This window comes from Genypterus blacodes, unplaced genomic scaffold (assembly GCF_046128005.1).
Source record: "Genypterus blacodes isolate CSIRO-AG114 ecotype Tasmania unplaced genomic scaffold, CSIRO-AGI_Gbla_v1 ptg000007l_1, whole genome shotgun sequence".
NCBI lineage: Eukaryota > Metazoa > Chordata > Actinopteri > Ophidiiformes > Ophidiidae > Genypterus > Genypterus blacodes.
The window spans coordinates 1435001-1500182 of NW_027466821.1; the positions used below are offsets into that span (position 1 = coordinate 1435001).

At 41.6% G+C, this 65182-nt stretch overlaps 3 protein-coding genes and 1 non-coding gene across 4 annotated transcripts; 2 read left to right on the top strand and 2 right to left on the bottom strand.

Annotated features, from left to right (window-relative positions):
* Positions 1–11616: 11616 nt before the first annotated feature.
* LOC143003549 (uncharacterized) lies at positions 11617–21855 on the bottom strand. Its single transcript, XM_076154307.1, has 5 exons — positions 21618–21855; positions 13625–13816; positions 12340–12493; positions 12073–12258; positions 11617–11953 (listed from the first exon to the last, which is right to left on the bottom strand). The coding sequence occupies exons 1-5, from the start codon at positions 21853–21855 to the stop codon at positions 11617–11619; spliced, it is 1107 nt and encodes a 368-aa protein (XP_076010422.1).
* A 7589-nt stretch (positions 21856–29444) lies between these two features.
* trnad-guc (transfer RNA aspartic acid (anticodon GUC)) lies at positions 29445–29516 on the top strand. Its single transcript has one exon. It is a non-coding gene; the product is annotated as a tRNA-Asp (tRNA).
* Positions 29517–30106: 590 nt separating this feature from the next.
* slc13a4 (solute carrier family 13 member 4) lies at positions 30107–42402 on the top strand. Its single transcript, XM_076150663.1, has 16 exons — positions 30107–30229; positions 34361–34489; positions 35749–35885; positions 35996–36174; positions 36456–36519; positions 37021–37057; positions 37164–37250; positions 37365–37549; positions 39464–39583; positions 39796–39897; positions 40195–40296; positions 40562–40677; positions 41161–41276; positions 41585–41746; positions 41907–42044; positions 42265–42402. The coding sequence occupies exons 1-16, from the start codon at positions 30107–30109 to the stop codon at positions 42400–42402; spliced, it is 1935 nt and encodes a 644-aa protein (XP_076006778.1).
* A 2108-nt stretch (positions 42403–44510) lies between these two features.
* On the bottom strand, positions 44511–46315 carry coa6 (cytochrome c oxidase assembly factor 6). Its single transcript, XM_076150199.1, has 3 exons — positions 46163–46315; positions 45447–45607; positions 44511–45170 (listed from the first exon to the last, which is right to left on the bottom strand). The coding sequence occupies exons 2-3, from the start codon at positions 45588–45590 to the stop codon at positions 45072–45074; spliced, it is 243 nt and encodes an 80-aa protein (XP_076006314.1). The 5' UTR covers positions 45591–45607; positions 46163–46315; the 3' UTR covers positions 44511–45071.
* Between the last annotated feature and the right edge of the window lie 18867 nt (positions 46316–65182).

Consider the following 65182-nt stretch of genomic DNA (forward strand, 5'->3'; position numbering starts at 1 on the left):
AATCCCAGATCTTCTAAAAGCAGCAATTTATATGCACACAGTTTCTGTATCATGGAGTAATAAAAAAGCTGATTAAGTGACTTTTTAACTTTTAATTGCATTTGAATGGGCCTGTATCCCTTAAGGACCCACTGTGTGTCTGGCAGTGTGATAAGAGGGGCATGACTTTGATAATAGGAACTGTACACTATAGCTGGTTTGGGATATGATTCATGTGTAGTTACCAAGCTGTGCCACTCTGGTCACATGCACACCATATGGCTGTACTGTATAACTCACCAATGAGCCTGTCAGGACTCCAGACTAGTCACAATGAGTCACAAAAGCACATGTAAGAGGCGACACAACAAAATAACATACGACTACACAGGAAATGTGATGTCCAGGAGCAGCTTGTGCAATATGTATTCAATGCAAAGAATGAAATGGATGAATCTATACATAAACCACTTAGCCTTCATTCTGCACATTTGTTATTGTGATCCAACCAGGATCCTGCTGTTCAGTAAGAACTGTTCAGAGCCAGAACATTAAATATGACTCACCAAACCTCATACACACACAAATCAAGACTTTAGTGTTAAATGTATCACCTGCCTGACATTTTGATTTCCAGAGCTGTTACATTGAACAGTTTTATTGGTGTGGACACATGGAATTGTACAGACGGTTCTAATTGCTTTGAATTGAAGGGTGTAGATATGAATGTTCCAAAATGTGAAAAGGATTTCAGTGAGCATGTCCATCTGACCATCCTCTTACCACACCCTTGGGTCATATATGATGTAGATGATTCTGATAGAAATGTTTGCTGAGTCTGCAGTACCACACAATATGAAAGATTGCACTGCGCATGAGGGAATACGGTGTTAATCCTCAATGATATTTGCCCACAGCACTAACATATATCTGTGAATAAGTGAATGTGTCTCGCTTTGGGCATTTTCACTTGAAAACTGTAACTGAAACTAATATGTGAGAGCTGAAGAAATTCCTGCCAACAGCCTTTCTGCTCTGTTGGTAAGCTTGGAAATAAAGTGCAGCAGCCGTAATTCAATCCACAGCCTCATTTCTGCCCTTGAGCCTTCAGTATTTTGAGACAAATCTGAGCGTGCATGTGTGTGTGAGTGTGTCGTGTGTCCTATGCCAGCCAGTGCAGCTCATCTAGCCATGGTTACAGTGTTGCCCTTTCTGTTCTATTTGTCACAGAGCTTTTCCTATAGTATTTAAATAGATACAAGCAATGGGTTTAGATTTTATGGCAACATTATTCATTCTAACTGCTATTTTGACTTCAGCTGATTCATTTAAAATGACAGGTCCTGATGCCAGACACAGATATTTGGCATTTTTATCTGATACTGTTATATTCATGGTTTTAGAGCTGAAACAACCTGCATGCGGTAACAAGGGCTCAGTTGCTGAGACAGATGTAAACAAATGGTCTTAAATGAGACGGTAATAAATGTACAAGCTGTTGTTTTCTGGAGTTTCTCTAAAGATCTGCAAATTTTAGATGATTAGGTGTAGGAGAGGGATTAAAACACTTCAATTCATATGTTTGGATGCAATTGCGGTACATAGATGTTCCTATAACAATTGTTTACACACGATTTTATGACCTGCAATTCAGACTGGCGAGGAAATGTCATGTGATCTGTGGTGTTTTTTTGTGATGATACAAAATCCCTCTATCCATCTTTCTTACTCCATCTCTCCATTATCTGTTGTTGCTGCCATAAACAGCAGCATTTGGGGGAAAGGATATCCTGTGAGAGTCCAGGCACGGACATGTATTTGTGATTAAGTGCATTTGATCAGCAGGCTGCCCATATCAGTTGCAGTGCAGTCACGATTTGATACTGGGTGACAGCATAAGTAAATGTCTGCTGAGATAATGAGATGACCCCCACACACCCCATGTGCCAGCCTTCTACCAATCAATGTGTGTGTGTGTGTGTTTGTGTAAACAGCCAATAAAATAGGGCTTGTCCGTGTTTCCATGCATGTGGATGACTGCTGCCAAAAAAAGAAATGAGGTCACCCACAGGTGCCCTTATGCCAGCATGCAGTGCCTCCTTAGACCGTCTGCAAACAGCCTGGCATGGCTTGCGGGGCGACTGGAGGTTAAAGTAACAGACTTGTGATTGGAGTGTTGCCAGTTCAATTCCCACATCAACCAGGACAATCTGGATGGGGAAAAGGAGTGAAAAAGCTATCATCACGGCTCATCCAAAACCCTCAAGGGTCATTTACTTTCATTGAATCTGGCTTTCATTTGGCAGCTACAACGCTGTGCTGTTAAAAATAGATCAGTTACACCATAGGACATCCAAATTTATAAAAATGACATTGACATTTCTGCCAAGGCTGCAGATTCTCTTATTTCTAATCTACATATTAGCAAATAATTCTCAGAAAAAATCTTAAAAAAAGATTATAGATATCGATTTAAGTTTTTATTTGTCTCTCTAAAACATCTGTGCAGATGAACTTCAATGTGACATGCTTTAAAGATTTACATGCCGTTTGTTACATTTAGAGATCTGCTTTAATGTTAAAAACAATTATTCAGAGTAAAAATGGACTGTTTAAGGAACTGTCGCTTTAAGGCCTCCTTAATTCCGTACAATATCATACAAAATGAATTAAAATGTCAATAGCACAAGCAGCAACTGCCAGTGAGCCAGAGGAAGGTGTTCTAATATTGAACGTGGACATTGTCCAAGTCCAAACCAACAGACACATTCAATCAGTGACTTTTTCAAGACTAGAAGCATGCAGAGAACAGGCTGAATAGCTGGCCTGAATGGCCCCTTTTTTATCGGCACTTAAAGGCTAGGCTGCTATCCTTTATCCTTGGACTACAGCATTGGATCCACTGAATGGAGAACACTGCGGTAAGGGCAGATGTAATAAACAAGTCTTCGCATTCCTCATCTGTACTTAATATACCACTGCTTCTTTATTATGTACCAGGAAGATCATTCGAAAATTTAAACTGAAAAGGGCGGCAAGGTATTACATTTGGATTATGAAAGCACTGAAAATCTTTGCCCTCTCTTTTTGCAGGGTGAATACGTTTTTGAGTGAGCATATTTCAAAGCTGTTTTGCTGGAAGGGAACCGAATAAATAGAGCTTTGAAGGCCGCAGAGGTTTCTTTTTTGTAATGTTTGCCCCCTGCACCTTAAAATAAAGTTTAAGTTAAGATGAAAAAGAAAAAGAAAAAATTCAAGTAAGAAACAGTTTATATATGATGTAATCTACTAGGAGGGACGACTTCAGACTGTTGGCAGTCAGCTCTAATGAACAGAGCCTCCATCTGAAAAATCAATCCCATGAATTGCTTCTCTAAATGATAAGAGGCTGGTGCCTTGCCAGAGAAAGGATGATTGAAGAGATTCTCACTGTTGTTTTTTTATATTTCATTCGCTCGTACTGCACTGACAACCATTAAAAGACAACAAAAGAATGCTAACGTAAGTGCTAGAAAATGCAAACACACTTGATTGTCACGTGATCCCGCTTTGCTTTGGTGCTTCACACTGCAAGTTTCTCCGGACCAGCAATTTTCCATTTGTTTGTTGTTCAGAGGCTTGGCAGGAATGTGGAGAGTTTCAGAATCCAACATGTGCCATTATGTCTAATAAGAGATACTTTTGACAGTGCAGCTTTTCAGGTAGCAAATGAAAGTGAACATAACTGCTGAAATGACTGTAGACGCCAGAGAAACAAATTGTCATGCTGCTGAGTGTCTGTATGAAGTTTCTGCAGCGTTGTTCTTATCTGGGTAACAAGAATAAAATAAATAAAAGTAACTAATTAGTGTGACATGTACAAAGAAGCAGAGCAGCAAAGCCTATTGTTCCCTTTCTGTTGGAAAGAAAGCAAAATGAAGACCGTGCTTGTTACCTGGAAACCAGCATGTCTTTTCAGAAGTACACACACAAGCCTCCACCCACACAACTGCACATCTGACACATGAACACAAATAGGATCACCGTAGGGACCTGATGAAGGTGGACACACAAATTTGCAGCTTGACACATTCATCTTTTTCTCGTAGATAAATATAAGCTCACACACACACACACTACTATTTTCAGTTAGGTGTAGCATGTGTTACATAACATGCTTCATATGTATTCAGGTATAGTGTTCTGAGAATAAACTTTAACATAGGCCTCTCTCTTTCCCTCATACATATACAGTACATCCTCCCCCTCAATCTCTCTGCTGACCAAGCCACCATCCTCCTCGTTTTCCCCTTCACCACCTTTTTCTCCTCACCTCCGTTTTACAGCTCATGCCTCCACTCAAGTTTCAGCTCCAGATTGAAACTCAAGTCGGCTTTTTTTCCTGCCTAAAGCTTCATGCAATGTAATCAGTTTTCTTCCCTTGCTGTGATCAGCTCCATAACCCCTGATGAATAGATTTAATGAAATAAATGGATAAAATGTGACCAAACCAAACCTTAGAGATATTCTTGTGGTTAGGGACAAAGGATTAATTCTTCACAAAATATACGATCGACCATTGGTGACGTGTGGATTATTTAAATAACAAGTTTTTACTTATTTTATTTTAATTCTCTCAATGAATATAAAACCATCCTGATGTGTAACAAAATAGCATTTAACCAAATTTAGTCCAACTATATTCAATGTCTAGATGTCGTTTTTTTTTTGCTATTTGTTTTTATTGAAGCAAACATTTTACATTTGACTAGATGTCATTATATTTCACCACAATTAACACTGATCCAACTGTAGTGTTTAACTTAAATCAGAAAACCTCTGAAATCTGCAATCAAGTAATCCTACTTGCATTCTACATTACAGAAGCGCAAACTCAAACTGTTTCAGATTCATGTAGAATTAAAAAGCCGTCTGGCCATTACACTAAATTCAATAGCGGAAATGGCAATGTTAATGTATATGATAATGATTATAACTTCCAAGGCAGAATTAAGGCTGAATAGACATCCCACTTCCACACTGATCACAATGCAGGCACAATCAAGATAATGAGGATGGGATGTAAGTGGGATGTAAGCGTAAGGAAGTGTAATGCAAGTCTAAGCATTGGATGTCATTAGCTAGATAACATATCCAGAATGGCACTTAAATGCAACATGTAAGTGGGGTGAATATGTCAAATTGTCTGACTGTGGTGCTGAGCATGGCAGATAACTAGTTTACAGAGAGGTGAGGAAAGGAAACACACTTATAAATGCAATAAAAGTCTAACAATCAGCTTTTCACATCAGCCAATATGAGGGACCGGCTGGCATTTGTGCTGACCTCCTGTTCCTCAGGAGAAGTAGCCTTTATAAAGAGATTCATGAGTGTGTGTGTGTGTGTGTGTGCTTCCGAGTGTTTGAAAGCTACGCTCATGACTCCTCCATCTCACTCCTGCACCGTGAACTGTGACTGAATACTAAATATGTCTGGGAGTGTCACCTCTCGACCCTTTGCAGCTCCCTGAGGCTGTTTTGTAGAATTTTTTCACAGAAATAAACTGGATGATAGAAATCAGGTTAGATAGTAGTATTGGCTGGAAAAAGCACAACTGATTTTTACGTAGCATCATTACTCTCACTGCTGCTCTCATTTTTCTGTGTAAGTAGTGCAAGTAAACACCATCAATGGAGGGAAATTTACGAAAAACATCCAAACATTCAAGTAGCTGCTGTTTTTCCAGAGCTGGCTCATTAAAGGGCACATCTTTTACACATTTAAATGTTCTTATTTTAATGTAAAAACGGGGTACTCTCTTCAAGGTGGTCCTGAAAAACTGCTCTGTTTTGATTGGCCACTTGAGAAGGCAACGCCACTCCGTCACACATTGTGGGCGTGTCTGACCACACCTAGAAGCAGGTAAGTCTTATGATGATGTAAATGAGGACCAATCAAGAAAGAGGCTTTTAGAGACATTTGTCCTACTGGTTACATTTCTGTAGGCATGGACCTAAACTCTTGCAACTTTTAAAATGTACCATAAAAATACGAGGTGGGCGTTAAAGCTCAGACTGCTCCCGTGGTCCTCCCAGGGATTTGATAATGGTGAAACTTTCTCACCACTGACCCCAGCAGTCTCCCACAGTCCAACTGAGGTCAGGTGAACTGGAAACAATGTGAATGAGTTGGTGTGTGTGTGTGTGTGTGTGTGTGTGTGTGTGTGTGTGTGTGTGTGTTGGTGTGTGTGTGTGTGTGTGTGTGTGTGAGATGGTGCTGTTTACCATCGAATAAACTGACAGTTTCAGCTTTCCATGAGCCCGTGCTACATAATGGGGGGCTGCGTGTGGAGTGTGCCCACCCAGCATGCAACACACATAAATGTTAGAGATTACAACGTATTTTTCAGGCAGAAACAATGTCATCTTCTTTGTCATCCCATCTGTGTCTCCTTGGCAGATCCCTCCTGCTGCTGCTGGTGTCTGTGAGAGGCGGCTCTCTCCTTTCAAGCAGTCACGCTGCATCTCAAACAGACAAGCCCTCCGACTTCAGGTGGTCCTCATGCTTCACCCATACAAATGATGAAGGACAGGATCGAGAGGCTGGAGTGGAAAGATGGAATCGTATCGCCCTCTGCAGGCAGAAATAGAAGCTGCGTTTTGATTGGCGGCTGATGAGGACGCGGAACTTTTTGAACAAGGTGAGGCATTATTTTGATTAATTTGCCAATGTTAGCAATTGAAGTGAGTCCCTACTGGCTCGGAGCACCTTGTTTAGCACAGCTGACCCTGACCTTTGGCTATCCGTGGAGACAAACAAGAGTAAAATAGTTCTGCTGCAGGGAACTCCAGCCAGATTTCAAGACAATGAGGCTGTTTTTCGACTAATGAATCCCAGATGACAGTGTTAAAGCGATGTTTTCGATTCTGACAGATACCTAAGACACAGAGAGGCTGGGGGACAGAGAGCAGATACTGAGCCTGTCACAGAAAATATTCAGTATAAGGCTGGATATTGCTCACAGGTGACATTTAGGCACCCAGAGCAGAATTTTCTCTGACAGTAAAAAACCCTCCTTTGTATGAAGTAAGAGAGCTTCCATCCAATTGTTATGTACCGTAAAGACATTGATACTAAATAGATGTGTACCGCTGCCTGCATAGCTCCCCAGATGCTCCACGGTGATGAATGAATGCCTCAGAGGATCCACTATGAACATTTGCCGCAGCATGCTGAGGAAGGTCTGCACGTCCTCATCCTCATTTTCAATATATGGAGGATAGAGGAGCTTTGTTGCTGGTTGTTCTCGACACATTTCCTAGGTTTTATCAATATTTCTTTCCGTTTTCTCTTTCTTTTTCTTTGTCTTTTCTCCCCCTCTGTGTGTATCACAAAAACAATCTCCAAAATGCCTGAATGCTCATTGTCATGCCAAATGCTTTCTTGTAAAAAAGTTTTGGGAAAAAAAGAGATTAATTTGCACAGCATTGTTGGGAATATTCGGACTATCACATTTTAAGATTGCTATTGTGATTGGAAGTTTCTATGAATCACATTCACTTTTGTTCTGCTTTCTGCTGTTTGGATCCCAATTTAGATTTGGTCTGATTGAATGCAATCACTGCCTTCAGTTGATTGCTATGACACCTCTTTGTGATGAATGACAGCTGTGCAAGGGAGGAGTTAGGTTAAATGTGGCCGATCTTAAACATTGTAACAAAGAACACATAGCAAGAAATATCAATAAGTGTGCCTTTATGAAACAAGGTGCAGTTGAAGAGCTATAGTATGTAGAGCTGTCCAGGATTGCTACCAACAGGTGCAGATTTTGTGCTTTCTTCGGCTAAACTATGAAACTAAAAAGTAAAATTTTCACCCTCTGTCTCTCTGTCTCTACCGCAGCACATGTGCCGGGTCTTGGAGAGGAAGAACAGTACCACACCAGTACCACGCCCTATGGAGGCCTCTGCCTTAAGGAAGAGGCAGGAGATGACTATGGTTGTAGGCAGAAGCATCACAATCAGGTCAGCCAAAAAAGCTACAAGAAATGAGGATTGAATGAAATTATTGATGTGAATTTCCATTTCAGAAAGAGAAGCTTTGCCAAACTATCATCAAAACCAGACCTAGTGATAATGAATAATCTATCATCTGCTATCCCCATTTGATAATTTCTTAAGATGCTCAATGTTCCATATCAAGCCAGCTGCTATTGCTGTGAATTGCTGCTTAGATCCTTCACAGTTTGAAAATCTCACCTACCAGTAGTTATACTGAGGAGTAACGTGATCGCCACAGCAGAAACAGCCATCCGATACTTACACCTCGACAGTCTTAAAATGAGAGAGGAGACAGGCCCGGTACCATCTAACACACATACAGGTCAGCAGCACGAGGCCCTGCCACTGTGCCACAAAGGGTTAATGTTGTTTGAATATGACTAATGCTATAATTCAATATTTGATCGGATTCCGAAAAATAAAACTTGCAAGTTTCCATCCCCATTTACAAAATTCGCAACACATAATAAAAGGACAGACATTTAACTCGTCTCCTATGTCTCCGAGACACAATATTTCTTCTTGTTACTGAATTATATGTACCAGAGTTATGTATCCTTCTACAACCACATATATTCCATGGAGGCACTAGGGAAGATGCACTGTTGTTGAATTGTTATTGTATATTGTTGAAGTCTAATTGTATTATACCAGTAACCATAACTTAATGATGCTCTGTTGTCAAAAAATAATAGCACGTATTGCTTACATGCTTTAGCTCTAAATTACACCTCTAATTTGATCATCAGTCTCACCTGAAATATGATGTACACAGTTTGAAACAACTTCAGCAAAAGCACATTCAACTATCTAAAATAGACCAGTACAGTATTTTACCGCATACATACAAATTCATTGGGGCTTTAATCAAAACTTCATGACATCTATTTCATTTTTGTGCATTTACTGTACACACACACACACACACACACACACACACACACACACACATTGATACAATATGACGCCAAAGACTGCTTCATTCACTCATAATTCAGTGACAATTTGAGATTTGAGGTGACATGATCAATCTTCTATCTCAAATAACACACTATTTGTCTTTCACAACCTGTATGTCACCTACATCTGCATGTGTTCTCTGTAAGGATTTACCTGAGCCTTTGTGGTTTTTAAGTCATTCTTACCATCTTTATCTCAGTTGAATTATCCTTTCTTGTCCTTGCGTTGCCAAGGCACTCAGGAACTATAGGAAAGTATTTACTACTTTTTCCACTTTCTTGCCCCCCCATTGTCACACTGGCTGTTAAGAGAACCATCAGACCCAAAAACAAACACACACTCACAAAGCAAATGGGTTGGTGCCTTGATTTGATTTTATATTTTCCATCCGTGTGTCGGTGTCCCTCTGCAGTCATATTAGTAAATCTCATTATCCAACTGCATGACATGATGATGGATTAAAGCAGAAATCTGTCTGCATCCTGTCCATCCGGGCCCTGTTTAGCATGATTACACACTGTATAGTGATGGCAAAAGCCATTTGTAAAAAGTACGAGAGTTTCAAGCTCTAACATCAACACCTGCAAAAAGTTATTTTTAACCTGCAGCTGTGGAGAGGATTACAATAAGATGTGAGACCAGGTGTATGACCTCTCCCATTATCTAGATGATAAGATAATGGGAGAGGTTGTGCACCTGATTTGTGGCTGTTGTTGAATTTGTCTTTTCGCATGTTTAATAATCTTTTTCCAAAGCAGGACTCTCTGGCAGCTATTAAATATGCTACAGCACCAGCAGAGGTTGCTGTAGCACAGATATGGTCTTTGTCTGTGTTCATCTGTTTCTGTCCAGAGACAGCACACAGTCTCCTTTCAAAACATGCCAAAGACAACAAATATTTCAGGAGGAGGTCACTGTTCAACTAAACAAAAACCTCTTTATTAAGTCTTATTATTGTACAATAGACACTTCAAAGGAAATACATTTTGACTGTTCTGTCCAAACCCTCCGCCGTCCAAAAACAGTATAGTGCAGAAGTATTGGTGTATCTGCCCAAACCCTTCTATTGAAAACTGAAAATTATAACAGCAGTAAAGGGGCATCGCTGCAAAATTAACTATTTAATCACTGATTAACAACAAACAACATTCCAAAAATTTGGATGTAGAATGATAACCACATCAGCCAAAATTCAGAAATAAGAGTTTATGTCACAAAGTAAGGTGGACATTTCAGTAAAAGTAAGTCTGGCCAATCAGACAAGAGCATGCTTTTCAGCAGGGGGTCTTAAAATAGACAAAATAGCCTATTTTCCCTCCCTGTGCCCGTCAATGCTGCATCAAGGTAGAGAAGCACTGGATAGATGTATTTTTGAGTATTAAAACCTTTCTCAAGTTTTCAAAAGAAACCTTAAATGGACACATAAATGTGTGTTTTATGTCCGCTTTAATAACGCAAATCAAACTGGACATAATAGAAGATTTTGCTTAAAAACACTAACATGAGAAAAATGAGTTCTGCTAAAGAACAATGGACACAAACATAAAACGCAACATTAGATAATGATTTTGTTGACAAAGAAAGGTTAAATCCATACAAACAGCTAAACTTTGGCTCCATTATGTCGTTGTGTCACAGTGTGCTTGCCAGTGGCGGCCGGCCAATAGGTGGCGCACGTGGCCTCTCCTGTCCTCTTACTTGGACATGAAATCCCATTGATGTGTATTGAGCATTTTCCACATCCATTTCTCTTTCCTAGAAAGTCCCAGAAATGCGAGTACGGGTAGACCTTTACATTTTAAACAAAAGCTTGCTTGCCACACATTCCTATCATCAGGCTTTATTTCCCCAAGTGCAGTCTGCAAAACACAAATAATACTTCTCCAAGAGCTGTAAAATGGCCCGAAATATTTAATCATGTCATTCAGGTCAGAAAGTGCACAGTATGAAAGAGATGGAGTTCTATTTTGTGATATGATCTACTGATTCCCATCATATTCAAGGTTCAGGGTGCGTCTTTAGTTTCAACGCAGAAATATATCAGTCTTGTTTTATTTTGGTGTAGATAAGATTACAAGGACCTCAGAAGAGGGACTGACATACAGTAGATCCTTCCCTAAAAATAGACATTTAAAAATAATCCATATTCCTGAATCATTGCAGCTATTTTACATGGATTAGTCCTGCAGTTAAGAGCTGAGCAATATTAGTAGTCTTTAGTACTCAGTACACCGGTGACGTAAAGTTACATCCTTCTCCAAAACTCCTTTAAGAGATGAAGCAGAAAGTGCAGTAGTAATTGTTAAGGAAAATGTAAACAATTCCTTTTCAGATAGGCCCAGGGTGTGGAAGAAGTTCAGGAAACATGCAGTAGGGGGCGCTTCAATGCCAGCTGCATCCATTTCTTCACGGCTTTCCATTATGGAGTAATGTGGATTTTCCAACACTTAAACTAGTTATCACAGTAAAGTGTTTGCTGCGAACCAGACAGGTTTCTGAAAGAGTTCAACCTGATGCACTCTTTCGGTTTTCCTTCAGCATCATCAGTATCAGTGTAATACCACAACCCCAAAACCCCTCAAAGCTCCAGGTTTTGCCCATAACTGTTTAGTTTCTCTGTGGAAAATGGAAGGCCAAGCTATTGCCACGGACGCTGTGGCATTGGGTTGGGGTTGGGGTAAATGGGCGCAGGCAGCGGGTGGTGGTAAGCGGGCATCAGTGTGTTTGGATTGGGCGGGTATGTCGGGGTGGGGTACTGTGCCATGGGGTGCGGCTGGCCGTGCCCGGCGACATGCGCCGTGGAGGAGGACGAGGACGAGCCAGGGAGCTGGAGGAAGACAGGTGGGGCAGAGGGAGCTGCGGGGGCAGAAGGCGCCGTCGGGGTCGGGACCCTCTGCAGGACAACTCGAGGGTAAAGCTGAGACTCTGAGCGGTAATGTCCTGGCAGGGAGGCCTTCAGCAAACTCTCCTGACTCCTGTAAGAGAGAGAGAGAGGAATGTGTATTACTCAATTATCTGTAATGTCTAATCGAATTAAGGTTATCGTGTGTTTTAGTGGACCTTCAAGCTGTACAGTGTTTCAGAATTGTGTTACCTCTGGTACCCTCTGTTCTCATATCCACTGAGGCCTCCAGTAAGGTATAGGGGGCTGTCAGGTGCCAGACGTGGGTTCATCCTCTGAGAAAGATGGAAGATCTTCGGAGGAGGAAAGGTCTCCCAGTCGCCCTCCTCCCTCTCCAGCCAGCACTCGCTACGACGGGCTGAGCGGTTCTCCCTGCGTCTGAGGAGCAGCAGGAGAACAATTCAGTGGCCTACTCGTCCACGAATGTGACGGTGGGGGTCAAGCGACGTCTTGGCCTACCTGCTCCGTCCTTCTTTCTTAGCTCGCTTCCGACTAGATCGCTCCTGGAGACAGCAGATGAGGAAGGACAGCGACATGGCGAAGATGACGATGCCGCTCACCACTGAAGCCAGCACGGCCACCCGTAGCCCACGGTCCTCTGGTCGGGGGATGGCTGCAGTGGGAAGAAAGAACACTGTTTTATACACACATCAGGTAACTTATCACCAAATAATCTCCAATCTAGATACGTAGGGATTACATTTTCTTGTTGAGTAGAATGCGATAGATACTCCAAAAAAAAGTGTGATGTCCACGAGTTCGTACGGCCAGAAGTGAGTTACTTTAGTCTGGCTCAGGTGTTTTACAAATTCAGTTAATTTGGAATATGAGTGGGAAGCTGATGGTACGACTCATTCTCCAGATGAGCCAGTGTGCAAATGCTTTCATGTTAGGCCTGAGTTAAGCTTTGATTATACGGGTTGCACACACAGTGGCTCACATATGACTCATAAAGTACGACTTTGTGACTATGTACCAGTCTTGAAACCTTAGAAACTCCTCTGCCCAAAGTTTAAACAGACATAGCGAGGTCATCACGGATCCCTTCCACCCCTCGTTTGTCAATTTTTCAGCCGACCATCCACCCCTGTTCCTCTCCTCCTTCTATTACCTCCTCAGTTTCTCATCAAATTCCGTAACCGACTTGAAGCTTTCTCCTGCGTCTTGAGGTCTCTGTAGCTCCGTGATACCAGAGGTCAGCATTTTATTAGCATTTATCCCCAAAAATGGTATGTGAAGCCGCCGTGAGGTCTTTAGACTTTTTATTTTTCTAGTTATCGCTGTGCCGTTGACATTAACTGCCCTCATGATTTTTGAAGATATTGGGTTTTGTGAGCATCAAGTTTAATCTTGGCCTTTGTCTGAACCCCTGCTACATTCTTTGGTTTGCTCTTGCATTAAGTAGACGAGAGTTAGTGCCGTTAATGTTACATTATGCTAATTTGGATCTATTACACCCAACTGATTTTGTGATTTTATGTTGATTTAAATGAAAGATAAAGTGGCTGTAAATGGTGAAGCACTTATGCTTATTGAGCATCGGAGATAATGGCATGCTTTGCTAAATTCCCCATCATTCTTCAGGCTACATTTTCACCTTATTTTACTTTTTGCTGAGATGTGCCACGTGTTAGATATGCATTACAAACTCCTTGTATAATTGTCTAATTGTGTTTGCCTGAGTCTTCGAAACCAAAGTAAATGGAGCTTTTGAGTCTGTGTGCTTCAACATGAGCCTTCCTACCTTCACACACAGGCAGGTAGTTGCTCCACTGAGGCTTGCCGCTCCTGACTTCGCAATAGATTTTGTCGCTGCCGACCAGCTGGTAGCCATCGCGGCACCAGAAAGCCAACACGCTGCCCACGGACACGCCCGTGCCGCCCTCCACGTAGTACGAACCACGGCGTGGTGGGAGAACGGCGACGCACGCCAACCCTGAGCAGAGAAGAAAGAAAAGGAAAGAGGTAATTTATTGGCGTAACAACTAAGAAACCTCTCTTCTGGTGTCCTCTCAAACTTTTCTAAATTTGACATTTCCTCTCCTCTCCTTGTCTGTTGCTCTTTCTTTCTGCCTCGTCAGGAGGTGGCTAGGGCGAGAATGCTGAGATTAGTGTTTACACTGACAGCCAGAGAGAGACAGAAAGTACTATTTTTACACTCATGCTACAATGCACAGATTACAATACCTTTAGAGAGGTCTTGTGATATGACAGCTATTGTTGGACTGAGCTGCCGGGATTCGGAGGCTCGTTGGGAATTCCATACAAACCATGTGGTGGCTGGTTGCTCCTAACAGTAATAATCGCTTGGCAGTAAACCACAGTAACTTAAACTGGATGCAGTTAGAATTGATGATAATGATATTGGCTTCATCAAAAGTAACCGAATGTAACACTTGACAGCACCAGACAGAAGGTAGGAAGGATAGAGGAGAATGGTCAGAATCACAGGTCTCGGCCTGCATAATCAGTGTGTAGGAGGAACTGTAAAGATGGAAATCATGAACTCTCACCTTAAAAATGAGAGTTAGTGCAATCTTAATAGCAGTGTGCGTGTGTGTGTGCGTGCGTGCATGAGAGAAAGAGAGATGTCGTCTCTCAAGACCCAGCGAGCATGTGAGCTGCTCTCGGCTGATTGGGAGTGACAGATGGGGGGATTTTTTGCTGTAGGGACAGAGAGCGAGGGAGAGAGAGTGAGAAAATCCCTTGATCCTGTGTATAGCTATGACAGCACCTAATACACGCAAACACATCAAGCCACACAACACGCCAGACACGTGCATCGTGGGCACACTGGAGGGAAACAAGCTCACTCTGTTGTTACAGGGGAGGAGATCTGATTTAGCTAAGAGACCTTTTACTGATGCTATCACTCCTCCCTCAAAAATGCATCCAGTTACACAAACCCCTTCTCCTTAACTTGTCTTTAAAGGAGGACAAAGAAGGCCAAATGTGAGGCCCTTGCCGTTTCATCACTTATCCATATAAGTGATTTTATACATGATAACCGTGATGTCTGCTCAGCCAAGCATCAGTCTTTACGGTCACAGCATATTTCAGCCGTGCACTTTCTCAGCGTTGTACACATGCGTACGCTGGCAAAGAACCAGCCTTTATCTCTATAAGGGCATATAAAATATACAACATGTGGCATGATGACGGTGTGTCTTTAGCTGGCTGTTGCTACACCGCAGCAGAGAAATCCTCACCGTCCCTTCAACCTTTTAGGTGCTTAAGTAACACACAACTCCCGGTTTGCATACTGGAGTAAACAGCGACGAAGAACAATGACGCCAGTGTGGAATAACGCCCCCAGTTGAGCCCAACGTCAACAAAAATCCACAAGTAATGCTGAAAAGATTGAAAATGCATGTTGGTTTTAGTGTGTTGTTGGGTCTTTGCTGAAAGTATGGTGTGTGTGTCTGTGTGTGCGTGTGTTGACTCTGGGCTCTGTTTGCTCTGTGCTCTTGGTTTGGCCCCACGTAGAAAAGCTCCTCTGTCATTGTAGAAACAGTGGGTTGCCAATCAGGGTGTTTCAGCTGCCAATGGGGCTCTAATGCACCTCAGGATCCCCCAACCTGGCAACCCGACTCTGCCAACCAAACATCCACTCATCTGTATTCTCCTCTTCAACCCCCCCACCCCCACCCCGACACTATTACCAGTCTCTGTCAGGGATGCGCTTAGAATAGTTTGTGATTAAATAAAGATTAGGTTCTCTGCATTAAAGATTTACACATACACACACATACACACGCACACACACACACACACACACACACACACACACACACAACCAATGACTATATAGACACACAGTCATGAGAGAACAGCAAATGCACAGTACACACATAATTTGTATTGTGTAAATTCTACCATCTTCCCTGTTTCAGGCACAAAATGCTGAACTAAGGGTTTATTTGATTGTTTGGCTCAATGCTTATTATTGTAAAGGTTCAATATCTGTGAATACTGCATAGTTTTGATATTGATGAGAGACAAATTTGAGAGTTTTTGATGATTATGACCAACCTAATATATTGCTGCCCATACAATGTGCAGAATTATTCTCTCATTGTTGGCATTTAAAGTCTTGCAAAAATGCAATTTAACAGGCTTTTAATATAGATTCCTGCGTTCTTATTTACATTTCCAACTCTGTTTTGAAACTGCTGCAATGTTTCAATGTGCAGAAAACTCCTCGTGCAGCAGTACCAGCGTGCACATGAGTGAAAAAATAATGATATTTGTGTCTCTTTAAGGCCACACACTAAAAGCCTCCTTTGCTCTCATTGGCTAGCTGGTTGAGATCGAAAGAAATCTACAGAAGTAGCATACCAAACACAAAAAAAAAGCTTTCAGGATGTTCAGGACCTCTGGGTTTTAATTATTGGATGCATTTTAAATTTAACATGTTCAACACATATTTCAGTATATGCATTAATAAGAATAAGAATAAAATGATCTATTCCCTTTCAATGGAACACTGAAACACAAAGAACATTTTTGTGGAAATAGTAAACTGCCTGTTTTCCTTTTGAAATGAAAGAGGAGCAGGAATGCCGGGGAATAAAATGAAAGAACCAAACACTCAGTCCCTATTGAATTGCACTTGCCTTGCAAGTAGGACATCAGATAAAAAGACCAAATGAGAAACTAACCAGCCCCCGCCTCTACTCTTGACATATGAAGGTTAAAAATAAACATTTTCCTCTCAGTCAGACCTCAACAAATTTAGAAAATCTAATGCGGATTTAATCAAAGACAACATTCTGGGTTCTGACTGAGCTTTTACTTGTTTATCTTCTTCAGTGTGTTTGGTCCCTTTGCTCCAGCTGCTCTTTATGCGGTCTGAATTCAACCAAACATCATCATCATCGTCATCATTATCATCATCAGTATCTATTTCTGTAGCATCTTTATCGCAAGGGATTACCTAATCCCCCCAGCTCTTGCTCTGCATATGCATTAATGCGTGCATATTTGCCTCAGCCACGTGGCAATGCACACACTGCCCATTACCCCAATGTGTTCCATGGTGTTGTGTGTTTTTGTCTTTGTGTACAATTGGTTTAACTTCATGAGGTGCAGGTTTGTATCATTTTAATGAGCAATGCTGCTGCTTTGACAAAGATCTCTGGAATAAAAACATGTGAAGTAGAAATATACATATTAATGGCAGGTGATTACACTAACATATTACAATATTACAAGTGTATATGTGGGATTATATGTGTTATTCTTAAACATAAACACGAGCAAATATGTGTTTGTGTAAAGTAAATCCAGACTGGCTTGTTGCATATTGGTGGAATAGTGTAGTTGTTATGGTAGTGCTGTGACACATCAAAAATGTAGTAGTAATAGTTTTTTTCGAGGGGCATTTGTATTCGCTGCATCTTCACTTTTAATCCTCTTGCCCTTTTGCTCCTTTTGTCGTTCCCATCTCACTTCGGTAGACAGGGGGCTCATTTCAGACGTTCCCTCTGTGACTTTGCTCAGCGAGCAGCGTTAGTTTTAAGCCGTGGGAAGGTAATAACCAAGTTGATTCACAGCCAGCAGCCATATTGGATTGACAGGCAGAATACAGAAGGAACTCTTTGTCTGTGGCTCACCAAGCCTACAGGGCTCAGGAGTGACGATAGTGTGTGCTGCTGATAGAAATACCTCTGGCTCTCTGTGTGTGTGTGTGAGAGAGAGAGTGAGTGAGTGTGTCTTTGTGTTGTGGCATGTAGTGAAGTGTCCCAGCACCTTGTGGATCATGCAGGACTAGAGGATACTGTAAAAAAATTGTAAATCTCATTTATAGATAGAGCAAAATCAAATATCCCTCGTGCTAGGGTCTCTCTCTCTCTCTCTCTCTCTCTCTCTCTCTCTCTCTCTCAGAATGTCATTAACAGGATTTTTCCTGTCAGAAATAGCCTCGAATAGGCAAAGGTAATTGGCTTTGCCTGTCAGATGATCAGATTAAAAGGGTTGAAACATTTCAAGTTTGGGGTTTTTAGGCTGAGGGTCTTGTGTGGTGAGGCAGAATGACACAGCAGAATGACACAGTATGAGGCTTACAGGGCACGGATATTCACAGTTTCACAATTTGTAATTGTACAACCTCGCGAAATACAATATAGCACAAATAATATTATAAATCATTTATCATTGATTGCGTTTGGTTGATTGAATCAAAAGATTCCCTTGCAATCAAGAAAGCCATGTGTCATCATCGTGTCAGGGGACATGAGTGACAAAGTCAAAGCAGGCAGAAGTTGTTGCCTTTCTACATAGAACAGTTTCAAAGATGTAATTTGTAGTCTTCTGGGTTATAAAACAATGTCAGTAGAATGCTGACTTTGCAGGCCCTTAAAAGTCAAACTCGAAAAACAATACCATTCAAATCTGTAAAGAAAGGGATATATGTCAGCTTGAGGGTTTGCGACAGTAACCTCATGCACGCAGCAGATAAACCAGATTAGGAGACAGATACCTGCTAAGTAACTGATATGGGCTTTATTTCTGTGTTAGCACTAACATCAACCCTCACACACCCTGTCCGGGTTAACAGGCTGGGATACTGTATTAATGTTAGTTTATGCTTACAACAAAAATAGGCACTGCTTTGCAGCAGTCTGTCATCTCCATCTCCACTCTACTAGCTTGCTATATAGTAGAAGTATGTGTTGAAGTTGCAAATGACCAAATAGTCTGTTTTCACTCTGTGTGCACAGTGGTGCTGCAGAAGGCGACTGGATTGACATGGGTTTTTGCACATTAAACCATCTAAATGGTAGATTTGACATTGGCATCTGTATGATATGTTAAAGTATTTTTTATTTAAATTGCAACAAATAATTAGAAGGCCAAATAATCTCCACACAGGCCTTATGTACACTTACGTACACATTGGTATACTGCACTACTTGTTTCTGCCTGGTGGGCTTATCAGAGCTCGTTATAGGAAGCAGTGGTCTATGTACATATATTCACCACTCTGAGAAGCATTGGGAAACAGCTTTGCAGCGTATTTACAGGTCATTAAAACAGAACAGTGAAATAAAAGAGACCAAAAGCTCAGCAAAGTCCCAGGGTTGAGTTGATACAGTCAAGGATTGTTTACTTCTGCTTCTTGTATTTCCCTATCAGAGATATAGGACAAAAACACAATCATAGTTGCAGAATTGAATGGAAATATAAGGATCTGAATAATTTCTACATTTGTATGATACATTTATATAACTTGTGTTTACTTATACTGAGTCCTGAGAAGGTGGAATGGACCTTCAGGCCTGCACTATACTCAGTTTTACTGGTTGCAAACACAACTGCTCACATACTGTACTTGTGTGTATTTTATGTCACACTGGAGGATTATGTACTATACCGACAGGGAGCAATGTGAAGGTTGAAATATGAATACTAAGGCGAAAGACACAGAGGCCAATGACTCAATGGCAGTGGTAGTGCAGGACACGTGTGTGAAATTCTGAACTTATGCTGGAAGCTACAGTGGGTGGCGTACACACAATGAATGCTGTTTAAAGCAGTGACAAACTCATGGATATGCTATGTTTAATAATTATTCTCATGGATTCTTTATCAACTGTAGTCTACAAACTGAAACGACACATTGTTGACCTACAGTAAGAAAACACACATTAAATTGTCAGTTGGGGGAGAGAGGAGCACCGGAGGACAAGATGATCAATAGCAAAACTCTGATCAATGACTTCCCAGAATGGTGGGCAGGGAAGATTCGAGGACGTGCTGCATAATGAGTCCCGGCTCATATTGACGGTAAGTGTCTGGTGTGATCAGCGCTTGAAAACCTTCACGCGTCTCAGCGGACCCAGTTTTCATCGATTTAAAGCGATTGATTCAGGTGTCGGGATGAAGGACAATTTCAGCTTTCGCCCTGCTGTCGTGAAACAGAATCTCTAGCAATACCAGAGAGTGTAGAGGTCTTCTCAGGTCTACCTCAAGTTGGGTCAAACCCAAATGGTATTTAGACTTATTCCGGTTTATTTTGTCAACTGTATTTTGGATCATGTCCAATTATCCTCCGACTACTTGGGAATCGATCCAATTGTCCTTGTCCCTACTGCTATTATACAATTAACCCACAATAAATGCATATGATGGGAAGGAGGACAAAGGGATATAAGAACGAAAATTACAAATAGACTTTTTACATATCTGATTTGCGTTTGCACAGAGCAAAGCTTTCTGCATTTAACCACTGCATTTATACAAATACACTTATTGCACACTTATATGCTGTTGGTACCATTTCATTACATTTCATTACATAACATTACATTACATTACATTTCAGAGAGAGAGAGTCTTGTGACACTAATCAGGACTTTGAGGATTTGAATTTTGCTGATGTGCTCTGAAATCAAAGCTCTTGTCTGCTATAATTTGTGCATGTGTTGTAATGTGGCCAAGACAACTGATCTGTGTCCAAGTGCATGTGAATGTAAGTGTAAGTACTGAGTCCTGCTCGGTCAAACACAGCGCTGTTGTTGTGAAATATGCAACTGCGTTGCTTATTCTCTAAACCTTTAAGGAGATTGGTGTCGCTTGGTATGCTGATATCTAGTGTGTGTGTGTGTGTATGTGTGTATGAGTGTGTTAAGCATGTGAGCGTGTATATTTAGTACATTTATCATCTGCTGCAGGCTGTTTGTGAATACACATGAGGATATGGCGTCTTTTAAGTGAGGTAGGAAGGTCGAGAGACAACAGAGGAGATACAGAGGAAGGGAGAGAGAGAAGAAGAGAGAAAGAGACCAGAAAGACAGACAAAGAGGACACAGATGAAGAAGAAAAATACTGGAAACAAGAGGTGAAGAAGAAAGATAAAAATGAAACAAAGGGAAAAGTAATTAAAGAGAGTGAGACGAAGGTTAAAGCAGTCAGAAGTGACATATAGAGAAAGCAAATATGTGTGTGAGTGTGTGAGAGAGAGAGAGAGAGAGAGAGAGAGAGAGAGAGAGATGGGCGAAGGACAATAGAAAAACCTGCTCATGCTTGAGTGGATGTGAAGTCATGCGAACGCCACTGCAGCTCAACCCTGGACATAATGAACTGTTTTTAACTGCATCACCTGCTGCCTCTCTCACACACACACATTCAGGCACACACTTCTATGGGCACATACTCACACTTCACGATTCCTTGTCAACCACACAGATTGGCATAAAAGCTCCCACTGTTAATCGCACGCATTAACAATAAACTTAAACACATACCTGCAAACACACACACAGAATAGAACACAAAGCACATACACGCTTCAATGCACATCCACTACAAAACACACGCACCCAGACACACTCAAAGACACACACTCACACAAAAGGTGACCTATTACAGCAGCCAGGCTGATACAAATGTCTAATTGTACACATGAGCAAGGGGGAAAACAAGACTGAAAGTTTAGCGAATACATGTTCTTAGTGAGAAACACAGAAGTTACTGGTAAAACCATATGTATGACAAATTCATTGAAGTTTCCTTGAATTGTTGTGTCCATGTGCTACTGTGGCCCGAATAGAGTGAAGGAAGTATAAAATAAATCAATCTTATCTCGTGTCTTCACTTAAAGGCCAAATACAAGATTAGATGTACGAGAACAAAACATTACTTTCACTCTGGGTTTTAGTAGATAGGAAGGATTTTGTTGTAATAATGGGATTTCTGGGTCATGTCGATGTTTGAATATAATGGAGAGAACTAACCTGTGTAGTTTCTGGTGGGATTTGGACTTTCCGTCTGTGCCGCTTTTGCCGTCTGGGCTTCAGTCTGTAGATCTGGCTGCAGCTGGATGGTCGTGCTGGTCCAGTCCTCAGGCGACGTGGTATTGCTCATCTGTAAGTCTGCAGGGTTTGGCGTGGACCCCCTGACCAGGACCACAGTGCACAGCAGGTGGCACAACAGTGTCCAGAGGTGGGGGGCAGGTCCCACTTTCCGAGACATGGTCACGGAGAGGAAGAACTGTGTGAAGGGAAGTGAAGGAAGGACTCACTGCCTCATTGTTGGGTCCTTCCACTCCATCGCAATCTTAATGCAAGACAAGTCATGAGAGGAAAAGTTGGCAAAGTTGATGCTCCTTCGCCTCCTCTACTTATCTTCTTTCTTTCCTTTTGTCTGCTTCCTCCTAATTTTCTCTCCTCTTCACCTGCTCCTCTGCTTGGCTCCTTCCCTCCTTCCCTCCTTCCCTGTTCTATCCTACTTCTCTCTCCCCTCCCTTGGTGGAGAGAAGGAAATCTCCTTCGTCTTGTCCATGCTGATGCTGGTGTGCTGCAAGAATACACGAGAGGAGAAGAGAGAGAGTGAGTATGTGTTTATGCATGCACGCATGCGTGTGTGGCGCGCATATGTGTGTGTGTGTTGGTGTGTGTCTTTATCGTAGCTGGCTGTAATCCGCTTGCTGTTGTCTCTCTGAGTCTACTGCCTTCTGCTCTCTGTCACTCGACTTGTTCGCTCGTGCTCGTGCTCTTGCTGCTCACTCGCTTTGCTCTCTCTCTCTCTCTCTTTCTCTCTCTCTCTCTCTGCTCTCTCTCTCTCTCTCTCTCTCTCTCTCTCTCTATCTCTCTCTCTCTCTCTCTCTCTCTCTGATCGCCAGCTGGGGTGACTGAGCTCTTGCATAACAGTAACTGATTTGCTGAGCTGTGCTCAGGCAGCCTTAAAATCTGGTATTCCTTGTTGCTGCTTTCTCTCTCTCTCTCTCTCTCTCTCTCTCTCTCTCTCTCTCTCTCTCTCTCTCTCTCTCTCTCTCTCTCTCTCTGGAGGTGCCACTTGGACATTGAACTTGACAGGAAACCCACTTACAGATCAATATCCGCTACTGTATCCCTGAAACCCTTAACACAAGGGAACTCTGTCCTTAGATCTGTTTCGCAGTCATTTGTTCCTTCGTTCACGCTGATCAATTTCAGCTGACTGACACACGACCTCTCCAACAATCACGTGATGTCACAGAGATTAAACCACTAAGCACACAGGTGGTGTTCCAAAGACCTTATGCCACTGGGACCAAGTTGTAGTTTTGCAAGTCACAAGTATCACGTCTTGCTGCTGGCGGAATTTCTGTTTATTTACAGTTATTACAGTATACAGTTATTGTATTTACAGTTGAAAATGCCTCGGCGGCACATTTTAACATCATTGGGAGAAAATGTTACGGCTGAGGTTAACTGATCAGCTTGTGACATTGGGACCCTTTATTATTCATAACTGCATTTAAGCCAGAATGAAAACGTTTGGCATTGTACCAGGCAAGGCTTCTCAAATAAGTCTTTCTAAAAATTACCCATATATTCCTGCAACAGATTCTCTATCACTATCTTCATCACTGCAACATTGCAGCATGGAGCAAGTATTTGAGGAATAGACTAAAGATATTATGCCTGCATTCCAATTTATTTGAATACATTGTATTCTTTGCATTCTTTTGTTCTACATAGAAATGGAACACCAGTGTTCCTTCGTTACGTGCTAGGATCCCCCACCAGAAAAATACTTCACCATCTGCAGTGGTTCAGTAGACACAGTCTTACATTTCAGTGCATTGGAGACATTTTCTCTCCAACAAAAGCGCCCTTGTTTGCTGTGCTTGTACTCGTAATTGTGTTGAGATTACAAAGACAAGCAAACACACTCAAACAAACAGACAAGCCACAGTGACAGGATTTGCACCCCACCCTCCAGTGTGGGCACTATGAAAAAGTAGGAACACGGTTGCTTTCCAATCTGAGACCTAGTCTAGGTTTGGGTGAAGCATACTTTAGCCTTCATCATGCAAGTGCTTGTGATGTTACAGACTCCAGATCATGCCAAGGTGTGTATGTGAAGCATCTGGACCCTGCCAGACACTGAATGCATGGATGCTTCAAGGTTTCTGATGACATCAAGTGAAAAGCTACACGAACAGTCTGTCTTAATGCATTCAACATGACTCTCAGGTGTTTTTCACTCCCATCCTTGTGATGAAAATGGGACCGTGTGTGTCGTAGGTGAATGCACGTGTGTTAAGATGCACCTGATGGCTCTCCACTCTGGAGGTCCATGCAAAAGCATGAATAATTGATCCAAGTGAAACCAAAAATAGGAGGGATGAGGGAGAAAAGGAAAAGACGTACAGTAGATTAAATAGACTGAGTGAGTGATGGCAGAGAGGGAGGGCGGGGGCAATCAGACTGAGAAAGACAGCATGAGATTGGAAAGGAAAGACAGATGAAGAGCCATCCAGCGCTTTTAGCCTGAGAGAAGTGCTATCTATCAAGCGTTAGGCCATTAATGGAACACAGTGGACTCTGCTGCTACAAACTACATTATTTACAGCCTCAGCTTTGCCAAAAGTGGACACAGGAATGGCTTCAAAGGACCGGTCCAACATTTATTTTAGGCCATCAAATTATGGCCGCACTAGGAAAAGTTTTAATGGGAAAGAATTTCACCTTCCTATCAGTGTAAATCAGAATTATACTGCTGCAGAGAGGAGGTGGTTTCAGGTGTCGGGCTTTCATTATCTGCCACTCACTCAAGTGTCTTTCACCTCCTCCTGATGTGGTACCTGGCCAGATGGGATGTGTAATCCTTCTAGTATATTCTGGGTCTGTCCCGTGATCTCCTCCCAGTTTGCAGGGAATACCCACTATTTACCATGCCAGCACCCAGAGATACTTGAACTTCTTCACATGACCATGAATTTTAAGTCAAAGGGTAAAAAGACAGTATGCTGTCTGTAAATATATACATATTTTTAATGGGTCGTGTGTTTGGGAATCATACAGATGTTTACGTTCCTCTGCCAGCCCTGCTCTGCCTCCAGAGAGCCAGGAAGCGGTGCAGTATATGTTTTAACTTTAAACGATTCTTACATATGTAGGCTAATTTGACATTTACCGCTTTGACAGCAAACATGGGTTTGTAATGAAAAAAAACCCATAATGAGGATGAGGAAGTTCTTTTCTGTGATTGTGATGGTGATCCGGCTGAATAAGGCTCTGCGGAGTGTTTAGCTTTATATACAGTATGTTGATGTCAGTTGGAATCAGCTGTAAAATCTTAGTACCAGGCTTTCCAATGAATGTGATGAGACAATAGTTCAGCAGAAATGATTAAATATTGATGAAAACCATCCAAAGTGGGGCATTAATTCAAGATCTAATTACCATCATTCTTCACAGTTAAAGTAATTAGTTAAATAAGATCATGCATGTGCTGTATACTTTTAATGGGATTTGTGTGTGTGTGTGTGTGTGTGTGTGTGAGTGTTTGTGTTATCTGCAGTATTTTGCTGTTCTTGTTTCAGGTGAGATAAGGTGACTGGTGATTTAAGTACAACTGTGTTTATTTTAAAGGTGAATTTTTGATCAATGTAGGCACAATAATAGCTTTAATTTCAAATAAATAGATAAGATTCATTGAGCAACACTGGGAGACACTATCTTCCTCTTCCCTGTCACCCCTAATAAAACATCTCAGAGCACAGTGAATGCTGTTATATAAAACACACACAGCACCACAACACACTTACACGTGCATTCTCCCACACTGCACCATGGGTATATAACCTACAGCGTGCATGTTTGCACCAACGGATGTAATCAGCAAGAATAGTTTGAGTTTGTGCTGTATACAGTGTATGTGTGAGTGTGTGTGTGTGTGTGTGTGACGTATGCAGAGCACAGCAGCATGCAAAGCCAATAACCAGAGCTAAGAATGGAAGCGCACTGAGGGCAGAGGGGCTTTCCTCTAATGAAAGCTTAACGCAGGATGAGATGGCACTTCACACCAGGCTCTGAATAATCTGCCACAGTTGCTCAAACCGATGATGTGCAGAGACATATTTTTAAGAGAGAAATGGAGATATAATGAGACCTAACTGAGCCAAAGGCAGTTATAATTGGCTCTGAGTTTACAAAAGGCCCAAACAGGCAACTCTGCTCAATTTCAACGTTCTCCTCTGTCATCTGTACGTTGAATTTGTTTTTCCACAGTTAATCTTTGAGAATGGACATCAAGGATTGATATTTGGATGAGAGACTGAAATAAGTTGAAACTGACCAAACCAACTGGAATCCACCATTCTTTAATCGATGTGTAATAGAGCTGACACTTTGCTTTTGAGCTTAGATGTAACATATCATGACACAATATTAAGCAATCACTGCACTCAAGTTCTTTCTGTAGCTCTGAATGAGACTTCTACGCTGCTCAGTTGGTCGTTTGTTCTATTTATTTTCCTGTTGGAGGAACCCTGATCTGAGACTGAGACGGCTTTCATCTGTGAATATACTAAAAAGGTGACGGAAAGCAAGCAGCTGCGTGTGAGTGAGGCACTATTGTCCCTCACTGCTGTACTGTACGTCTAGCATGACCCCAGAGCAGCAAGGGTCAAATACGACCAAGGGGATTTGAAGGGCGAGGAGAGGCAGATCAGGACTTGAAGGCTATAGGTTCATCCCTGGGCAGCTGGGGGCTAATCCTCCTTTGGTAACCACCATTGGATTGTCCCTGAAGTATCCTTGAGAATGAGGGTGGTGTCCTCCAAGCTTTCCTGTTGCCTATGAGTTTCGCGGTTCTGCCAGATCACCCGTTGAGACTCTCAGCTGCTCCAAACCCCCTTATCAGCTCCCCGATATATTCTTCACTCCCATTGCTCAGCATACACACTCTCTCAGTCTTGTCTTTGAAAGCAGCCCAACCCTTCCAGCCTTTCCGTTTGCCATTCTGACCCTTGCATTGCCTCAATTGACCACTGCTTATCTGCCCTCCCTATTTTGGACTTATTTGCCTCACTTGTTTTTTATCAGGTTGCTTGCCCGCACAGACTGTTGATTTCAGCCTGAACCTTCAGAGGCATTTACCATTTCCAGGTTGAACAGAAATAGATCATTTGATCAGCAAAGAGTTTGGTTTCAAATGAACTTCTCTTATGGTTCCTTGTTCTCCTGTCAACTACAATTCTCCTCACATGTAGTTTGCAGGATTTATATGAAGATCTAAGCTTTGGGTGAATTCCTGCAGCTTTGGTTTACTTTGGGTGACAAGCAGCAGCAGTGGCAGGTTAGAAATAGGGGACAGACAAACATGTCAACTTGTGCTGACACGCTGTGTGGTTTGGAGACTTTGGGACCCTGCAGCACCGCAGTTCTTCAATTTGTAACCACGCTGAGGGCCTTTGGCAACAGCAAGAAAGTTAATAACTAGTAAGAAAGTGATTAATCAGCAGCGTTCCAATAAAGGTTAGTAAGAGGGCATCAGGAAGGCTTTCTGCAACACAATGAAATGTTGAATGACATCTTCCAAAAACTTCCAACTTTCTTTCTTTGGACCTTAATTTAATTTAAATTTCAGGTCTTTTAAATCTTAATATCTTAATATATTCCATCTGCCTCAGGAAAACCAATAGCATAACTTGACAATGAAAACATCCAACATCCAAGTCAAATTTTTTTTTTAAAAGCAATAAAAACAAAAGACAGCCGAAGCAACAATACTGAACAAAATAATGTGCAAGATGATAAAACCGTTTGACTATATTTCTTTCATTATTAATTACTGCACCCAAATAAAAATATTTAGAACTATTTATGTATACTCATACTCTGGCATAGTATACAGCACCATCTAGTGGTTATCTGGTGCTATTACAGTTCCACTTTGACCTAGAAAATAATCAGTCTGTGATGTTTAATATGCTAACAAATCAAGGCTTAAACAGCAATAGATTAAAAAATGAGATCTGGAAAATTTAGATACTTTATATATTTGTTGAACGAAATAATCTGTTCCACATAAAAAAGACACACCCTTCAAACTGCATACCACTAACTTGTCATAAAGATGTTTGAAACAAATGTTATTGGGGTTTTTAAAAGTTATTATTATATGGGTACATTGCTTGTGTGAAACATATGTATAATCAAATAGATTTAGCATTGATTTTAATTAAAGAAAGAGGTTTTGCAAGAATGAGCTCACATCAATTGTGTTTAGTAAGGGAGAGTCAGGGAGACAGAATGAAAGAACTCATACATTGATAGATTAGACCAGCAAACTGTTACTATCATCAACATCCTCATCCTCATTATGAAATGATTATGATTACGGTGTTTTTTTGTAAGGTAGAATCTCAGCTGTATTTTCCCATGACATTATACAATAAATTGTGGTAAATCTCCCTTTCTTACTTTCTTCAGATTTCCATAATTCCTCTTATTCCACTGCACTCGTATCCTCACACATCAGAGCATTTTGTGTGGATAATCCCTTTAAATCTCTCCTTCCTTTGATTAAGTAGCTGGGCTTTTGTTTCCTGAAGGAGAAACTAACTAATCCTTGTTACACAAAGGAATAGTTGTTTGTTTGGTGTGTTCAAATGCTGTATACAATGTGAGTCTGTGAATGTGTGTTTCTTTATCCTGGTGTGTTGAAGGTCTTTTGTAACTTCTGTCTGAGGCCTGGCAGAAAACAGGGTCACTTTATGGACCAGTAGCTGAGTCAAACTTTTAATAAAGGGCCAAGATATGATGGGGAGATGATCGGTCCCTCTTTCAACAAGCGTTAATAATGAGTAAAAACTCAAACTGTGGGCTCGAAATACTGATGATAAAGGGAGAAATTACGGTGTTGTATTAACCTGTGCACTGCGTTTTTGTTGTCTTGAGAAATAATCTCAGATTGGAGGTGTTTATGAGTATTAACTTTGAATATCCTAATTCAACAAATTGAGAGAATTTCTCAAAAATCCTGCCATAAATTGTAAAGCCTTATAAGTTATTATAACAAGCTTCAGATCTAAAAGTCGTGTAGACATGTAAAACAGGAGAACAAACACTTAACATAACTGAACATAACACTCAACAACATATGTTGAAGTTGCTGCCAAATTGGGTTGCTTTTATTTCTGGTGGGACATTTTTTGTGCTTGCAGCGATACACTGAATCCTGTAGAGGGCAGTGTGTCAATACAGGACAGTTCACTGCCTTCTTCACTGGGGCGTCAAAATTAAAAATTCGGACGTTGCTCACTTGCTAAATGTCATATGAAAATATTTGAAGTCCTCCCACTTACACTAAAGTGAAAATATTAATATTTATTATTCTCAGTTTCGTTGCTATGCTTTCCTTCGCTAAGTTGGACAGTTAAGTCACAATTTAAGAGACTTTTAGATTCTGATAGAAGATTGTTACCCTGCTACGTTATGTAACTACGTCATATGTGTGCCATAAGTTAAGAAGATATGATGCACACTATCCAAAATATGTGGTGTATGATTGCTATTAGAACATGAAATGATAAAACTAAAGAACTAAAATAAACAATAACATGGAAAACATTATGCAAAACGTATAGTAGAAAACTTTCAGAGAACCTTGCCACACGTTCCCTCGTTAGTATAGTGGAAAGTATCTCCGCCTGTCACGCGGAAGAAAGCTGTAGAATAACAGTCGGCTTCGGGTTGGAAAGACAGAGGAAGAAAACAAATCCACTAACATGAAAACCGTCATACAAGCGGTATATAAAGAATTTCAGGCTTAAGTATCACATGGCCTCCTCGTTAGTATAGTGGACAGTATCTCCGCCTGTCACGCGGAAGACCGGGGTTCGATTCCCCGACGGGGAGTAACATTTTGCATTTATCACGCTTTCTTTTCTAAACCGCTTTTATTTCACTAGGTTTGTACAAAATGGTTTGCGAAGTCTTCTATACGAGCGAGTTGAAAATTGTATGGCCTCGACTGTTCGTGTTAAAAGTTAACGAACACGCACGTTCACACTTAGGCACACTTAGGCCCGCCTGTAAACTTTACTCTACTCTGATAGGTCCAGACGGAATCCGTGGGCGGAGCCAGGTCATGACTCATTAGCATACCTATCTCTCCTCATAAATGCACCCGCAGCCACTCACCTGATTCACCAAACAGCATCAAACAGGCCGAAGACAGAGGGTTTATGTTTTTGTCGAAGTGCGTGGAATGAGAGCCAGAAGAAACGCAGCAGCAAATTTAGGGCTCACACTCACCTGCAAGAGCGACGGAAGGACCCGGTCACCGTCCAAGCTACAACTTTACGCGCTTCATTACACCGTGGAACGCTTTCCCTGCAGCTCTCCGGGGTCGGTCTTGGTTTTGTGACTTCCCCCTGTCAGATTTTGGCTTTTACACCCGCTTGTGCAGAGATCTGGCCGATTTAACCCAAAGCCCCGGGTCACCCATGAGGCTGGAGGCCGCAGCCAGGATGGATGTGTTCAGGAAGCTTTGGAGAGCGAGGAAGCTGATCCTGGTGGTGCTCATCCCGCTGTCCCTGCTCCCCTTACCGCTCATCCATCCCACCAGCGTGAGTAAAAGAAAATATATCATTATACTCATATAATATTAATATTATTGTAATAAATTGTATTATTATTATTAAATTGTGAACATGGTAGACTTTTATCAAAATCACTATCAATTATTATATATTAGAGTAGATCTAACATTGCATAAATAAAGGCAGAATGACTTATTGTGAGATTATAATGGTAAATTGACTGTATATATGTGTGTATAGGGATTTTATCAAAAGCACTTTACATTCACCCATTCATACACTGACAGCAAGGTGCCAACCTGCACATCAATAAAATGTCTTAGTAAATTACACATAGGTTAATATATTACCCCTGCATATATGCAACATAAAGCAACTTTTTTCAGTACCATAGACCCCAAAATTACAGCATAGCCAAAACAAAATACCATAGGTACACTTATACTGTATGATATGAGTGTTGTTTTATTGCTGTAAGTAAGCATTAAATATATACATCACATTCAGTTTGTCATATGGTGCAGCAAAGTCAAATTAGGTCATTCAGTTGTAGTAAATACCTACAGTAATAAACAAAACATCCGCTTGTGCTGTTGTTGATGTTGTTGAGGCTCCTGGCTGCTGGTGGTGGTGGTAGCGGCTGCAGAGTCCGGATTGGATTTTGGTGTGTGCATGTGTATGTGTGTGAAAGAGAGAGAGAGAGAGAGAGAGAGAGAGAGAGAGGGGAGTGAGCGATTCAGTCAAAAGACACACTGTCTGTTTTTAAAGAATTCTGATCCAGCTGTCCTGTTCATCAGCTGAGTGGTGTGTGTACAGAGGAGATGTCGCGATATGTTGATGAGCTGGAGACCAGAGCCCTGCCAAAAAGCAAAAAACATGAGAAAGAGGGTGTTTGGGGGTAATTGAAGTTCACCCTTCTTGATTTTTCAGTGAATGGCATTGCACAGCAGGAGAACTGGGGTTATTAATATTAATATCCCAGCCATGTTATGACTGCAAAACTCAACTTTGGCAATGCTTTAATGTGCAAAAATCTAATTCTGCTTTCCCTTCCTGCAACACCACTGTGCATTCTGAGTCCAAACGTATTGCCGCTCTAAGGTGCCCATGACATGAAAGATGTTGGCCAAAAGTCTGCTGAAGTAAAGGACTAATCATCAGTGCTGTTCAGGATCTGAGGAAGGACAAAAAAAATTACACAAAGAGAAAAGAGAGAAAATCCAAGCAATTAGGTTATATAATCAATCTACCTCCATGACCCACGTGTCGTTCTTATGACAACAGGGACCCCAAACTGCTTAAGAATGTGACAGGGGTCAGTGTGTGTGTATGTGTGTGTTTGGAGTGGCACTGTGTCCATGTGTCCAGCTGCAGCAGAACAGAACATCTGCTGGATGCCATCAGGCCTCAGCAGGTGGGAAAAGAGAGTGTGTGTGCATGTGTGTGTGTGAGAGAGAGAGAGAGAGAGAGAAGCCAGTGATACACAATGCTGATTGCCGAACAATATTAATGTGCTGTTCCACTTTGTAGCCCCACAATTTGTTAAAAGCAGGATGGTCACCCAAAACAGCGCAAAGTTGTTATTTAGGCTAATTCCTGCCTAATTTGATGCATGGCCTGAAAATAACATGATGGTGCCTTCAGGTACTGCTGAAAATGACCAAATTCAACATGATTGACACAAAAAGTGGGTAAAATAACACAGAAAGTCGAGGTTTCTCCTGAATATTGTGCCACTGTGTATAAGCTGAAACAAGATGTTAATTTTACAGTAGAGTGTGTGTACTCTCTTTCTCTATGTGTTATCTATCAGTTTGAAAGGCCACTTAGTGTTTTGGTGATTGGCTCAGTTTGTAACAGGCTACTTTAAAGAGCAGCTTTGACCTGATCTGCCCATCACGACCCATTGTGTGTTTAGTTCTATTTCCACAAGCTGCTCAGAGATAACAGTGATCTGAAGATGCAATCAATCAATAAGATTCTGTGAACTGCTCTGACAAGAATTCTCCTGTCAGCTGTTTGAGGAAACTTCATTTGACTGAAGTTAAACAGTCATGAAGATTGAGTCACAACCTATGTAAAAGTCAGTAGCTGAATTAAAATAACCCTTAACAATGGCAGGGGAAATGGGGTTTTTAAACTTGTGCTGGTGCCAAAAAGTGATGATTTATGTTTTGGTCCTCACATTGCCCCGTGGTGGATACACTGCAGTATTTAATGCTTAAGATTGATGTAAAATAGGTTATGCGTGTGTGCAAAAATCACCCAGGTAGTGAAATAGATTCTGCAAATTCACACACACATACACACACGCTGTCTATTTCACCTCAGGCTCTCCAGCTTCACATTCTTTTGCAGCCTCTTACAAGGTGAACTTTTGCCTACATAAAAAGCAAATCAGCACATTTTCATCCTCGCCACAAACGCTGTTGGGAATCAGTCATCCCATAATTCCCTTTTAAATTGCAACTGTTTGGTGACATTTCTTTAGATAAACGGACCTCATCTCAAACTGCATCTTAAATGGTACAAAACACTCGAAAGAAGGCTGAAGCACCCTCTTTTTGACTGACCCTTGCATTCCTGCTTCAGAACAAACTGCAAAAATATTGACATTTGCTCCCTGACACGTCTCATTTTTTATCTCAAGAAAGTCGCAATTAAGCAACCTAGTGATGCCTGTTTTGCAGCTCACCAAGCATTTCAACACCAAAGTTACAAAACATGGCATAGGAAGAGATTGGAGTGCAGAAGAAGTTGCCTTTGTGATTAACTGAGATCAATAATCAATCATTGGTAACTGCTGAATCAGACAAGATTTATTCTTCAGCAAACGCCATCGCCTCTTAATTACCCTTCCTCTGTCCTTTTCAGCCCAAATGGGCCAGTTCCTTGATGACCTCATGTTTCCTGAGACTGAATTGATCTGACACTGATAATCATGTTGATTAGAACAGTTGTTAATCAAAGGGAAAGATACCAGTAAGAAGATACCAGTAATCTATTGATCAAGACCTGTCAGGCCACAATCACTGCAAAGTGACTCATTTCTTACATTGTGATAGGAGGAAGCAGGGAGGGCTCCTGAAAGTTGTAGAAGTCAGCTTGTGGCCAAAGGGTTGCAAGTTCATACCCAGACTGGCAGGAGAAATCAGGGTGGCTGAGGTGAATGAGAAGCAGTAGAAGGCTGTAATGACATCCATAACTAGTGAAAAAGGTTTTGCTTAATGCCAAAATGGAAGCAAAACCTGGCACAATATACCCAATCACATAAAGGTAGATATTATGTAGATATGACCTGAGGGCAGAGGTCATCATGTGAGAATGCATTCAGTGCCTGTTTGACTTCATTGATTAACTAACAAACTATTAGCCGAGTACAATAATGACAATTATGTCAAGGTTTGATATGAACAGGAGCTCCAGTCCGCCCATGAGTGACCGGGATGCAATTATAGAATTTATAGACAATTATCGGATTTAAGGTTATTAATAAAGTTAACAAAGGTGACAAGATTCCCTTTTCTTTTATTCAGTTAAAACGCATGTCACTAAGCCTGTTGTTGTTGTGTTAGAGCAGCATTAAAGGCTGGTATGTTGATATCATATAACAAGAACCAGATTAATGCAACAACATCAACGTGTGTGTGTGTGTGTGTGTGTGTGTGTGTGTGTGTGTGTGTGTGTGTGTGTGCAGCCTAGTGGGATTCTGAGTATGAACCCCACTCCCCCCCGTCCCAACAACACTCCACTCCACAGGACGTAAACACACCGTACTACTCTGGCTTGTAATATTCAAACATTGTCTTTTTGTGTGTGTGTGCCTTCAGTACTAACAATGGCTTGATTTTGCTCAATGAGTTTAGCAATGCTGTAATAAGGGGAAGTATTAAGTGGATGATCATGTTTTTTTGCACATTAAAGCATAGGAAGGACTGGGAAATATAAAAATAGTGCGCTAAATTCAAATAACACATACATCTGACTCACAGAATGAAGGGCTTATATATATAACATATATTCCTTTGAATTACAGGGGAACGCTTTCCTTGTTTTATTACTCTGGATATCTGTGTATTTTCATGATTCAGTTACTGTATATACATATGTTTACCTATGCATTGCTAGCATGATGACACTTTGTTTTTCCCACTGTAGGAGGCATGCTGCGCGTACGTGCTGATGGTGACGGCGGTGTACTGGGTGTCAGAGGCCGTTCCCTTGGGTGCCGCTGCTCTGGTTCCCGCCTTCCTCTACCCGCTGTTCGGGGTGCTCAAGTCCAGTGAGGTGAGTGACTGTTTGGGGGAAAGTTCACAAGTTCTTGAAAAGCTTTTTTTGTTGTCAAAGGCACTCATGTTTTGGTTTTATCACTCTACTGTAGTGTTACTGTAAAATTCCAGAGAGAATTACTGTGGCATTAATGTATGGAGGGGAAACTACGGCTTTGAAAATGTCTAAGTGTGCTAAACTCGGTCTGAAAGTTGAAAGGGTTGTGAAAGCCGACTTAAGGGCTTAACGGTAAAGCAGAGAAACTGCGGAAATGCTGTGAAGGCAGGGAAAATCTGGTGTTTAGGCTGCTGTAGAGGTGGATATTCATTGGATCAAGATCAGTAAGAATATGGGTGAAAGGCCTTCAGACTGCTTCACTGTACAGAGTTTAGCTACAACTCAGACAAGACTAGATACGATATAGTTTATACAATGTAGTGGCTTTTAGATTACTTGTATTTGGTTTATAATTCTTCAATATGATTTCCCACAGTCAAAGCCAACATTGTCAGTGTTAACGCATCTGCCTGTCAGAGGTGTCGGCACAGGTTTTCTTTTATCAGCGATGACTCTGTGGTGCGTGTAGAAGACCCCATTAACCCAAAGACCCCATTAACCTGGTGCACAGTGTCATTATCCCACACACATGCCTCATCACACCTAACCACACATACAAACCCACACACACCTCATATTACTATATGGACTCCATGTTGTTATTCTCATTGCAATGAAAACACTTCGGCCCACCCTCAACTTGGAACCATTGTACACACTGAGTGAAAGCGACTCCTCCCACCTAATACCACTCTTGTCTGTTTCAATCGCGCAAATGGGTCAGTTCCTCTGTTCGAACTTCTCCTATTTTTCCTTATCTTCAGACTACTCCCAAGTGTTGGGTTTTGCGTATTGCATTCAGTAATTTGATTATTTGGATGGAAAGGATGATGGTCTTATGAATTTTCTTCTTGTAGTCACAATTTTTAATGGAGGAAAGAAAACGAGGCAGGTTGTAGGTGAGAGGTGAGGAAACGGCTTACACAATGCCAGAAGGACATGAACCCAGTAATCGAGAAGTGGAGCAGTAGATAAAGAGGAATAAAAATGGAAAACTGTAAGCGTTGATCCAAACAGAGGAGGGTGAAGTAGGGAAGCGGGTGAAAGAGGGAAAAGCATAGTCATGAAAACTCTCCCTCTTTCCTCAAATCTCATTTTCCCTGTCCTTTTTATTTTCCATTTCCATCTTTTAAAGTGTGTTTGGCTATGTGTGTTTTCAGGTTGCAGCAGAGTACTGCAAAGACACCACCCTGCTGCTGATGGGTGTCATCTGCCTGGCAGCCTCCATAGAAAAGTGGAACCTGCACAAACGCATTGCTCTGCGCATGGTGATGATCGCTGGAGCCAAACCTGGCATGTGAGCATTGCACACACAGACAACTACACACACACACACACACACACACACGCACACACACACATAGACTTAGACTTTAGAAATAAATATACCTTGTCTCTGTTGTCCAGGTTGGTGCTGGGCTTCATGTGCTGCACAGTGTTTCTGTCCATGTGGCTCAGCAACACATCCACCACGGCCATGGTGATGCCCATAGCCGAGGCCGTCTTGCAGCAGCTCATCTGCACCGGCCTGGCAGACGCGCAGGATGACTCTGAAGAAACGGCAGACGCCCCTGAGGATAACAGAGGTATGGACACTAAAAATAACATGTACCATCAGAAAACCTCCATATGCATTCATTCATGCAAAAAATGTCCTTGATCCACTGCTGGATCTGGATGGGGACCAACATGTGTTCAGTCCTGATCAATGCCCTACAGTTTCATGAAAAAAATTGGTTCAGAATTGTTAAGTAATTCTACTAACAGACAAAAAAAAAACTTAAATCACAATGTAAAGCGTCTCAAAACTCAATGTGTTACACAAACAGATCTGTTGCAGTGTGTTGACATCTGTTTTTGTCTTCAGCTGTTTCAGACAAAGAGGAGAACCTGGACAAAAACCAGTTAGAGATGATGTATCGCAATGACAGGTATGCTCTCTGTTCGATTGTGTTATTGTGATTATGACTCCACTCTCCTTTGAATATAAATACATTTACATTCTTTACTGTGATTAAGGTGAATATGTGAATGACTGGACTGACAGAATTCTGTTGCTGAATGCATACAATCTGTTCCTTACTGGCATATGAGAGAAAAAATGTGAAGGAACTAATTATGACACAATGGATCCTTCCCATGCTAGTAAAATGATACATCAATAAGTATAATGGCTTAATGACATTGATTTATGTTGTGCTTTATTCGCATGGCCTCACCATCACCATAAACAACTGCTTCATTGCCTAAATAAGACTATAACTGATTAGACTATCATCACTATTATGATTTTTGTTGGTGGAATGGCACAAGCCGACGTGAGCCCTGTGACATAGAGCATCCTGGGGGATTTTGAAAAATGTCTCCCCTTAACCTCTATCATTCTCTTTCTTTTGATAATGATAATTGATTTTTCCCTTTATTTTCCACAGCAGCTCCAACAAACAGGAGCTCTCCACACTAATGGAGGTGAGTTCTTTGTGAGTGTGTATTGGTGTGTGTGTGTGAATGTGTGTGTTAGACAGCAGTTCATACCCAGAGCAGCCACATAAGTGAAGTCTCTTTTCTTCCCCAGGTACAGAGTGGGGACATCAACAGTGTGGCTCTTAACACAGATTCCAGCCAAATAGTTGTGAAGCACACCAACGGGCATTTGCCAGAGGTTGGAAACTCACGCACAGAAAACACTCCATAAGTAGTAGCTGCCATGCAGAAATCTCATCTGACTATGTAAAAACTTGATTTAAATCTTTCTCTGTCTCTCTTTCTGCCCTAGGTTGCCATCCAAGTCCCAAGTGTGAAGGAGGTGAAAACCAGGAGAAACTCTCAGTATCCCACCAAGAGGGATCACATGATCTGCAAATGCCTGACGCTCAGCATCACCTACGCCGCCACCATCGGAGGGCTGATCACCATCACCGGCACCTCGACCAACCTCATCTTTGCCGAGCAGTTTAACAAGTAGGCGCACACACACACACACACACACATTCTATAGTGTCATGGGGGTCATATGTGGCTTGCTGAGCCCTCAGCAGAGAAACGGTGGAACTAGCAGTGCCAAAGACTGTGAACATACAGGCAGAGTAAAGCAGCACAGGACATCAACATAACCTCCATTTTGGCTAATTTATCATCCCAGGTTGATTTCTTCACCGCTTTTGTCCTTATAAAAGAACCCATATTAAGTCAGTGTCATAAGGGCACAGAAGGTTTGGGATGTAATTGGTCTCAAGAGTCCAAACAGAGCCGCTTTCCTCCAGCCGCAGTCGCTAAGTCCCGCAGAATGGCCTCCTTCATGTTGCAGCTTGTTGGACAAAGGTCGGGGTGCGATTCCGTTTGTTTGTGTTTGTGGTATTTGTCGCTGGAGAAGAATAACCTACACACTTTATAACAGGAAACATTGCACTTTGGCAGACCTTCACTGGAACCCAGAAACCATCCCGTTGCATCATCACTCCTTTTGCAATTGCGGGATTTAAATTGGTGACTTTCTGACAACACCACAACAACACAGGTTTAATTTATTGTATGTAAAAATATTTAAAAAAATTGAACATTTATGGTGAGTGATTTATATTCACAATGTACCACCAAGTACAAAAATAGCCTGAGGTCAACCAATTCCTTGGCACACAGGTATGTTGTGTGTGTCTGTGTGTGTGTTTGTGTCTGTGTGTGTGTGTGTTTGGGCCAGTCTGTCAGACTTGTTGTTGTGTGCAGCAAGTCCATGCTGGTTAGGACATGGCCAAGCGATCAACTTGACCTCAATGCTCCCCGATACCAGTACACACTCAGACACATGGGGGAATGTAGACACAGACGTGCACACACCTGCAAGCATTTTGGAATTGATGTAATTATCCTTGGATCTATTTTATATTGAGTCACACTGCTGTACCTACCCTCTTTCTCAAGTCCCTTTTGGGTTGGGCCTCTTTTGAATTTTTTCTAATTAACTGGTGTTCTAGCAAAACTGGAATTTTTATTTCCTTCATCTATACATTTTATCTTTCACTGTTCTCTGGGGATAGATCAATAATGACGAATGGCCCCTGAAACATCACCTTTCGCCGGCTTAAGTGTCCATATAGTGCTGTACTCACTGAAGCACATCTGAGCTCACAGGCTTGTGCTCACATACTGTAGGTTTGAATGACGCAATAGTGGGTACAAAGAATAAGCCTGTCGGTTACATTTCCTTCACACACTTGTTTCTTACTGTGCACCAACTCATCATTTGTCACCGAGTCAGTCAGTACACTATAGATACACACCACACTACACTTTTCTGTACTGTGATTAAGGCTAAAATGTGGAGTAAGCCATGTACGTGGATGGAATTAATGGATTCCATTGCTCGCTGAATATAAATGACTTGTTGATTAATCGGCTTGAGAGGAAGTACACCGGGTGCACCGAAACACGTGCTCAGAATGCTGTCGACGATTGTGTGCTGGCGCAGTGTTTACACACTTGAAGTGCACCAATGTCCATTCATGATGATTAAAAAAAAAATCTATTCATTGCCTTCTGTCCTCTTTAAAGGGGATATATATACATTTCTGTGTTCTTGTTTTTCATTTAAGCAATGCTTTAATGTGCCAAAAGAGCATTGATCTACTTCTACTCCCCTTTCCCTGCAGTACTGCCATGCACACATCTTGCTTCCTGTTTTGCTTCTTTCTTTGAGGAGAATTAGCATGTTTGAAGTGTTGTTTTCTGTCACCACGAGAAACCCTGAAACCTTCATGCTCTGATTTCCCTGGATGAACAGCGCCCTCTTCCTCTTTTCTAATGTAAAGATACCTTGCAGATTTCCATAGAAACGTGACCCAGTGGCTCAAACTTCCCTCTCTGCCTCTTTCTTGCTAGTCGATATCCAGATGCAAAGGTGATAAACTTCGGCACGTGGTTCGTCTTCAGCTTCCCCATTGCCATCATCATGCTGGTCCTCACCTGGCTGTGGCTGCACTGCCTCTTCCTTGGCTACAAGTGAGTTTCTCCCTGTGTGTGTTGTTTCCACCAATAACTCAGTGTGAAGCAGTGATAGCTTAAAGCTTCTTTTAACTGCATGTTATCATTACTGCCTTATGATAATCCTTGGGTCTGTGAGCCATGGCGCCTTTGGGCATCCTGTGGCTGCAGTTTGCGTGTGGCAGTTCACCATGAGGATGATGTTGATGTTGTTGTCGTGGTATGATCAGTTTCAGGGAAACGTGCTCTCTGAGTAAGAAACGCAGAACCAAGAGAGAGATGCTGTCTGAGAGGAGGATCCAGGAGGAGTATGCAAAACTGGGGCCCATCAGGTAAGTGTGTTTGTGTGTGGTTTCCCTCAAATGGCATAACACTATAATTCACACATTTCTTCTATTAATCTTTGCATTCACTGCAGTGCCCCCTGCAGCAGCAATACATACAGAAGGGAGGACAGATTAATAGATGCTTCTATGCTTCTATTGAGTGGTTATGAATCATAAATAACTAACTCAGAGTGTACTGTATGTGCATCTCTGCCACCAACTTTGAAATTATGTTGTGCCATGTTATCATCATGTAATTATTGCTCACGGAGCACACATGGTTTCTGTTTGTGTGTATCACAGCTATCCAGAGGTGGTAACCGGTGTTTTCTTCATCCTGATGACTCTGCTGTGGTTCACCAGAGAGCCCGGTTTCGTGCCCGGCTGGACGTCGCTCTTTGAGAAGTACGTAGCTGTGCAACACACTACCGCAAATCAAGGCATTCTGGCCAGCCAAATTACAGGTTTTTGTAATCAAACATGCAGCCAGTGATCAGCGGCTTTAGCCAGTGGAGTGTGGCAATAGGAAATACATAAACACACATTGTCATATGCAGACAGACATGCACACACTCTTGCACACACTCTTGCAGTGTCTTACACAAATACTAATTCTAATATTCACATTAATTCATTTTGTATGGTGTAACCTTTGTTCTCTGTCTTTTAGGAAAGGCTACAGAACCGACGCAACTGTGTCGGTCCTATTAGGCTTTCTGCTCTTCCTCATTCCTGCCCGCCGGCCCTTCTCCTCATCCTCCTGCTGTGAAGACACAGGTCAGAGCAGTGCACTTTGTATATATTGTAACAGTTTGATCTATCTTCCTGGAGAAAATATATATCTTATTCCTCATGCAGCTCTGAGCGGTCTGTGTTTCAACAAGCCCCTGTTTATGTTAACAGTCGCTGTATATTGAGTTATTGCCTTTAAGGTGCAATGGGTCAAACAAAGCCCAGTTTAACAACAAACCAGTTAGATAGTTGGCGGTGGGGTCAGAAAATCCAGGGTGTCTTGGCTATGAGTGATCGTGCTCCTGATGAACTCTGAAATTTCATAAAAATTAACCATTATGTATGGGCACAGCAAACACTGTGAAAGTATCTTCCCTTGTGGAGTTGCTGTTTCATGTAGCTACACAAACAGTTCATTTCGACCGTCCAGTGGTGCTCTTGGCATTACAGCCCAACTACTCACCCCGAGGCCTGGAATCAAGAGAGGTGACCTCTATGCTGATGTATTTTCCTGTGCTTTTCAACCATCAGATAAAGATTCAGAGTCTGATCCACTCGCTCCCATGATCACGTGGAAGGATTTCCAGAGGCTGATGCCATGGGAGATTGTTGTACTGGTGGGAGGAGGCTATGCACTGGCTGCCGGCTGCAAGGTACAAGTGTGTTTTAGTATATCTGTAACTGCTGTTTTGAGTGGTTGACATGCAACAGGTGCTTTCCTTGATAGAAAGTGTGGCCTGTTGTCTTTCTGTAAGGTTTGCACAGACCTGTGCAAGGTTTGTCTTGGTCTTTGTTCGAAACTATTATTATTTGTTGCCTACGCAACTTCCAATGAAATCAATAAATAACTTTAGACTTCTGCTAAAGCTGCTGGGAGGATGGTGAAGATGTGACTGTTGCACGGCATGGTCAATTAGATTCTAGATTGTTGTATGTGCTATAATACTTTGTGTGTGTGTAGGTTTCAGGCCTGTCGGTTTGGATTGGCAGACAGCTGGAGCCCATGAGCGGTCTCCCTCCCTGGGCCGTCACCCTGCTGGCCTGCCTTTTGGTGTCTGCAGTCACAGAGTTTGCCTCCAACCCGGCAACTCTCACGGTGTTCCTGCCCATACTGTCTGCTTTGGTATGAAACACACACTCCTATACACACACGTCCTCATTGACTCTCACTTAATGGTGCTGTGCCAATGCCTTACCATGTCCTCAATCGATCTCCCTTCTTTGCTTTGCCCTCCCACTCTGTCTGTCCTTTGTCCATCCTCCTCATCTCTCCCTGCCTCCAGTCAGAAACTCTGCAGATCAACCCCCTGCATACTTTGATCCCCTCCACCATGTGTGTGTCATTTGGGGTCATGCTTCCAGTGGGGAACCCCCCCAACGCCATCGTCTTCAGTTACGGCCACTTGCAGATCAGCGACATGGTACGACACACGCAATGATACACAAAGTCACAACAAAACGCGCTTGCTTTTCCTGCACCTGCAGCATCAAAAGGCTTGCGAGTACAGTGTGTCAAAGGTCTGTTATGTAACCAGGAATGACAAAAGAGATGAATGACATTTATTTACTCAACAAAAAAACGTAAAGCACGACTTTAACTTGTTTATCTGAACTCCTTCTCTTCCTCTTCATTGTGTCCAGGTGAAAGCGGGATTTGGGGTGAACCTGATCGGCGTGGCGGTGGTGATGTTGGCCATCACCACCTGGGGCGTTCCCCTCTTTAACCTCAACGAGTTCCCAGTTTGGGCACTGGCCAGAAATGCCACTGGGAGCTTATAACCAATGAGGGGTGGCAGGCGGCAAGAATCAGCGAGAGACAAAAAGCTAGAAAAAAAGAGAGAGATTGTGTTTGTGTTTTTTATGGAAAGACAATGATAACATGAGGTATGGTTTCAAGAGGATGGCCGTGCTCTGAGTGAAGCCCTTACTTGAGATGACCATCTGTAGACTGGACCTGAAGGGTAATGGACAGAGGCAAGGAAGATGAGAGTTAAGAGAGAAAGAGAAGGACCTATTACCTGCTGCTTAGTTATAAGATTAGAGTTGTATTTTTGTTGACTATAAGAAAGCTTATGCAATGTTCCCACAGCAGTTGGTGCTGTGACTGCTTTATTTTCCACAATGTTTGCGAAGAACACACAATGCCTTTCTCAAGGTGTCCACTGGGGGAAGCTGTTTATTTTTCCACAAACCAAGCCTACAGGAAGATTTTCATTCACTTCAATGCGTTTATCAATGATCCAGAACTAGGATTTTATTCTCTTGACTTAATTACTTTAATGCAATTACACGGTAGAGTTGGCCGCTGAACGGCTTTGCTTTTTTTTTTTTTACATTCTTTTCACTAGAAAACAAAACCTGAAAGAAGAGAATGACACAAACCTCTATGGAGGCTACAGGTTCTGGAATAAGAGAACTCATCAGTGATGGTGGAGGTTCATGCTCCATCTATTGGCTGCTGGTTTAACATGCAATCGTGAACATTTTGCGACATTTTTGCAACCAAAGGTGTAGAGATGACTTGAAATTTTTAAGATAGGAACCGTTAATCCCCAGGTTTTTAGATGGTGCCTGATGTGACCAGTGTGATTTTAACCTTCCTGCCTTCTTGTGTGTATGAGACAATATTTGAATCATACTAACTTGTGATCACCAACCAGCACATGACACTGGAGTTATGTCTTGATGTATCAGTTAGATGCACTGTAGCTGTTGTGTGAAGGAGATTCCTGTATCAATGCAACTGCTGCATATGTATAATAAGGAGCTTCTAATCAAAATGATTAGAGCAGAATCCAAGCCTTTCTAGTACTGTATGAGGTCATGAGTGACTACAAATCTGACAGATAAAACTGTTAATAGCTGCTACGTGCGTTGTTCGGTCAAATCAAGACCATATCTGAAGTTTTGGAGGGTGATTTTCAACTAATTCTGTTGTGACATTCATGTATCATGTATCATTCTGAGCACCTTGCTTTATCATTTTAACAGCTACTGCAGGAATTGACTTTTGTTAGTGCCTTGCTGCTACCCATCATCATTTGAGTATCAAGATTGTAAACTAGAACCTAAAATGAGATGGGATGTTGATTTTAATCTACTCCAATGCTTTGTTCCATTTTGGAAAGCGACTCCTACAATGAAAGGATAAAGTTCAGTTTGTTTAGCAGGGCACATTTGGTGAGTGATTGGAGGGCTTAGATGATGGGTTAGTGCCTTGTGAAGATTCAAATCTCATTAACAGCATCATTCTGCAACTGCAGGGCTTTGTCCCTTGAGACAACGTTAAATTAAGTTCCTTGTTAAGCAACACCTTTTTTTGGTAAACTGTTAAGATGTCCCCTTGGAAGTATTTTACTACTGGCATGTCAAAGCACAACAAAAGCTCAGTTTAGAAGATGCAGAGGGGCACAGAACCTTAAACTTTCTAAAAACATTTGAAGGCCTAAAGCATGTAAGGGAGCACAGGCAGGTGAGCACAGTTGGGTTTTCTGTACGGCTATCAAATCATGATAGTTGCTGGATGGTGGTCAAAAGGTTTACATATAACTTTCACTGTACTGTGCAAAAATGTAACAGTGTTTTATATTTTTACACAAAATTCTTAATGGACATGGCTTTTTATATCTCATTATACGAGCGTAGACCTTAACACAGAATCAGAAACATATATATGTTTTTTTTTGGTAATTTATTCAGCTCAACTGAAGTTTTCACACATCTTGGTGGTGTATCAGGAGTGACCACTTGTAAATACACACAGATTTTGTAATATAAACATATCTACATTTCAAATGAGCTGTCATATTCATGTTCCATAATGTCCATTTATTCATATGCAACTCAACCATGGCGAAGGTGATAGTTGAAAGAAATAAAACTAGGAAAACATTGACTGAGTTTCATTTATTTTGAAATATCAAGACACAACTGACACACTGAATCAATAAATATTGACAACTTATCAATTAGCAAAGCATTTATCAAGCATCCTGGTATCATTTGATGAATTTGGTTGCGAAGACCAAGACATGAGACAGATCTGAACGGGGGAAATGTTCACCTGACCTAATCAGCATCTTCCAGATCAAACCCATTCAGACAGGGAGTGCAAGATGCTGGAAAAAAAACACAGCCAAAGAAAACCTTTGACCGTGTTACATGGTGAGTGTGGACATGATGCAGAGAGATGTGATTTTACAGTGGGGAAAAAACATCAATCTGTCCAAGAGAAGCATTTGATGTTTTCTCTTAAAATGTTGTTTTCCTTCATCCTCTGACCGGCCCGGATGGCTATTATGAGCCAAGTGACTATAGCTGAAGAAAGACGATTTCGTTCTGACAAAAAGACACACTTTCTATACATAAATTAGAATCCACTCTGTTCAACCGCCGCATTTCCTGTTCTGAAAGAGGCTCACAGTTGTTCACAGTCTGTTGTCCAGTCTTTAGGAGGGCTGTCGGGGGCCTTCAGCAGGGTTAAACCCTTCTGTCTCCATCCTCGCTTTGTATTTAAGGAAGTCTCTCCTCTTGCTGAAGTACTTCACCTGTTCAGGAAGATCGAAAACATGAGCAACACCACCGCACATGTCTAAGACTCAGCCAGATGCTATGGCCATGTAAAAAGTGTGGTTGATGTCTGATTGACGTCTGGGATCATAAATTTTACACATACAAAAGCAAAAAACACCCAACTAGCTCCTTCCTTAATCACGTGGTTTAAACCTGCACTTTTATTATTAGAACATTACACCCACATTTCCAGATTATCCAGGTCCCCATACCTCACTGACCCCAAAGGTAAAAAGTGAGGGACATTTTACCCATTGTGCAGGACATTTTGCCTCAAATTCACTCTGGAAGTTCTGGCAGGATGAAGCATTGTCATTGTTGTCATCCAGACATTTCCAGAGCAGATCCCTGGCATCCCAGCAGACCTTTCTCTCTGCTGAGTTAGGAGCCGTCATCGCTGTTTTACTCTGTTCTAGAGTTATCAAAAAAGGGGCAAAAATCAAGTTAACTAACTGGAAGTAGCTGCTCACATCTGACCAGGTGGGCAAACTGCTATTACAGACCCACTACACTATGAAAATGAATGCTTTTATCCTTCAGATTCACTGTTCACACTTCAGGTTACTGTTTAATAGTAGTGTTTGATACTAATGCAACAAAGAGTCATTTTCATTCATTCATAATTTTCGGATAAAAAGTTGCCGCAGTCAAAATGGAAACCTTGAAATCGTTTGTGTAGTGGAATACTTAATTAATAAAATAGTAAACAAACCTAGTAAACATGACGCTGTAAGCAGCATTTTCTGGTTGCTTTCATAAACTAGACCAGGCTTACTGCATCAAGAAAATCCCTCATATAACTGAGTTAAAGCACAACATTATTGTTTTTGATATTTACATAATTTCAAGCCTAAAGCGACTATATCTATATCTACTGTTTTATTCCGTTTCACATTCATTTACAATAATCAGCTACAGCAAAATGAGGCGAATGTAGATCACATCACCATTTAGTTCGTTAACTCACCTGCCTCTAGCGTCTCCTATCACTCCATAAAACCAGACAAATCCCCGTAATGTCGCTACAACTTTGACGTTGATATCATGTGTTTTCTTATTGCATTGACAAGTCGTGAAGGACGCCGAGAAGCATTTCCTTGTCGCTTCGTGATGACGTTACAGCGCGCCAAACTGAAGTGACCAGCTGATGGCGCAGTTTATTTACAAATGCAGCCCAAAAGTTAAACGTCCGTGAAAATGACTGAAAATGGCTTTGTTTGGTTTCGTTAGGTTGGCCTGAAAAACTAATAAGGTATGTTAAAGCCGCCTTTGATGGTATGAAATAACTTCTCCTCGAAAAGGGGGTTTAGTCGCACAAAAAAACAAAAAAGTAGTGCCTGTACAAAATTGTGTTATTTAATTATTATGTATTTTCACTGTATGTTCTCTTTATCTGTTTTGTACGACAGGAAGGTTTTTTGTTTTTTTAGAATTTACACAAACACTGTTACATGGAAGAGCTCCTGGTTAATATTAATATATTTAAAACGGGGCGTAAATGTGACATGGCTCTTTGAGAAACAATTTTCCACTTTCAATGTTGGGCTCAGAACTTATCAGTCAGTCCTCATAAGGGCTTAATCCTGTGTGCCTGCTACTGGATATGTGGTTGTATTTTGTTGAATTGTAAAAACCTGTTGTGTGTTTTGTGTAGAAGTCTTATTGTTTAGAGTGCTTGTCTCACCAAGGTGCGTGTGTGTGTTGTGTTTAGTTTGGTATTGAGAATAAATAAAAATGTGTGTTCATTAAAAATCTCTCTCTCACTCTCTCTCTCAGCCAGTGTATTGGAGTGTTGGCTTCAATGGTTGCCATGGTGCCCAGCAGCAATCCATCTCTCTTCGTGTGCTTCTGGGGTCTGAAAGGAATAAAAACAACCACTCTGGTGAGCACAGGCGAGTTGCTCTCCTGCTTCTGAGAAAAGTAGGTGTTTGGTGACGAGGGTGTGTGTGTGAGTGAGAGAGAGAGTGAGTGTGTGTGTGTGTGTGTGTGTGTGTGTGTGTGTGTGTGTGTGTGTGTGTGTGTGTGTGTGTTTGAGACAAGAATGTGTATCTCAAGCTGCTTCAGAGACAGATTCATTCACTATTTATGTGACACGCCACTTACTGACCCCACTTCAACTTTGTTTCCTCCACTGTGCTGGAATGTTTTTGTTGAATATATGAAAGTGTGTACCGGTGTGACAATTAGGGACTGAAATCTGTCGAAAATATATTTCATTTCTCACTGGAACAGACAGAACAGAGGCACACTCTAATTTACTGCTGTGATTTTAGTGTTTTGTCAAAAACATCACAGATTTAAACAACTATTGCTTTAAAGAGTATTTTTAATGACATATCGACGAACGACCAAAAACAAGATTACTGTTTCTGTTTTGAAGTTTCTCAAAATGTTTGTAGCAATGGATTTTGCTTTGATCACATCCTGGAGTAGAGTTAAAACATCAAACATTAATTTTTGGGACCTAAAAGAATCCCAAGAGACCTTTTAACATCACTGATCCATTCTAATCTTTAGATCTAAACCTAGCTGAAGGATCGACTCCTGTATTAAATTACTTCATCTTCATTTCTGATTTTAAAATGGGGAAAAACCCACTGATTTAATATTGACAATGTGTAGGTTTCAAGCTCCATTGTCTACTGAGCTCTTATTCTTTACAAAACTTTCAGGACATAATGAAAACAACCTGGTAGAGACTTTTTTGCCACCTTTATTGAGACCAATTCCTGGATTTTAGGATATCAGTAAAACTGATAAAAAAAGCTGATGTTGTCTATTAGCAGCCCTCAGAAAAGACACATTGATCCACCTTTCTGTGTGTCTCTCTCTCTGTTTCCCTGTGACTCTAATACATGGAGAGTTCACAGCTGCAGTAGCCCTAAAAATTGAAGTAATTTATTCTTAGATAAATGTAAAGTCTTAAAATTGGTTGTGTTTTAATAATCAGTGTTTGTATGGTACAAGGACGGTGTGTGTGAGGTGAGGAGTGTGTTTGAGCTGAGCCATGTGATCTGTGCTGGTTGAACCTTTAGTATGCCATCTCAGGAAGCTGGGTAAATGTCAGATCACACACGCACACTCACACACACACACACACGCACGCACACACACACACGTATGCATGCAGGGAAAGAGAAGGAGAAACAGACTTGGCTGCAGTCCACTTTGTGCCATTTGGAGAAAACTCATCTGTAATGTCTGGTCGACCTCGTGTGCAAATATCAGTGTATTGACCACTAAATAGAGCAGTTCTTCCCTTTAGAGAGGAGGATGGCAAGAGCTAGAAAAAAGGGATTAAATGGATGAAAGATGCTGTTGCACGACTTATACGCCGTGTTCACCTGTAATGTCTCATCCTTTAGCCAAGTACAGCTGAAAAGCTCAAATCCATCCCAAACCAGCCAAACGCTTTTAACTTTTCATTGCCTTTTGTTTACATGCGTGTGTGTGCGTTTGGATGCATCGCACAAATCTGTCCATATAATTCTCACGTCTTTCTGTTTGCCTTTCCTCTGCCTATTGTTTCCTGTTTAGATTGTCAATAATAAGGTGCTGGTGAGGAGCAAACATGTTAGTAGTAATGACTTATTCTCCTGATGGGGCAAGGTGATACCCAGCACCACATGGTCTGGGGTACTGGTTTCATCTTGAATTTTTGAGTCAGACAGGCATCAGCGACTGTTGGCATCACACACACATCACATACATATTGACCTGTGTTCATCAGCCCAGTGGTGTCCAGGATACTGGACCGGCAGTTGCCACCGCTGGATGTCAATTTCATTGTCCCTTGGAAATGGCATCCACTGTCATGGCAACAGGGGTTTAGGCTGTGGGGAGGCAGTTACAACACACATAGACATAAACACACAAACACCAAATTGACATAGTTATGAGAAAATAAACGGGGCATTTTTGTTCATTTCCTTCCTCCAATCACTGTAAAGCTACAATGGCTTCTTCAATCAAACTGTTTTAGTTTAGCATCATCTGTGGCTCTGATATAGTTTGGGTGGAGAGACAGGCGCGGCAGTAAATGACACAAGTGATCGTCTGATGAGTTGTTGTCCTTGTTGCGCTCACCGAGTGAAGGAGCAGTCGAAAAGAAGAAGAAGGAGAAAGCGAACGCAATCCATAATCCATAGCTGCCACAGCGCTGTTTGTCTGTTTGTTTTTGTTTTGATCTTATTTCGTATTTTTTCATTCCTCTGATGCTACAATCACTGTGTTCTTATTCCATGAGGCAAGTCTGTCTCTCTCAGTCGCTCTCGCTCTCATTCACACACACATACACAAAAAAAACAACAAAACAACTTCCTTCCTCATTCTCTGTCATTCTCTGATGCTACAATCAACCTGTCATTATTCCACAAGCCCCTCTTTCTGACACACACACACACAGAGGCTTTGCCCCTGGATTCACGGTGGCTGAAATTGTAATAGGATATTGTAACAAGGGTCCAAAAAAATGTTGGTCCAACAAGTGAGACAAGGTTCCTGCTTAAATTAAGGAGGATTATCTCTCTTAATTTATGATAATTAATGCAAAGAGAGTAACACAGGCAACATATTATTGTGTGACGGAAGTCTCGCTCTCTCTGTCTCTCTGTCTCTCTGTCTCTCTCTCTCTCTCTCTCTCTCTCTCTCTCTCTCTCTCGCTCTCTCGCTCTCTCTCTGTCTCCCTGTCTCCCCTTTTCTCTCTTTCTGTTTCAAAATTCTTCCACTCTTTGAACTACAAACACATAAAAGCTAACTGACGCAGACCTTTTCTTTCTTTCGTCTTTTCTTTCTTTCTTTCACAAAACACACACATGCAGTCAGATAGATAGGACTCCTGTCGCGCAGTGGTCAACCCTTCCAAATTTCACCACACCACATGCACAAACACACACTGTGGGACAGTCCTGGCTGGGCTTGATCCACATTCCTGTGTCATTATGTGATGCCCCTTCAGTTCACTGGAGCGAAGCCTTCTCAACCCTTTATACAATCTGCAAACACACAAAAACAACTCCCGTCTTGCTTCTTTCTTCGATCTTTCTGTGATGCTCAAATTTAACAACCATTAAAATCACTGTATTCCAGATTTGCTTTCTGCTGGGAAATAAAATGACCCATACTGTGATTCTGTTATCTACTTTGCTGTCATTGTTGCAGTCCTCAATATCTTAATCATGTTTCGTATTTGTAATGCAGTCATGTGAGGTCATGTTATCATATGATGCAAATACAACACAGCTAGTCTCCGTAGGAATATGAAACATAATATGCCTCAGCAATGTTGTGCCCTCATGCAAAAGATGCATTAAAAACACATTTACATACAGTAAAGGCAAAATCTATTTACTGTTCTGCACTCAAAATATAGGCCGTTAAGGCTGTAAAATTTACAAATATCAAAAGGAAAGGTAGTCGTTTTAGAACCATGGCTTTCAGTCTCAAAACAGATAGAATGTTTGAATGAAATATCAAAATGTTTCCCCAAATCGGCAAGTGAAAAAAGTGTGGGCTTGCATGCTTATGTTGAATGGAAAATCTGAATTTAAATGCTGAAAACGGCAAAGCTAAATAAGTAAAAGAATAACATAAAGCCACAGAATGCTGCTTATAGGGCACATTTCAACTTCTTCACCTTTTGGGGGTTTAACTTCAGAGCCAACACAAAGTAATCCTTGTGATGTAATAGAGGTCAATTGCCACGGCTGTTCACATCGGTCAATACTTTATACAGTTATTTTGACCAATAGACTGCTTTTGATGTTTAAACCGGTTTGCAGTTGTCTGCCCCTGACCAATCTTACACTGTATTGCTGAAATATTGTAACCTTACTTAAGTAATACTGTATATTCAGAATAAACTCAATGCTGTGTGCCACAAACACCCAGTTCTATCATGCTATATAGATTATTAAAATAAATTAAAAACTTGCTCTACACTGCACAACACACCACATTTCCCTGTAGTAATGTGATAGAATCAGTGCCTCGGTAATTTCAATTAGGGGCGGTGGGCGGCGCGCACACACAGACACACAGTCTCTCTTTGCCACATAAACCCACGTGAGTGCGCGCATCTAATCAGCCAGCCAGCACCAGCGACCCCCAAAGCAGACTAAGTGGAACCGAACCGAACCGAACCGAGTCGAGACGCACCGAGTCGAGTTTAGTTTCGCCCCGCACGGCACAGAGGCAGCAGAGGAGGAGGAGGAGGAAGAGAGGGGGGGGTACGATGCCCGAGTAGCGCATCTTTACGCACTCGATCCGCGTCCGAGTCTCCGCGTCTTCTAGCGCCACATTCTGCCTCGTTACAGGTCGCTTCTGACCGCCGGGATCATGGAGACGTTACGGACCAATATTTTCATCTGCCACCTCCTCCTTCTCAGCCATATAGGTAAGAAAAAGGACAGATCTTACTGACTGTGGCTGACATGTGATGCTGTTCCAGGCTGTGTTAATAGATTGACGTTTTATTCTCTCACATCTCACATTCCAGATTGTGCTTAAAATCGACAATGTGACAAAAAATACGAATGCATACCTGTAGATGTATGTATGTAGTATTTCAGGCACGGAATTTTGTCTGCGAAACAACCTACCTGTAAATATCTCTACCCACTCAATTTTTGTTCCAAGTGAATCCCATCTGCAGTGCATGCACGCACTTTCTGTCTTCGGTTTGAGCATATTGAAACGATTTCCTTACACACACTTGTGTTTCGTGCAGCATACCTTTCCAAAATACTTGTTTTGGGCAATATCTCACAGCATTGGGAGAACTTACCGCACATGTACCGATCGATAAAGGCGTGCAGCCCAAATGGTGGCTGCAGTAGTAAGCTCCTGATTTGCTGAAGTGAAGGAAGATTTGTGGTACTTAATCGTGAGTGTAGTGACCTCATTGATCCATGCATGAAAGATCATCCACACATCTAATATAAATAATTATCATACTTAATCAAATCAGTGAACAAATCAATATACTTGGACATGTGGCACTGTCGTAAGATCAACAGCTATTGGTTTACTGTAATGAGTAGTATTTGTTTTTTTATTTAGTTTGGCTGCTTAATTTATCAGTTTATCTTAATTGATCAAAACTCAATAAATTGTCAGCAGAGCAGTCCAACAAGTTAAGTTGTTACTGCCCAAGCTACAGGTGGGCAAGAGAAACCTCTGCCCTCAACATTTCTTATTTTTAATTGGTTGCTTGTATCTAACACAAAGTGGTATTGCTGAAGGTACTATATGTACCATAAACCTTTCATAAATTCCACCATCTGCTGTCAATTTAGCTCAGTTTTGGCTGGAAGAACAGCGCCCCCCACCTGTTTCTGCTTTAAAACATTGCAGCATGATTCCCTCAAAGTCTAACCTGTTGGTTCACAATGTAAAATGCAGATTGGAGACCACTGATAGTTGTCTTGACAATATAATACATTATTCCTAATTTCGCCAGAGATCCTTGCAATATCTGACAATTCCAGATTCCAGATCAGACACACTCACTGAGAGAATGTTCTGCTAGATATTGCAATGTTTGACATCTCTATTCTTTATCTTGAACCTTGAACAATCGCAGTTTGAAAGTCGGAGTGTAATCTGAAGGTGCAGACTTTGAGTCTCACATATTTTAAAGACCGAAAGAGAAAGATTTATAGAGACAGTTTCCAGGAGAGAGAGAGAGATTATTTCCAGAGGGAACGTAAAAGAGAGCAACCTCAAGCCATCTGTTCCTCAATATGTCTGAGTACGACTTAAAATCACACACACACAAATTTCCTGATGTCTCATTCTCACATGCTGATACACAATCGCAAACCCTGTGACGCTAAGGGCTGTCTCATAGTCCTCTCCAACATGTTAGCAGGGAACACACTCTTCTAGCTGGGGTCCTTGACTGTGTGTGCCATATGCTTTTCCACAGCGGATATTGTATGCACCATACACCTGACTTCCTCTCTGTCACACCAGCTGCCCGTGTTTCCATATGTTCAGTAATTTTTTTGTGCATGGTTTTCTGTTTGTATCGAGCGCAGCAACACTTTTTTAACACCGAATAGATGTGACAGTGGCCATTCCCAATCTAGGAAAATGTAATTTAAACCAAGACATTGTTTATGGTTGCATTTATTGTCCATAATTCATACTTACATTCTAACTCTAATACACATTTTGTTCCTGTTCTCTTATTAGACTATAGGCATGTTTATAGGTGTGTGGGTGTGTGATCATTTGCTGCCCCCAGAGTTCACGTGGCAGCAGCTTTAGGAACTGTGTGAACCAGCTGCAGTCAATATCATTACCATTCACATATATTTTTAATGGGTTTTGCGGCCCTACTGTTGTTGCACAATGTTAATGAATGTGGGTTGGTAGATAATGACAGTGAAGTAATGCATTGTGGGATTGATATGTTGGCGACTAAAGGCGATTGGTAGATGCAGGCTTCCATAGGGTGGTACACCAACAGCTTGCATGCTATTGATCTGCCAGCAGCTCAATAGGGTCTGTATATTCCTGGTGTACTGGTTTATCATGTGTGGTTGTGTGTGTGCGTGTGTGTGCGTGTGTGTGCATGTGTGGGTGTTTCAGAGACTGAGAGGTAACTAGAGACAATGACATTACTGTCCGTGACTGTGTTATATGACAATTCATTTCAAGCTTTTCATTTTATTTGTTTGTGCCGCAGTTACAGAGGTAATATGTGTTGTAATGTAATAAGTCGTATAATATTCTGTATTAGCGAGAATATCAATACTCTGTTGCGCCTATTAGTTCCCACTGGAGGTGAAGGAGAATCATCAGCCAAGAATATAAAATCTCCTCCAGTGTTTGAACATGACCATATATGGTACTTGCATTATGGCTCATATCACTTCATCACAGATCTTAGGTCCAGTGATCACAAGCTATTACTTCAAGACAACATCTGGTTACACTGCACATTATTTAAAGCAGTGAAAGCCACTTTGAAGGTAGTGCTGTTTTGTCTGAATGCTGAAATGACAGGTGGCCAGGCAGCACTCTGTAAAGGAATGTCAATTTGAGAAGGATTACTGTTTAAAACTAAATCGTTAAGGTAAGAAAAACTCTTCCTGCAATCTCTGCACGCATATTTATTTGCTCAAGCACCTTTCATTACCACCAGTTCATTTCCAGACACAATTAGCTGACTGCAGTATAGTATCCAGGGAGTCTGGGCCTGAATGTGCTTCATCACAGGTAAATTAGAAAACAAATCCTTGAACGCAAATACGCACACAGTTGTCCAGCAACACCTATTCTCAGTGGGATTGTATTTTCCTTTGCTCTTTTATCATTAGTCATAAAATGATCCCTAATGATGAAACTAAAGTAAACTTTTCATTGCCTGCTACTTACATAACACATACACATTTGTCATCATCTGGTAATCAATCTGTCTGGCAGTAGTGAACACTCACATGACCTCAGCTCTCCTTCAGACGCAGTCAAGTGTTTCTTCCGCTGCTGCTTGTTGCTTGTAAGGTGAGACTGAAATATGTCCTTCCATGCCTTCTCATCCTTTGGCTACGAGATACAGCTGTACCATAACAATGTTGATCGGTAAATTTGTCATCTTTTGGAGGTGGAGTGAAGAAAATACTATACGATTATCTTTGCAACTGACTCTGCCAGCAAGTTGGTTGCAAAGATAAGATTGTAATTTTATGCAATTCAAACTCGTGAAAATCACATTAAAAACACTCACTTTCATCCTTCATACGTGAGCCCAATGGTATTTGTTCACATATTGGTTGCCAATGTAATGTCATTTCCCTCAAATCTAAACTATAGGTGTGTATCTTTCCCCTCTTGGTTCAACTCCATGTGAAAGATGTGAACATGTGTGCACACACACACACACACACACACATGCACACAAGCTTTCAGTCAAGTAGAGTAACTGAGCACAAGCCAGATAAAATCTTGACACCAAGATTTCCAAAATCCTTAACGATTTGGTCTTAGAATAAAAAAACAAAAAACAGTAATAATCATTTTTAGGTAATTTTTAATATGATTGTTTTAAAAAGCTGAATTGCATATGGCAATTTAGCTTTTCAAAACAATCATCTTTAAAATGGAATAGAAGAAGCTATACTCCTAAAACCAAATATGTTCAAAGACGTGAGTTGCCCCAATACACAGCTCGTGTTAAATAATGTAATCCTAGTGTCCATTCAGATAGGTAAGTTTGTCTTCCTCACCTTTTAGTCTCCATCCCTCCATTTGTCCTCTCTGTCTACAGCATTTTATCCACAAGTGCTCTCTCTTTTAATCCACTTAGCTGCAGTCTGCTGGCTCTGTGGCAGTGTACGGCCACAGTTATATTAAAGCCGGTCAGTGTCATGAGGACAGCTGGATCCCTTTGATGCTGAGCCACCCAGACAGGAAATTCAGTTCAGTGCGATTCATCTGTCACTCAAAAGTTTGTCCTTTATGACAGCAACCTTCTGCAATCGCTGCTGTTGACTGCATAGTGGCATTTAAGCACTGCTGTAATACTTGAGCCAAGACTCCACATAGCTGCGCAACACACACAAATCTGTAAGCCAAGCGTCACAATGGTTTGAAGGAAATCGAAATTGTCATTGCAGGAACGACCAGCATAGGCTCCTTCTAGGTCTTCTCTGAAATACAGTATGAGTGTTTTGCATTGAGGAACCATTGAGGATAGAATGCGGATGGAGCCAATGTGTTGATGTTTACCATTTTCAGATTGTATAGCATAAATTGCTGTGCTGTGACGATTCAACGTATTTGTGCATCTTACTTTCCATCCCACTTGCACATCAAATCTGGACTTTTAGTGTGTACTAAATAACAATATAAGCCCAAATACAAACAGATCCCAGTAAACAGGATGTCAACACAGAGCTACACTGTTGTATGGTTAAAATAAAAACATCAACATGGCACTGATGTAAAGAGAAACACATTCCACTCACTAAGTAATGTAATCACTTTGGCATGAGATCAGGTTTTGCAGCTCCAGTAAAACTACTTGTTGTACTGGGCAGCTTTCAGTTGCAAATGTGTGAAACAGGATGATTGAAACAAATTCTAATCTTTGCCAGTCATATAAATGATGGCTTTCATATGCCAGATTAATTGTGTGCATAACTGTGCATATCAAAGTGTTAATTAGATTACAATTTGCATTGCATTGTGAGTAATGATTAACACACACAACAAAGACAGCTTCAGTCTACGATGCTGTGAATTCTGACTAAGCACTCAATTTGTTCTGAAACGTTTATCATCCAGCATCAATACAAGATGTGACCTTGCATACTATGAGACAACCATCTGCAGTCAGCGTCTCTCGAAAAGAGCATGGTGGTGTCCCCATTAAGAACTCACCTTGACCTTTTTCCACATCCTGTCCTAAGGATTTGGCCAACAAGTGGAGGTCACATTCTGCAGATTATGAGCATAATTGAATGGCCCATGTTTCACAACTTCCTCTATAATCGTTCAAAAAGTAGTGTAAATGTTTACAGAAGAAAGGAGAGATGAGGGGTCGGTGGAAGACAAGGAGGGAAAAGGAAGGGAGAGATTTAGTTCTAGAGAAAAAGAAATAGGAAATAGCCATGGATAAATAAAAGAAGAATGCAGGGGAGAAATTGAGGATGGCAGGATCCCAGAGGACAAAGGGTGAAAAGGAGAGAAAGAGCGAAACTAAGTGACTGAAAGTAAAAAAATGCCAACACTCTCAGAGGTCTCTGGAGTTGAGTAAGTGTGTCTGAAGTTTCAGCAGCTGACAATGGCCGTCTGTTTGTCTGTGCCCACGCACAAAAGCCACTCTTGTTTCTTAAAAGGCTGGCACCGTGGACGGGGGGGGGGGGGACCTGACCACTCGGCTGGCCGCCTGATGTGCATATGAGACTGATATGACCACAAATACACACACACTTCACTATACTGCTACAGTGCAGATAAGGACAACTCCTGACTGAATTATTTCAAGGAACATTGAGGGAGTGCTGCTCTTTATCATTAGGTACCATTATAACATACAATGGTACTCAAATATTAGATAACCACACACAATCTTGAGTCCTTTTTACCTTGACATTACCAATGAGGCTCATTCTTTTCAGTTTTTAGAGTAACGCTCCGGATTTTAATAGATTTGATTAACCAGTTTTCCCAGACACCCAAAAGTTGTTTCTCCTGAACCAACTTTCAGCAGTGTGTGCAATTAATGAGGTTTTATAGAGGTGAGGACAGCTCACTGGCAGCTTCAAGTAATGGAAAGTGAAAAGAAAAATGGGGAGAAAATGCAAGTAAACTGCTCATTATGCGCCACAGTTCTCCAAAATCCTCGATACACAGCGTACCCTCACTTGAAGGCTGGCTTGCGCGTTGATACGCCAACATGTCAGCATTTTAGATTATTTACGTTATTAAATGTGAAAAATTTCACTACCCAGTCATCTTGACCTTTTCCTATCTAAAGGTCTTGCTCTTCTTGGGTCAAGTCCAGTTCACATTCTGACATCTACAATGAAGTTTAGCAAAAAGGTTAAACCTGTGGCATTTATTACTGGATTCTTTCCTGTTGAAACCCCAGTTTCAGTTTTAAACTGGATGAATGGGTACACCAAGAGCGAGCGAGTGGGCCAGTCCGAGAGAGAGTATTTCTTTGAGTTTGCTGAGGAAATTAAGTAGTCTTTTGTTTCTTTCTCCTGGGCTTTGTTATATGTTAGAACACACTGTGCAAGGCAGCATGAATGAAAGTTAGAGGTTAGATACAAAGCTGGTGCCAGAAGCAGCTTTTCTCAAAGCATTGATGAATGTCCCTTTTATTGTTGAGAGAGTTGCTCCAAGTTAAAAGACAGAAATCACAACTGCAACACTTTTTCTCTCAAAGTGAAACCTGAAAACATCTGCAAATTACGTTTGCGGATTTGCTGCAGAAGACGGCTTTTATGTGATAGGTGATGGTAATAGCGTTAAGTGGGAACCAAAGCCAATTGGTTTGATTGAAGTCAATGGCTTGTCCACTGCATTGTCAAGCGTGGCATCGAAGTTCAGGGAGAATTTCCTTCTCACAGTGAGGAGGTTCATTGCAGGCTGTGGCTGTGACAAATCAGTGGTTTGAAAGTTAATTAACCCCCACCCCCACCAGCCTACCACCCTCAACCTCCCTCAATAGAAAGCAGAGGACTGAGACAAGGAGATGGAAAGCATCACCCCAGTAATACACACACACAGTGGCACACACACACACACACACATACCAATAGAAACTTTAAAGCAGTTTGAGTTATGTTACCCAGAAACCCCCTCTCCAATCTACATATGTTGAACTCTGAAACATCTCTAACATATGGTTTCCTTGTGTGTGTGTGTGTGTGTGTGTGTGTGTGTGTGTGTGTGTGTGTGTGTGTGTGTGTGTGTGTGTGTGTGTGTGTGTGTGTGTGTGTGTGTGTGTGTGTGTGTGTGTGTGTGTGTGTGTGTGTGTGTGTGTGTGCGTGCGCAGATAACCATGTCCGCATGCCTTACTTGGACTAGGTCCATAAGTGCAAATGTGACTTTGCATGGCTGTATTATCCGTGTGTGTGTGTGTGTGTGTGTGTGTGCCTGCAGTGCCTGCTAGACAAGTGAGGAATTGGGGGCGCGACCCTGCACTGAACGATAGAGAGGACAGGGGATGGCTTGGTATCCATGGCGATAGAGAGAGTTGGAGCAGGAAGCCGAGAGTAAGTCGGGGTGTTCCACACGCCATCGGGGGAGCGCTTCCGTTGTCATGACGCCTTGAGCCGTCGTCATGGAAACTCAGCTGATTCAAGCTGCATGCTGATGTAAAACTTGTAGGTAGACTAGTTCTTCAATGAAAATATAAAAGCCCTCCGCACTCGTTGATAAGCTTTTTGGAGCTTTGACTGATGCCTGTGTCTTGTCTCAGGTATTCCGGTCTTCCTGGAGGTCTACATTTGAGTTGAATTACACTCTGTAAGGCTGTGCTCACATCACTGTCGAGAACACAAAGCTGCAGAGAACTTTTTTCAACCCCGTTATCAGTTAGGGTCAGGTCATGCCAAAGTATCCTGTTTTTTTGGCAAGGAAGAGTCAGCTCACTTCGTTGTAGTGGGACTAGTTGCACACTGATGCTTGTGTATACATGAGTCAAGTGCTTGATATTGTCACTCTAAACTGAAAATATTACAATGAAAGAAGGATAGAAAACAGTGAAATCATGTCCCTGATACCTTTGTGGAAGCCAGATGGATGGCTCTCCTCGGTTTGTTTTCTAGCAATTAAACATTTTTAAGATTCTGTTGATTTCGGTTGCAGCCCTGCATCACTGAAATGTGGATTATTGAAGAACAGAATTAGGCACATGCGCACACATGCAAACACACACACGCTCACACAGTGCAGCAGTTTTTCAATTGGTGCAGAGAGCAGATGGAATTGGTGCATCTCACTGCTCTAACTAGGCGGGCAGATCGGCAAGGCACTCGCGCGCACGCACGCGCACACACACACACACACACACACACACACACACACACATATAATTCCTTTGAAACTGAGGTGAACATGTGCAATTATACATGCTCAGTGGATAAACCAGACTGCCTGTGTGCCCAAAAACCGATGAGAGCCAATGGGTAGACACACACAGACACGTGCCTCACAGGATAGCCCTGCAGATCCTCTTTGCTCTCTGCCTTCCTTATGTATTCATGTGAACATGTCATAAATGTCATGTCACATCTCACACTTGTTTACACATGGGATCATATGTTTTCTGGTCATGTATGATTGCATTTCCATCTGACCTGAGAAGCTTATCTTTGTGTATGTCCGGATCTGTGTGTGTATGAGCTTGGGTCTCTGTGCATCATTTATTCATATGTTCAGTCTGACTGGTATTTTTGTAGCTGGGGGGAAAGAATTTAACATTCTGTGCTACTCTGAGCTCAACAGGAACACTTTAGCTTTAGGATTAGGATTTAATGTAATTTCTGGAGCGACAGACTTAAAATTAATGCCTGTTTCAGAAATGTAAGATAAACAAATTACAACCCTGGAAGAACCCTCCACCCCATGTGGAGCCCCAGCAGAAACTGACCTGCTATCACATTTCACTTACTTTGTTTCGGAAGCAGCGTCTGTGACTGATTAATGCCGAGCAGAGTTTGAAATATCAGAACAGTTTTGTTTTATTGGGCTGTTATGGAGCCAAGGGGCTGCAAAGGAATTTATGATTTGTTATACCCGTCTGGCAAGAGGTGGTGGGGTGTTTAACCTGACACTGTGTGTGTGTGTGTGTGTGTGTGTGTGTGTGTGTGTGTGTGTCTGTGTATGTGTGTCTGTGTATGTGTGTCTGTGTCTGCATCTGTGTCTGTGTTTGAGAGAGAGAGAGAGAGAGAGAGAGATCTTAACCCCCCCCAGCTGTTCAACTGTATTACCACCTCCAACACAGGGCCCCAATTTCTCACGGTCACCTCTTAACATTATGCAGACACACACTCACAACACAACGCTCCCCGTGACCCCACCAGAACAACTGGACAGCTACATGTATGCTGTCATCTGGCGCACACACAGATACACACTCACACACACACCATTTCAGTGATAGCCTTGTGTGATACGGTTTTATGTTGCAGCTTTAATGCTGTTCAGTCCCTGTGCAACAATGCCAGGCTTGTTTAACGCTAAGAAACAATATCCTCTCTTTAATATGAAGCCTAATCTCATTAACTTCTAACCTGCGTCGCTGGACTTCACTGTGAGGCTCCGTTCATTCATCTGGCAGAGGGAGATGAATGGGGAGCGTCTCCCATGTCGCAGCATTATCAGCAGGACACAAATGGCCCACAAAGGACCCCAAAATGCCTGCGCTCATATCAGAATAGATGGATCTGTCATGGAATTAAAGTTGCACATTGCCACTTCTCTATGTACTAATCAATCAAGTCACAAAGTGAGGCTGCAACAAAGAAGACAGCTTTCTCTATAGACTCCATAGATGTCCCCAATTTCTCAATATAACTGTCAAAGTGAATGGTGGCCAGGAAAAGTAATTAAAGAGCAAAACTGAAACCTTCTTTTTTTTCAATCTAGAGATGGACAGAGACAATTATATTAGAGTATTATATTATTGCTTTGATTATGGGGAATGCTGCCATATCAACATTTGATTGAACTCTTTACTGATGAAGGTCACATATTCAGCGGTTATTATTTTTATTATTATTTGTGCGCCTATCCCGTCCATCGTGTATCCTGTTGTTTCTAATAATGTGACCGAGAGCGCCTGAGAGAAAGTGAAGGAAGGAGAAACGGGGATACAGGCAAAGACAGACATGTCAACCATACTAATTTAACCAGCTGACACTCAACACAGCTGAACGCTATATAAGTTATAGCCTGGCCCCCTGGAGTTATGTGCCCGTCTGAATGAGTATGCGTAAGTGTGTATATGTGACACTGAGGTCAACAGGTGTTGCATGGTATACATGGGACACGGATGTGGTGTCCTCATCATCGATCAGTTCTGGCAGTTGTCAAGTCTGGGCCTTTTTACTTCTGCAATAGATATTTAATAGTATTCGCTAATTAAATTTTATTTGTTGTGTTACTGTAGTGATGTGATTGATTATGTGCTGACATGCGCTACAAGTTCTGAAATTGCTGAAAGGGGAGAACACGGCAGACTTCCGTTCTCCATTAAACTGTTTTGAAGATTTAATGTTAAGCCAAGAGAAATGCTCTAGTGTGAGAAAACATATAAGCAATTGAGAAGTTTTAATTTGATGGAAGGTTTGGAATCTATAAGCATATTTGATATCAGTGTACTGGTACAGGATGATAGCACCGTTTAGCTTGTATAAATGTTATGAAGTGACAAGATGTTTAATATTCTGGGACTGAAAAATAAGCCTTCGAGGGGAAAACAAATCACCAAAGTGCTTCAGTATGTTTTCCATACCAAGTTAGTGAGAGAAGTAAATAAAAGAGAAATGTTCGGGGATTCTAGGCTAAAAAATGGAAAACTAATTCGCTCCCATGAATTCTATCCCAGAGGTCTAAAAGTTTTCACAGATGGCATAATTAGAAGTGATTTTTCACAGTTGTAATATTGCGTGTGGCCTAGTTACAGCTATTTAAATTCGGGGGCATGTTTTCATCTGATGTAATGTAGGTTGTTGTTCAGCCTCAAACAAAATGAGCACATTTCCTGAAACTAGAAGCAGTACAGTTCCCCTTTTAAAAGTATTTTAAAGGATGCATAACTATGGGGTTTGATAGATAGATAGAGTAGAGTATGGATACTCTAGAGTAGGAGATAGAGTAGAAGTTTTACGGAGGGCATGATTTTCTATTGTTTCACTACAGTATGTATCTTGACCTTTGAGGAATTCACAGTAATTGATGGATTACCTCGTGTTTTAAAGGTGACCAGTAACAGTTATTATAATTGCTTGACATGGAGAGAAAGACAGATGGTGCCTGGGTTTAATATGATGCTGATGATGGATGTAAATGATTGTTATATTCTGTTTCATTGGAAGATTATGTCAAAAGCCTCAATGCTATGTAAAAGGCCCTGGCAAGTAAAATAAGCAAACTTCCTAATGTGAAAATGATCAAATGCTGTAACAATATCAGATATTGGCACCAAATGTGGGCCACCTCCCATTGTGTTAATGTATACCCATCCGATGAATGACTCCCTCGGCTCGGAGACTAAACGGTCCCCAGGAGTCCTGTAATCCAACACAGTGCTATTCATTAGCGTTCAGCAGGGACTCGCTCATGTATCCCAAAACTAATAACACAGAACAGGCTTTACTGAATCCCCCCGGCTGTGTTTAGGTCCCAGAACAGTACCATCAAGGGCTGTTATCACAAAGATGAGTGATAAAAAGAAAATCACAAATGTTGGTGATGACTTTTCTATTTCTGGACGCTTAAAGGAGTCTGGAGGACAATATCACCATCATTTAGTAACTATAGCCATTTTCTGTATTTGACATTTCAACAATCTTCAATGTGTTAATTCCTGGCTGCTGGAAGTCATTCTTGGAAATGGGTCAGCATCAAATCCTGATATAATATCATGTTTACCATATGCAAAATTGCATTTACAAGAGAACTCTTTAAATATTGTACAGCTGCTCTGCCCTTATCCGCCTCTATGGCTCTGCATTTCTACAACAGGTTGTCATTGATTGGTGCTCCAGCAGTGGATTAACCTTTGTGACTGAAGCTTTTGTAGCAGAGAGGCTTTTAGTCTGACTATCAGGTGTTTGGCACATCCTCACTCACTGAGCTTTTCATTCTGCCTCATTATTCTGCCTCAAACGGAGAGCCGTGTACTCATCCTCACATAAGCTACATAGGACATTGTTCAAACTGAGCTACTTTGCTAGGTTGCTATTTTAAATCCCAGGAACGAAGATCTAATCCACTACTATACACGTTTTCTCTTGGGCAGCCCTTTGAGTTCAGCATCTCATCCCCAGTAGACAAAAGGGGTGTGAATGTGTGTGACTGAGAATACAGCAAAGCCGGTGTTAGAAAATTGCTTGTCTGCCCGGTCGACCTCCTATGTATAAATAAAAAATCACCCACATAGGAATGTCTTGCTGCCACCGCAGTCACCAAAGCCTGTAACATCGAATTTCTGAAGCCTGCTGGGAAATATGATGAAGCAGATAGAGCACAGTCGAGTGGAGTAAAGCAGTGATTCAGGATTCAGCTGTGGGCTTCATGCATGGCCTGCTAACACTGTCCACTGCACTCTTAAATGCAGAACACTGATGTCTTTTTGTTCCACTCACTGTTGTCTGCGTTTACCTCCTCGTCATTTACCAAACGCCGGTGATGTAACATCTGCTACGGATGTATCAGAGCAGCTTTGACTGCACCCAATGACCTACATAAACAAAACCTTAATTTTAAATGTATAATTTCAAGATATTTGGCTCCTTTATAGACAGTGCTGTGGTGTGTACTCTTTGCTCAATAGAAGAGGAGCTACGTATGCCTGAAAAAGCATGTGGAGGAAGTTTCTATGGTGTTTGTAAGCTGATGACTGCGTTTACTTGAGTAAATTCACTTAGAATCGCATGCATAATCCAGGACTGTGACTCTGTGTATACAGATGTTGTTCAATGTGATGATGTGTGTGTTTCTGTGACCTATGAATACATCACTGCCTTAAACTGAAGGACGGGAGATAAGATCAAAGTATCAAAATAAAAAAAACAAAAAAAACTGATAGGAAAATAAATACACTGGAGAATTAATTTCTACTCTGACATCACCACTGTCAGCTTTCAGATATCATCCTGTGCTGCTATTGTCCTGTGCCTAAACTGTCAGTGTATGCTTGTATTTGACAAACTCCACCCAGCTGCCACCTTAAGATGATGGAAACAAACCACCTGTCGGCTCTGTCCGTTCTCTCCCATTTCAATTTGGTGCGCTCTCTCATTTCTTGCCCTCTTTCCCTCTCTGTCTCCCTGAAGTCTTTCTCTCATTACAACCCGAGGTTAAATTACACAGAAATTAAAGTGGATACCAGCCTGCATGCTGCAAGGTCAGTCAGGTCAGGCCATCATTTCCATCACTAGAATATGTTAAGCTGGTGTTCATCATCCCTGCCAGTACTGTTCTGCCAGAACACTGTGATCACTGTGTCCTAAATGTCATCTATGCGTAGCTATTACTTACACTGTTCAATCAATTCATCGCTGTTGGATAAACATCTAATGTTTCCAAATGTGTTTTGAGGAATTACATGTAATTTAATTACATTGTTTGAACATCATGTTTGATGATAAACATCCTTTTCCAGGCTCTTCTTTACAACCTGTGGATAAGCTATTTAGTCAGAACAGACGCCTCCCTGTAAATTCCAAACGCAGACAAGAGTGCAAAGCATCTTGAGTTTTACCATACAGTTTCCTGTGGAGAAGATGGGAAAGAAACA

Excerpts from the sequence above, each read along its gene's own strand:
- LOC143003549 (XM_076154307.1), bottom strand. The coding sequence starts at position 21,855 with ATGTCTCGGAAAGTGGGACCTGCCCCCCACCTCTGGACACTGTTGTGC. Across the intron at positions 12,494-13,624 it reads CTACCTGCCTGTGTGTGAAG|CCATCCCCCGACCAGAGGAC; the intron begins GTAGGAAGGCTC and ends TTCCCACTGCAG. Across the intron at positions 12,259-12,339 it reads AAGAAAGAAGGACGGAGCAG|ACGCAGGGAGAACCGCTCAG; the intron begins GTAGGCCAAGAC and ends GCTGCTCCTCAG.
- slc13a4 (XM_076150663.1), top strand. The coding sequence starts at position 30,107 with ATGAGGCTGGAGGCCGCAGCCAGGATGGATGTGTTCAGGAAGCTTTGG. Across the intron at positions 40,678-41,160 it reads TGAAGACACAGGTCAGAGCA|ATTCAGAGTCTGATCCACTC; the intron begins GTGCACTTTGTA and ends CATCAGATAAAG. Across the intron at positions 41,277-41,584 it reads CACTGGCTGCCGGCTGCAAG|GTTTCAGGCCTGTCGGTTTG; the intron begins GTACAAGTGTGT and ends GTGTGTGTGTAG.
- coa6 (XM_076150199.1), bottom strand. The coding sequence starts at position 45,590 with ATGACGGCTCCTAACTCAGCAGAGAGAAAGGTCTGCTGGGATGCCAGG. Across the intron at positions 45,171-45,446 it reads CAAAATGTCCTGCACAATGG|GTGAAGTACTTCAGCAAGAG; the intron begins GTAAAATGTCCC and ends CTTCCTGAACAG.